Source organism: Leuresthes tenuis, unplaced genomic scaffold (genome assembly GCF_036924035.1).
Source record: "Leuresthes tenuis unplaced genomic scaffold, fLeuTen1.0.hap1 SCAF_4, whole genome shotgun sequence".
Lineage (NCBI taxonomy): Eukaryota > Metazoa > Chordata > Actinopteri > Atheriniformes > Atherinopsidae > Leuresthes > Leuresthes tenuis.
Genome location: NW_027325358.1, coordinates 28,965,543 through 29,037,631, shown reverse-complemented (window position 1 = coordinate 29,037,631; position 72,089 = coordinate 28,965,543). Strand labels below are relative to the sequence as shown.

At 42.4% G+C, this 72,089-nt stretch overlaps 9 non-coding genes across 9 annotated transcripts; all 9 read left to right on the top strand.

Moving 5' to 3' along the window:
- Positions 1-19,505: 19,505 nt before the first annotated feature.
- Positions 19,506-19,696, top strand: LOC140306102 (U2 spliceosomal RNA). The gene has a single exon (XR_011915461.1). It is a non-coding gene; the product is annotated as a U2 spliceosomal RNA (small nuclear RNA).
- Positions 19,697-20,084: 388 nt separating this feature from the next.
- LOC140306342 (U5 spliceosomal RNA) lies at positions 20,085-20,198 on the top strand. The gene has a single exon (XR_011915659.1). It is a non-coding gene; the product is annotated as a U5 spliceosomal RNA (small nuclear RNA).
- A 275-nt stretch (positions 20,199-20,473) lies between these two features.
- Positions 20,474-20,664, top strand: LOC140306425 (U2 spliceosomal RNA). The gene has a single exon (XR_011915733.1). It is a non-coding gene; the product is annotated as a U2 spliceosomal RNA (small nuclear RNA).
- An 18,966-nt stretch (positions 20,665-39,630) lies between these two features.
- LOC140306081 (U2 spliceosomal RNA) lies at positions 39,631-39,821 on the top strand. The gene has a single exon (XR_011915442.1). It is a non-coding gene; the product is annotated as a U2 spliceosomal RNA (small nuclear RNA).
- A 388-nt stretch (positions 39,822-40,209) lies between these two features.
- LOC140306341 (U5 spliceosomal RNA) lies at positions 40,210-40,323 on the top strand. The gene has a single exon (XR_011915658.1). It is a non-coding gene; the product is annotated as a U5 spliceosomal RNA (small nuclear RNA).
- Positions 40,324-40,598: 275 nt separating this feature from the next.
- On the top strand, positions 40,599-40,789 carry LOC140306080 (U2 spliceosomal RNA). Its single transcript, XR_011915441.1, has one exon. It is a non-coding gene; the product is annotated as a U2 spliceosomal RNA (small nuclear RNA).
- A 411-nt stretch (positions 40,790-41,200) lies between these two features.
- On the top strand, positions 41,201-41,314 carry LOC140306315 (U5 spliceosomal RNA). Its single transcript, XR_011915634.1, has one exon. It is a non-coding gene; the product is annotated as a U5 spliceosomal RNA (small nuclear RNA).
- Positions 41,315-41,589: 275 nt separating this feature from the next.
- Positions 41,590-41,777, top strand: LOC140306187 (U2 spliceosomal RNA). The gene has a single exon (XR_011915539.1). It is a non-coding gene; the product is annotated as a U2 spliceosomal RNA (small nuclear RNA).
- Positions 41,778-62,126: 20,349 nt separating this feature from the next.
- On the top strand, positions 62,127-62,314 carry LOC140306133 (U2 spliceosomal RNA). Its single transcript, XR_011915491.1, has one exon. It is a non-coding gene; the product is annotated as a U2 spliceosomal RNA (small nuclear RNA).
- The last annotated feature ends 9,775 nt before the right edge of the window (positions 62,315-72,089 follow it).

Genomic DNA, 72,089 nt, shown 5'->3' with positions numbered 1-72,089 from the left:
AAAACATGAACAATTAAACATGATTATCTTCATCCCTCTCTAAGTCAGCGTCACTAGAGGAAAAATTTTGAAAGCAAGAAAGTTATTTGAGTCATTTGGTCTTTTTCACACTGTTGTTTAGATGGACTACATAAAAGGATGTCATCCACATACTGCAAAAGAGCAGAGCCTGTGGTTGATTGAAGTTAATCCAGACTAGCTTTGAGGGCAGCATTGTAAATAGTGGGACTTTCACAGTACCCCTGGCATAACCGGGTAAAAGTCCAAGATCTCCCTTCAAACTAAAAAGCAAACCAAAATGGGCTATCAGGGTGCACTGGCGACAAGTCAACCACTGAGAAAAACTGTGCATCTGATGTAATTTGAGACAAAATAGTGTGTGGGTTGGGCACAGTAGGAGCATGTGGCTGAACTGCAGCATTCACCGCTTGGAGGTCCTGTACAAAACGCCATTCATCTGGCTGGCCAGCATCTTTAATCTTTTTAACAGGAATCAATGGAGTAAGCACAGGTGAATTTTCAAAAGGAACAATAACGCCTGTTTTCTGAAAAGATTGAAAAACAGGTTTAATCCCTTTAATTGCTTCAGGCTTAAAAGGGTATTGTTTTTTACATGGACAAAAGTCTGATTTAGGGGTGACAATTACTGGTTCACAGCCTTTTATCAACCCCACATCATATTTGCTCTTAGCCCAAAGATCATTGGGCACTTCAGCCAACATGGGTATCGAAGACAAATCTGTTTCAGATAAAAAACATGCTTCAAAATGTGATTCTGTGGTAGGAATTAAGTCCACAGTTCTTTGACAATGCATTGTACTCAAAAATGTTTTTTTGTATGCTGACAATCGTTCAGAAAACATCAAATTTGGATCAGCAGGTGAAACGGTCCACTCCATTTCTTTCTGACATGTAGCAACAAACTCTCCCACACCTTGTCACTGCCTGTGTGTACGTTTGGCCAAGGAAATGTGAGGGCGAGTACCACAAACATTAAAAAAATCGAAGTGCTCTGGAGTCAATAAAGTAGGCGCACATATTTTTTCACTTCTTCTCATAGTCATTGTCAGGCCCCAAAGAAATGTGTGATGTGCAGTGCAAATCAGTAGGTTGCATGAAATCAGAAAGGGGTGAAACTAACGCTTTTGCTTCTTCCACTAGTTGTTGTGAAAAAGGAGAGCTGGGAAGTTTCCACTCATAAGCATATGTAAGTGCCGATGAATCAAACTGCACTGCTGTGAAAACTTTGTCAGGCTGTAACATAACCTTAACACCCTCTGGTGTAGAAGTTAAAATAATGCCTAATTTACACATGAGATCACAGCCCATCAGGTTAATGGGACACAACTCTGATAACAAAAATGAGTGTTTGAAGGAGAGCTCAGTGACAACACGCAATGGGCATTGTCATTTTCTCCTTCACAACCTGGCCTGATGCAGACATACAGTAAACGTGGTTTCCACTTAACTTTGGAGGACAATCAAACTCCCCTGACGTCACTACTGATGAACATAAGTTCCTATATTCTGAGAGAAATATCTTTGCTCTAGGACGGAAATAGCATGCAAAACTTTACTACGTGAATCACAGTCGGCAAGCGTTGCTTCACTACACAGAGCAGGAAAAATGTGTGAGTGTGTTTGTGCTATCACCCATTAGTGGAGGCTCCGCTGCCGCGTGACGTCCAGAACCTGCCTCCCACCCTCAGTCAGTCTTTTGCCCAATTTCATCACTTTTCAGCTGTGGACAGTCCTTCTTCCAGTGTCCAGTCTGGCCACAGTAAAAACAAATATTCGGATCATAGCTCTGGCGTGGCCCATTTCGACCTCCTCTCCCACACGTCCACGTCTTCGACTTCGGCCTCGTCCTCTGTTTACACCAACTGCGTAATACATGGTCATGGTTGCCAAATGCAGCTCCTTTTCACACTTGTCCCTTTTGGTTGTCTTACGCGTCTCAACTTGGTTCTGAGCATGGCGAGCATATCAGCGAACGTCAGCCAAACGAGGACCCTCACACCATCCCACGTAAATGTTCTTTACTTCAGTGGCGACATCTATATAATATTGTCTGGGTCCCGTTAAAACATGTATTTTTCCCATCTAATTCCTTGTTTGCTTTAAAACAAGTATTCCCCATTTTCTATCCCTTCAGTAGCCAACCAGTTTGTATGGAGTACACTGGAGCAACTTGACTGATCAGTAAAACACTGCTTTTGTTGTCACCGCAAGGCTTCCCCCGTCGGTTGTTTCACTGAGACACTACTGAGTAACTACAACTCAACACAGTTTATACACATAACATTCATATACATACTAACAAACAAACAAACAATAATTTATCGCAATTTTCTCATCTCTGTTTGAACGTACACCCAGGTAAATATTCCTGTAGTCTTCTCATACCGACTATGGACCCATTCATTGTTTAACTTCACTGTTTTGCAAATCCTAATTGAATATTACACATTGACATTGAACTTTACTGGATAAGCAGGTCTTCATTGCATTCAGCAGCCTATATGTGAGCATCTATGTGTAAGCTGTTCTTCTTTGCATTTATCAGCAGCAAGCAATTCTTCACTGCACATGCATATGTAAATAGTAAAACAATTCCAATGTGTTAGCGAAACCTTCTATATCACAGTGGTTTCTAAGATCTATTTTAAGTTCTTTGCCATCAGTGAGATGACATAGTTTACAAAGTGTGTCAAATTATCACTGAAGATCTTTTCAGGAATTTCAAATCTAGAAATGAGTTATTTTACGCGTGATTTTGCTACTGAGAGTGCATCTGCTTGTGCACATGGAAATATTTCAGACCATTTGGTAAAAACCTCTGTTGTCACTGAGCAGAATCGTTTCCCTTAACATTAATTTAGTTCAATGAAATCTACACAATAATGAAATAATGAAATCCAAACAAATATGTTGAAAAAGATACACTGGCTTAGGGAATTATCTTCGTTTTGGTCTTAGATTGCCCTGTGGAATGTATTTTGCACATATTTGACCTGCTAGACAAAACTTTATTCATTTATTTATTCTAAAAAAAAAAATTCAATAATTAGTAAAACCATATGCTGTAAAAACCTTGTTCATTATTGCTTCCATCCCTCCTGTTGAGACATGACATGGTGCGTGGCTCAATACTGCAGCATATTTAAACAAATTCTTTGGCAGTATGGTTTTCCTTCCGGTCATTCATACGAGTCTATTGTAGATGGCAATTGAATAACATCTAATAATGCTAAAATATTTGTAGTTTATACATTTAGCTGTGGATGTCAACATACCTGTTTTTCCAATGCTGTGTTAACACATGTACAGTTGAGAAGGCATACTGACTGTCAGTGTAAACGTTAACAACCTTTTTGTTATTTAATTTACAAGCTTCAGTTAAAGCTACCAATTCGACTGCTTGAACAGAGTAATTTTTTGGTAGTGGTTGTTTTAAGAAAACTTCAGTTTCTGTTACTACTGCAAATCCTGTAGCATTTGTGCCATCAGGGTTTTTTGCTTGACCTGTTGAATAAATATAGTTATTTCTGCATTTTCATAACGTATATCAGTTAAGTCTGGCCTGGGTAAAACACTGATGGTTATTTCTGACATGCAATCATGAGGCTTTCCATCTGTGGGGTAGGTAGCAGTGTGACAACAAGGTGTGGCTGTGAAAGAAGAACTGTTATGTAGGAGAGATGTCTGGTAAAGATATTTTGTTAAGTAACCATATCACAGCCACTGCATGAGGTACCTTAAGTGTTAATGGGTGAAATAACACCATTATTGTTGATGCCTGCACTGCCAATGGCTTCTGGCCATTGATTCAAAAGTACGATCTCGTCCCTTTTTCCCCCTTTCAGTGGACACTGGCCCCTAATTACCGCAATTCAGCAGGGGGTCTTTCATTAGGAGTACTGGACTCCCCCGTGCACGGTTTCAGCTCCGACCCTGGAAAGCGGAAAAAACGTTGAGATCTGGTTTGAGGACCCAATTGTTGAGAAAAGTCTCTCAATGAGACTCAGAGTTGCTGGAGTCAGTTAATGCAAAGGTTTAATCTTGCAGCAAGTTCAAGAATGTGTGTGTGTATGGGTGTATGTGTGCAAACGTGTGTGAGTTTGTGTGTGTGAGAGTTTAAAGAACCTGTTATCCACAGGCAGGTCTTAACTAGTATGGCACAGGTCCAGGCTGTCTCATCTTTTTTGGAAGGTCCAGCGCTCGGCCGTAACCCTTCTGTCTGTTTGGACTCTCACATACATTCGGTTAATCATAGAAAAACGAGAACAAAACTTTTTAGCCCCTTAAATTCATAAAACAGACATGGTGCAGTTATTTCCATTCTAGAAAATAAGAGTAATCACCACCATTCCTATAAATTCTGGATATTCTAACAATCTGAATCTTTTTTAAATGTTCGATGAAGCCCTTTGCTGTTCTGTTTAGAGACTCAGCTTATCATAAACCAAGTTTTGCTCTTGAACCAAGCTTCTAAACTCTTCACCTTTTTCATTTCTCAGTTAGTATTCACTTTAAAACTGATTAAAAGAAAAATTAAATGAATGCCTATCAACAAATGTGGGATCTAAACTCTAGTGCTTTCTCTAAAATAATTTCCTTTCTCAATTCAGAAATGTGTGTGTGTAAGTCACAACACCCGTGACACCAAAACGGCTTTCTTTTCTCTCTTTTCTCTACACTCTGCACTGTGAGCACACACACCAAATCAGAAAGGCTTTTTTCTCTCTTTTCTACATTATGGACTGTGGGGACACAAAACCGCTCTCTCTCTTTTTTTTTTTTGATTGTGTGCCAGGGCGTTGTCTCACGTATTAGATTATGCTTAAGATACGAATGGGTTTATCAGTCACATCAGAATCCATACATACTGATCCTCCCGTAATAAAATGGTCGGATCTTATCAAACACACTTTGTTTCTTGTGACAAGTCAGCGAAACAGCGTATACACGTCAAGACACTGAATCAAGTTTGCCACAAGAACTCATAAGTTTGGCAGTATTGCTCTGCCGTCAGCAATCATACACCCATTTTATTTTCATGAGACATGTGCAGGCACCTGTTCATCTACTGTTCTATCACTATGAATTAGTTTATCTATTATCAATAAGGATACTTCTACAACTACTATCAAAGTATGTCCGGACTTCTTATGTTGTCAGTTGCTATATATGAATAAGTGGGTTGCTACTGAAAAGCATTAAGCATGTCACACAGCCCAAACATATAACATTTCAGGACACACCACACAGTTAACAACCACAGTGAAGCGTGTCAAAGCCCAAACATGTAACATTCAACAGGACACTTACGCAACACATTCAAATCAAACAGTCAGACAACATACAAGAACATATACCCCAGCCGGCATTGCTCCCTGCCTATTTTCCTACAACTCACTATGTCGACTAAATTCGGACGTTCACAACTTCTTACAACCGAACACCTCCGCTTCCGCTTTTGATGGTATATATTCGGGCATTCGAACCTTTTCTTACCCGCTTTTTACCAACTATGGTCGGACATTCACACCGTCTTTCAGTGGAACACCTCCGCTCCCTCTTTTGATGGTGTATGTTCGGGCATTCGCACCTTTTCTTACCCGCTTTTTACAAACTATGGTCGTACATTCAAACCTTCTTGTAGCCGAAAACCTCCACTCCCTCTTTTGATCATACTTTGTCGGGCATTCGCACCTTTTCTTACCCGCTTTTTACAAACTATGCTCGGACATTCAAACCTTCTTGTAGCCAAACACATCCACTCCTGATTTTGTTGATGTATGGTTGGGCATTCGAACCTACTTGTTGCCCGCTTTTCATTAATTATGGGTGGACATTCACACCTTGTCGCAGCCAAACACCTCCGCTCCCTGTTTTTATCATGTATGGTTGGACATTCGCACCTTTTCTCACCCGCTTTTTGCAAACTATGGTCGGCCATTCACAGCTTCCTCTCCACCATACTTGTATGGTGGGATATTCACACCCACTTGCATCCGAAGACCTCCGCCCCCACTTTTGTTGATATTTAGTCGGTCATTCACACCTTACCCGTTTTCTTGCCGCCAAACACCTCTGATCTCGCTTTTGATGATGTAAGATTGGGCATTCAGACCTTGCTTTTCCTGCTTTTCACCAACTATATATATAACATTCACACCTTCTTGCAGCCGAACACTTCCGCTCCACCTTTTAGGTATCTATCACACCTTTTTTTTCACCGCATTTTATAGATTATGGTTGGAAATTCTCAACCACTCATCCGAAGACCTCTCCTCCCGCTTTTGTTAATATATTTGAACTTTAGTCAGACATTCACACCTACTTGCAGCCGAACACCACCTCTCTAGCTTTTGATGATGTATGGTCCGGTATTCTTACCGTTTCTAACACATTTTTCAGCAATTATGGTAGGACATTCACACCTTCTTGCAGCTGAACACCTCCTCTCCCACTTATGATCATGTGCGGATTGATTTTCGAAAATTTTCTTTCATGTTTTCTAGCAATTAAAAATGGACATTTAGACCTTCTTGCAGCTGAACACCTCCGCTCCCGCTTTTGATCATACATTGTCAGGCATTCGCACCTTGTCTTACCCGCTTTTTACAAAATTTAGTCGAACATTCACACCTTTTTGCAGCCGAACACAGTTTTTTGCAGCCGAATTTGGGCATTCGAACCTTTTCATACCCACTTTTTACCAACTATGGTCGGACATTCACACCGTCTTACAGCGGAACACCTCCGCTCCCTCTTTTGATGGTGTATGTTCGGGCATTCGAACCTTTTCTTACCCGCTTTTTACAAACTATGCTCGGACATTCAAACATTCTTGTAGCCGAACACATCCACTCCTGCTTTTGATGATGTATGGTTGGGCATTCGAACCTACTTGTTGCCCGCTTTTCATTAATTATGGGTGGACATTCACACCTTGTCGCAGCCAAACACCTCCGCTCCCTGTTTTGATCATGTATGGTTGGACATTCGCACCTTTTCTCACCCGCTTTTTGCAAACTATGGTCGGCCATTCACAGCTTCCTCTCCACCATACTTGTATGGTGGGATATTCACACCCACTTGCATCCGAAGATATTTAGTCGGTCATTCACACCTTACCCGTTTTCTTGCCGCCAAACACCTCTGATCTCGCTTTTGATTATGTAAGATTGGGCATTCAGACCTTGCTTTTCCTGCTTTTCACCAACTATATATATAACATTCACACCTTCTTGCAGCCGAACACTTCCGCTCCACTTTTTAGGTATCTATCACACCTTTTTTTTCACCGCATTTTATAGATTATGGTTGGAAATTCTCAACCACTCATCCGAAGACCTCTCCTCCCGCTTTTGTTAATATATTTGAACTTTAGTCAGACATTCACACCTACTTGCAGCCGAACACCACCTCTCTAGCTTTTGATGATGTATGGTCCGGCATTCTTACCGTTTCTAACACATTTTTCAGCAATTATGGTAGGACATTCACACCTTCTTGCAGCTGAACACCTCCTCTCCCACTTATGATCATGTGCGGATTGATTTTCGAAAATTTTCTTTCATGTTTTCTAGCAATTAAAAATGGACATTTAGACCTTCTTGCAGCTGAACACCTCCGCTCCTGCTTTTGATCATACATTGTCAGGCATTCGCACCTTGTCTTACCCGCTTTTTACAAAATTTAGTCGAACATTCACACCTTTTTGCAGCCGAACACAGTTTTTTGCAGCCGAATTTGGGCATTCGAACCTTTTCATACCCACTTTTTACCAACTATGGTCGGAAATTCACACCGTCTTACAGCGGAACACCTCCGCTCCCTCTTTTGATGGTGTATGTTCGAGCATTCGAACCTTTTCTTACCCGCTTTTTACAAACTATGCTCGGACATTCAAACCTTCTTGTAGCAGAACACATCCATTTCTTCTTTTGATGATGTATGGTTGGGCATTCGCACCTTTTCTTACCCATTTTTCCGGAATTATGTGTGGACATTCACACCTACTTGCAGTCGAACAGCTCTGCTCCCTCTTTTGATGATATTTAGTCAGTCATTCGCACCTTACCCGCTTTTGGCAAACTATGGCCAAACCTCTGATCTCGCTTTTGATGATGTAAGGTTGGGCATTCAGACCTTGCTTCACCTGCTTTTCACCAAATAAAGCCGAACCTTTTAGTTTTTAGTTTTAGTTTTCTACGGGGCATTCACACCTTTTTTTTCACTGCATTTTATAAAAACACCACAGGAACACTGTATTGAGGCTTTGTTCTGACCGCTCATTCGGTGTCGCGTTTCTTTCAAGCAATTCTCCTGGTTAGCCCGCACTCGGCTCGCTCCCAGAGCCGTGTTAAAGTCTACTTCGCTGAAAAATGTGTTAGAAACGGTAAGAATGCCGGACCATACATCATCAAAAGCTAGAGAGGTGGTGTTCGGCTGCAAGTAGGTGTGAATGTCTGACTAAAGTTCAAATATATTAACAAAAGCGGGAGGAGAGGTCTTCGGATGAGTGGTTGAGAATTTCCAACCATAATGTATAAAATGCGGTGAAAAAAAGGTGTGATAGAAACCTAAAAGGTGGAGCGGAAGTGTTCGGCTGCAAGAAGGTGTGAATGTCCGTCTATAGTTGGTGAAAAGCAGGAAAAGCAAGGTCTTAATGCCCAATCTTACATCATCAAAAATGAGATCAGAGGGGTTTGGCTGCAAGAAAACGGGTAAGGTGTGAATGACCGACTAAATATCAACAAAAGTGGGGGCGGAGGTCTTCGGATGCAAGTGGGTGTGAATATCCCACCATACAAGTATGGTGGAGAGGAAGCTGTGAATGGCCGACCATAGTTTGCAAAAAGCGGGTGAGAAAAGGTGCGAATGTCCAACCATACATGATCAAAACAGGGAGCGGAGGTGTTTGGCTGCGACAAGGTGTGAATGTCCACCCATAATTAATGAAAAGCGGGCAACAAGTAGGTTCGAATGCCCAACCATACATCAACAAAAGCAGGAGTGGATGTGTTTGGCTACAAGAGGGTTTGAATGTCCGAGCATAGTTTGTAAAAAGCGGGTAAGAAAAGGTGCGAATGCCCGAACACACACCATCAAAAGAGGGAGCGGAGGTGTTCCACTGTAAGATGGTGCGAATGTCCGACCATAGTTGGTAAAAAGCGGGTAAGAAAAGGTTCGAATGCCCGAATATATACCATCAAAAGCGGAAGCGGAGGTGTTCGGCTGCAAGAAGGTGTGAACGTCCGACCAAAGTTTGTAAAAAGCAGTTAAGAAAAGGTTCGAATATCCAACCAAACATAATCAAAAGAGGGAGCAGAGCTGTTCGACTGCAAGTAGGTGTGAATGTCCACACATAATTCCGGAAAAATGGGTAAGAAAAGGTGCGAATGCCCAACCATACATCATCAAAAGAAGAAATGGATGTGTTCTGCTACAAGAAGGTTTGAATGTCCGACCATAGTTTGTAAAAAGTGGGTAAGAAAAAGTTCGAATGCCCGAACATACACCATCAAAGTGGGAGCGAAGGTGTTCCGCTGTAAGACGGTGTGAATGTCCGACCATAATTGGTAAAAAGCGGGTAAGAAAAGGTTAAAATACCCGACTGTACACAATCAATAGTGGGAGCGGAGTTGTTCGGCTACAAGAAGGTGTGAAAGTCCGACCATGGTTTGTAAAACGCGGGTAAGAAAAGGTGCGAATGCCCGACAATGTATGATCAAAAGAGGGAGCGGAGGTGTTCGGCTGCAAGGTCTGAATTTCCAACCATAATTTGTAAACACCGTTGAAGAAAAGCCTCGAAAGCCCGACTATACACCATCAACAGCGGGAGCAGAGGTGTTCAGCTGCAAGAAGGTCTGAATGTCCACCAATAATTACTGAAAAATGGGTAAGAAAAGGTGTGAATGCCCAACTATACATCATCAAAAGCAGAAGTGGATGTGTTCAGCCACAAGAAGGTTTGAATGTCCGACCATAGTTTGTAAAAGGCGGGTAAGAAAAGGTTTGAATGCCCGAACATACACAATCAAAAGAGGGAGCGGAGGTGTTTCGCTGCAAGAAGGTGTGAATGTCCGAGCATAGTTTGTAAAAAGTGGGTAAGAAAAGGTTCGAATGCCAGAACATACACAATCAAAAGAGGGAGTGGAGGTGTTCCGCTGTAAGAAGGTGTGAATGTCCGACCATAGTTGGTAAAAAGCGGGTAAGAAAAGGTTAAAATACCCGACTCTACACAATCAATAGCGGGAGCGGAGTTGTTCGGCTAAAAGAAGGTGTGAAAGTCCGACCATGGTTTGTAAAAAGCGGGTAAGAAAAGGTTTGAATGCCAAAATATACACCATCAAAAGCGGAAGCCGAGGTGTTTGGCTGCAAGTAGGTGTGAATGTCAGATCATAATTTGCAAAAATCTGATGAGAAAGGTGTGAATGACCGACAATAATTGCTGGAAAATGTGTTAGAAAAGGTAAGAATGCCGGACCATTCATCATCAAAAGCGGGAGAAGAGGTGTTCCGCTGTAAGATGGTGCGAATGTCCGACCATAGTTGGTAAAAAGCGGGTAAGAAAAGGTTCGAATGCCCGAATATATACCATCAAAAGAGGGAGCGGAGGTGTTCCGCTGTAAGATGATGCGAATGTCCGACCATAGTTGGTAAAAAGCGGGTAAGAAAAGGTTCGAATGCCCGAATATATACCATCAAAAGCGGAAGCGGAGGTGTTCGGCTGCAAGAAGGTGTGAACGTCCGACCAAAGTTTGTAAAAAGCAGGTAAGAAAAGGTGCGAATGCCCGAACATACACCATCAAAAGAGGGAGCAGAGCTGATCGACTGCAAGTAGGTGTGAATGTCCACCCATAATTCCGGAAAAATGGGTAAGAAAAGGTGCGAATGCCCAACCATACATCATCAAAAGAAGAAGTGGATGTGTTCTGCTACAAGAAGGTTTGAATGTCCGACCATAGTTTGTAAAAAGTGGGTAAGAAAAAGTTTGAATGCCCGAACATACACCATCAAAAGAGGGAGCGGAGGTGTTCCGCTGTAAGAAGGTGTGAATGTCCGACCATAGTTGGTAAAAAGCGGGTAAGAAAAGGTTAAAATACCCGACTCTACACAATCAATAGCGGGAGCGGAGTTGTTCGGCTAAAAGAAGGTGTGAAAGTTCGACCATGGTTTGTAAAAAGCGGGTAAGAAAAGGTTCAAATGCCAAAATATACACCATCAAAAGCGGAAGCCGAGGTGTTCGGCTGCAAGTAGGTGTGAATGTCAGATCATAATTTGCAAAAAGCTGATGAGAAAGGTGTGAATGACCGACAATAATTGCTGAAAAATGTGTTAGAAAAGGTAAGAATGCCGGACCATTCATCATCAAAAGAGGGAGAAGAGGTGTTCCGCTGTAAGATGGTGCGAATGTCCGACCATAGTTGGTAAAAAGCGGGTAAGAAAAGGTTCGAATGCCCGAATATATACCATCAAAAGCGGAAGCTGAGGTGTTCGGCTGCAAGAAGGTGTCAACGTCCGACCAAAGTTTGTAAAAAGCAGGTAAGAAAAGGTGCGAATGCCCGAACATACACCATCAAAAGAGGGAGCGGAGGTGTTCCGTTGTAAGATGATGCGAATGTCCGACCATAGTTGGTAAAAAGCGGGTAAGAAAAGGTTCGAATGCCCGAATATATACCATCAAAAGCGGAAGCGGAGGTGTTCGGCTGCAAGAAGGTGTGAACGTCCGACCAAAGTTTGTAAAAAGCAGGAAAGAAAAGGTGCGAATGCCCGAACATACACCATCAAAAGTGGGAGCAGAGCTGTTCGACTGCAAGTAGGTGTGAATGTCCACCCATAATTCCTGAAAAATGGGTAAGAAAAGGTGCGAATGCCCAACCATACATCATCAAAAGAAGAAGTGGATGTGTTCTGCTACAAGAAGGTTTGAATGTCCAACCATAGTTTGTAAAAAGTGGGTAAGAAAAAGTTTGAATGCCCGAACATACACCATCAAAAGAGGGAGGGGAGGTGTTCCGCTGTAAGACGGTGTGAATGTCCGACCATAATTGGTAAAAAGCGGGTAAGAAAAGGTTAAAATAGCCGACTATACACAATCAATAGCGGGAGCGGAGTTGTTCGGCTACAAGAAGGTGTGAAAGTCCGACCATGGTTTGTAAAACGCGGGTAAGACAAGGTGCGAATGTCTGACAATGTATGATCAAAAGAGGGAGCGGAGGTGTTCGGCTGCAAGGTCTGAATTTCCAACCATAATTTGTAAACACCGTTGAAGAAAAGCCTCGAAAGCCCGACTATACACCATCAAAAGCGGGAGCAGAGGTGTTCAGCTGCAAGAAGGTCTGAATGTCCATCAATAATTACTGAAAAATGGGTAAGAAAAGGTGTGAATGCCCAACTATACATCATCAAAAGCAGAAGTGGATGTGTTCGGCCACAAGAAGGTTTGAATGTCCGACCATAGTTTGTAAAAGGCGGGTAAGAAAAGGTTCGAATGCCCGAACATACACAATCAAAAGGGGGAGCGGAGGTGTTTCGCTGCAAGAAGGTGTGAATGTCCGAGCATAGTTTGTAAAAAGCCGGTAAGAAAAGGTTCAAATGCCCGAACATACACCATCAAAAGAGGGATCGGAGGTGTTCCGCCATAAGAAGGTGTGAATGTCCGACCGTAGTTGGTAAAAAGCGGGTAAGAAAAGGTTAAAATGTCCGACTGTACACAATCAATAGCGGGAAGGGATGTGTTCGGCTACAAGAAGGTGTGAATGTCCGAGCATAGTTTGTAAAAAGCGGGTAAGAAAAGGTTTGAATGCCCAAACATACACCATCAAAAGAGGGAGCGGAGGTGTTCGGCTGCAAGAAGGTGTGAACGTCCGACCAAAGTTTGTAAAAAGCAGGTAAGAAAAGGTGCGAATGCCCTAACATACACCATCAAAAGAGGGAGCAGAGCTTTTCGACTGCAAGTAGGTGTGAATGTCCACCCATAATTCCTGAAAAATGGGTAAGAAAAGGTGCGAATGCCCAACCATACATCATCAAAAGAAGAAGTGGATGTGTTCTGCTACAAGAAGGTTTGAATGTCCGACCATAGTTTGTAAAAAGTGGGTAAGAAAAAATTTGAATGCCCGAACATACACCATCAAAAGAGGGAGCGGAGGTGTTCCGCTGTAAGATGGTGTGAATGTCCGACCATAATTGGTAAAAAGTGGGTAAGAAAAGGTTAAAATACCCGACTGTACACAATCAATAGCGGGAGCGAATGTGTTCGGCTACAAGAAGGTGTGAAAGTCCGACCATGTTTTGTAAATAGCGGGTAAGACAAGGTGCGAATGCCCGACAATGTATGATCAAAAGAGGGAGCGGAGGTTTTCGGCTGCAAGAAGGTCTGAATGTCCAACCATAATTTGTAAAAACCGGGGAAGAAAAGGCTCGAAAGCCCGACTATACACCATCAAAAGCGGGAGCAGAGGTGTTCAGCTGCAAGAAGGTCTGAATGTCCATCAATAATTGCTAAAAAACATGAAAGAAAATTTTCGAATATCAAACCGCACATGATCATATGCGAGAGAGAAGGTGTTCAGCTGCAAGATGGTGTGAATGTCCACCCATAATTCCTGAAAAATGGGTAAAAAAAAGGTGCGAATGCCCAACCATACAACATCAAAAGCAGGTGTGAATGTCAGATCATAATTTGTAAAAACCTGATGAGAAATGGTGAGAATGCCCGACTATACACCATCAAATGCGGGAGCGGAGGTGTTCGGCTGTGAGTAGGTGTGAATGTCCGACCATACTTGCTGAAAAATATGACAAAGCAGTTTTCACTTGGTTTGAGTGAAGGAATTAATTTTATACATAAAATCCCAAATCATGCAGAACGTATGAAAAGAAGCTTATTCTCGGATTCCTGATCCTTCAGTGTTGCTTTTTCTTCTACTGCAAAATACAATGTTGTTCTTTGTTGAAGTCGATCTAGACATTGATAAATATGAAGGACAAAGCAGTTTTAACTTGGTTTGAGTGAAGGAATTCATTTTATACATAAAATCCCAAATCATGCAGAACGTATGAAAATAAGCTTATTCTCGGATTACTGATCCTTCAGTGTTGCTCTTTCTTCTACTGCAAAATCCAGTGTTGTTCTTTGTTGAAGTCAATCTAGAAATTGATAAATATGAAGGACAAAGCAGTTTTCACTTGGTTTGAGTGAAGGATTTGCAGCTGAAAACCTCCCGCTCCCGCTTTTGATTGTGTATAGTCGGGCTTTCGAGCCTTTTCTTACCCGCTTTTTACAAACTATGGTCGGACATTCAAACCTTCTTGTAGCCGAAAACCTCCGCTCCCTCTTTTGATTATACATTGTTGGGCATTCGCACCTTATTTACAAACTATAGTCAGACATTCACACCTTGCAGCTGAGCCACCTCAGCTCCCTGTTTTGATAGTGTATGTTCGGGCATTCGAACCTATTCTTACCCCCTTTTTACAAACTATGCTCGGAGATTCACACCTACTCACAGCCGAACAACTCCGCTCCCGCATTTGATGATGTCTTGTCCGGCATTCTAGTCTCTTCTAACACATTTTTCAGCAATTATGGTTGGACATTCACACCTACTCACAGCCGAACACTTCCGCTCCCACATTTGATGGTGTATAGCCGGACATTCTCACCCTTTCTCATCAGCTTTTTGCAAATTATGATCTGACATTCACACCTACTTGCAGTCGAACAGCTCTGCTCCCGCTTTTGATTATGTTTGGTTGGATATTCGAACCTTTTCTTAACTGCTTTTTACAAACTTTGGTCGGACGTTCACACCTTCTTGCAGCCGAACACATCCACTTCCACTTTTGATGGTATATATTCGGGCATTCGAACCTTTTCTTACCCGCTTTTTACAAACCGTGGTCGGACTTTCACACCTTCTTGTAGCCAAACAACTCCGCTCCCGCTATTGATTGTGTACAGTCGGGTATTTTAACCTTTTCTTACCCGCTTTTTACCAACTATGGTCGGACATTTACACCTTCTTACAGCGGAACACCTCCGCTCCCTCTTTTGATGGTCTATGTTCGGGCATTCGAACCTTTTCTTACCCGCTTTTTACAAACTATGGTCGGACATTCAAACTTTCTTTTAGCCGAACACATCCACTCCTGCTTTTGATGATGTATGTATTGGTTCCTCATGCTGTTGCCATTATTCTTCTCGAGCAGAAAACTTCACATCTTTCAACTGCTCGTTGGCTCAGATACACCTCTGTGATATGCCAAATGTCACTGTTAAACGTTGTACTGTTCTGAATCCTGCTACTTTGCTTCCGACTCCTGAGGATGGGGAGCCTCATGACTGTGAAGCTGTTTTGGAACAAGTTTGTACACCCCGACCTGATCTTTTAGAGACTCCTCTTCCAAACTCTGACATGATTCTTTTTGTAGATGGATCAGCTTTGCGTGATCCAGCCACAGGTACTAACTGTGTTTGGTTTGCAGTATGTTCTTCACATGACACTTTGTTGTCTGGTTCTCTTCCTAAACATTTCTCTGCTCAAACTACTGAGCTTATTGCACTTACTGAAGCTTGTAAGTTGGCAGCTGGTAAGTCTGTCACTATTTACACAGATTCCAGATATGCTTTTGGTGTTGTTCATGACTTTGGTGCACTGTGGAAACACAGGCATTTCCTTAAATCAGATGGTAAAACTATTCTGAACTCCAAGCAGGTTTCTGATCTTCTTGATGCGATCCTTTTGCCTACAGCAATCTCGGTCTGTAAGTGTGCGGCTCACACTAACTCAGACGATCCTGTTGCTTGTGGCAATGCCAGAGCTGATGCTGCAGCTAAGCAAGCAGCTAAATCTTTTCCTGTTTTCTCTTCCCTCTCTTTGCAGGCAGAAGACTCCCTCACAGATCTCCATGCTTTGCAAACTTTTGCCTCTGCAGATGAAATTTGGTCCTCTGGACGCATTTGGTCCTCTGTGGGTGCAACTCATATGGATGGTGTTTGGATGGGACCTAATGGTAAACCCTGTCTACCTAAACATTTTTTTCCTCATTTTTCAAAATTGACACATGGGTTGGACCATGTGTCAAAAGGGGGGATGCTGAATGCACTCACTGCTCAGTGGTTCACAAAAGGGTTCAGTTCATATGCGCAAAAATACTGTCAGTCATGTATGGTTTGTGCCACACATAATGTAGGAAAGGCATTACACACATCGCAAGTTGCACACCCTCCACCAGAGAAACCTTTTGAACATTTGATGATGGATTTTGTTGAACTCACACCAGCTGAAGGAAAGAAATATGCACTAGTAATAGTGGACGTGTTTAGTAAATGGGTTGAAGTTTTCCCTGCAAAACATGCAAACAGTAATGCAGTGACTAAAGCACTGCTAAACAGAAATCATTCCTAGATGGGGCATTCCAGAGAAGATCAGCAGTGATAATGGCACACATTTTGTAAACACTGCATTGACTGAGGTTGGTAAATTCCTGGGAATAACCTTGCGCACACATTGTGCTTATCATCCACAGAGTGGAGGTGCTGTGGAAAGAGAAAATGGTACATTAAAGTCCAAGTTAGCCAAATGTTGTGAAGAAACAGGTCTGCCATGGACAAAAGCATTACCTATTGTGCTTACCTACATGAGAATGAGAATCAGAGCTCAAGTGAATCTCAGCCCATTTGAAATTTTATTTGGCAGACCTCCTAACCTGGGATTGGGACCTGTAACCAGACCCCTCCCTTCCACAACTGTTTGTGATGATGCTATGTTGTCTTACTGTCGAAACCTTTCCACTGTTCTATCTCAAGTTTCACAGAAAGTAAAAGCAGCCCTTCCAGCCACAGAAAACACACCACTCCAACCAGATGACAGGTGGAGTGTTACTACTGCAAATCCTGTAGCATTTGTGCCATCAGGGTTTTTTGCTTGACCTGTTGAATAAATATAGTTATTTCTGCATTTTCATAACGTATATCAGTTAAGTCTGGCTTGGGTAAAACACTGATGGTTATTTCTGACATGCAATCATGAGGCTTTCCATCTGTGGGGTAGGTAGCAGTGTGGATGGATTAAGTGTAGCACATCTCTTGACAACAAGGTGTGGCTGTGAAAGAAGAACTGTTATGTAGGAGAGATGTCTGGTAAAGATATTTTGTTAAGTAACCATATCACAGCCACTGCATGAGGTACCTTAAGTGTTAATGGGTGAAATAACACCATTATTGTTGATGCCTGCACTGCCAATGGCTTCTGGCCATTGATTCAAAAGTACGATCTCGTCCCTTTTTCCCCCTTTCAGTGGACACTGGCCCCTAATTACCGCAATTCAGCAGGGGGTCTTTCATTAGGAGTACTGGACTCCCCCGTGCACGGTTTCAGCTCCGACCCTGGAAAGCGGAAAAAACGTTGAGATCTGGTTTGAGGACCCAATTGTTGAGAAAAGTCTCTCAATGAGACTCAGAGTTGCTGGAGTCAGTTAATGCAAATGTTTAATCTTGCAGCAAGTTCAAGAATGTGTGTGTGTATGGGTGTATGTGTGCGAACGTGTGTGAGTTTGTGTGTGTGAGAGTTTAAAGAACCTGTTATCAACAGGCAGGTCTTAACTAGTATGGCACAGGTCCAGCCTGTCTCATCTTTTTTGGAAGGTCCAGCGCTCGGCCGTAACCCTTCTGTCTGTTTGGACTCTCACATACATTCGGTTAATCATAGAAAAACGAGAACAAAACTTTTTAGCCCCTTAAATTCATAAAACAGACATGGTGCAGTTATTTCCATTCTAGAAAATAAGAGTAATCACCACCATTCCTATAAATTCTGGATATTCTAACAATCTGAATCTTTTTTAAATGTTCGATGAAGCCCTTTGCTGTTCTGTTTAGAGACTCAGCTGATCATAAACCAAGTTTTGCTCTTGAACCAAGCTTCTAAACTCTTCACCTTTTTCATTTCTCAGTTAGTATTCACTTTAAAACTGATTAAAAGAAAAATTAAATGAATGCGTATCAACAAATGTGGGATCTAAACTCTAGTGCTTTCTCTAAAATAATTTCCTTTCTCAATTCAGAAATGTGTGTGTGTAAGTCACAACACCCGTGACACCAAAACGGCTTTCTTTTCTCTCTTTTCTCTACACTCTGCACTGTGAGCACACACACCAAATCAGAAAGGCTTTTTTCTCTCTTTTCTACATTATGGACTGTGGGGACACAAAACCGCTCTCTCTCTTTTTTTTTTTGATTGTGTGCCAGGGCGTTGTCTCACGTATTAGATTATGCTTAAGATACGAATAGGTTTATCAGTCACATCAGAATCCATACATACTGATCCTCCCGTAATAAAATGGTCGGATCTTATCAAACACACTTTGTTTCTTGTGACAAGTCAGCGAAACAGCGTATACACGTCAAGACACTGAATCAAGTTTGCCACAAGAACTCATAAGTTTGGCAGTATTGCTCTGCCGTCAGCAATCATACACCCATTTTATTTTCATGAGACATGTGCAGGCACCTGTTCATCTACTGTTCTATCACTATGAATTAGTTTATCTATTATCAATAAGGATACTTCTACAACTACTATCAAAGTATGTCCGGACTTCTTATGTTGTCAGTTGCTATATATGAATAAGTGGGTTGCTACTGAAAAGCATTAAGCATGTCACACAGCCCAAACATATAACATTTCAGGACACACCACACAGTTAACAACCACAGTGAAGCGTGTCAAAGCCCAAACATGTAACATTCAACAGGACACTTACACAACACATTCAAATCAAACAGTCAGACAACATACAAGAACATATACCCCAGCCGGCATTGCTCCCTGCCTATTTTCCTACAACTCACTATGTGTGCGCACACCTTTATTCACAAACTCTTCAACTTATACTCTTTTACCGAAGCTGCTACAGCTCGATTGGCCAAATACCCTTAGATCCTATTTCGGTGAATTTGACATCTGCCTTGTATGTAACAGATTAGCGGTTTAGCAGTTTTAATTTAGTTTGAGTGAAGGAATTCATTTTATAGCAAAATCCGAAATCGTGAAGAACTCATGAAAGTAAGCTTATTCTCGGATTCCTGAAACTTTAGATTTGCTCTTTCTTTTACTGCAAAGTACAACGTTGAGCAGCACTAATGAGTTGTTTCTATTTTTGGCAGGCTTTACCTTTGCGGATGAAGCCCTTTCTGTCTGTGCAAAAGAAATCTTGTTACTGTGCAGAGTGACTTCTCTGAGTAGAGTCGCCTTACTTGTTGCGACTGTGCCGATGTTCGAAGCTGGAGTGCAAAGTTGTTGCTTGAATGGTGCTCGCTGGAGCGTGTGGTAGTGTAAAGTTATACCATTTAAAAGGGCTGAAGAGTGCTCAGTGCAGCGGGTGGGCGGAGGTGCAAAGTGACACTATGGCCATAAAAAGAACACCGCTACAAGTGCGCATTGTGCCAGGAAGGGCCCTCGGACGGGAACCAGTGGACAGTTATCGCTTCTCGGCCTTTTGGCTAAGATCAAGTGTAGTATCTGTTATTATCAGTTTAATGTCTGATATGTCCTCTATGCGAGGACTACATATTAAATGGATTTTTATCAGTAGGAGTTGAAAAAGGAGCTTACTCCGTTCACTCCAAGCATCGACCCGGTACTGCAGTGCCGCTGGGAACAGTGCGCTCTCCTCTGCTCTTGTGAAAAAGCAAACAGCGGTGCAGGATGGAAGTTTCTTTTAATCTGCTGAGAAAAGAGAGTGAATGCGAAGCAGACTTTAACACGGCTCTGGGAGCGAGCCGAGTGCGGGCTAACCGGGAGAATTGCTTGAAAGAAACGCGACACCGAATGAGCAGTCAGAACAAAGCCTCAATACGGTGTTCCCGTGTTGTTTGTGGCTGCCTTGTCTTTTGCACAGAGTAAAAGACAAGGCAGCCATCGAATAGGGCCCGATTGTTCCTACTTGGTCAGCCGAGGAGCAAGGGGGGGGAGCAAGCGTCTCAACCAAGCAAAGCTCACCATGGGGAAGGTGGCTATGCCAACTAGCCTGATGCCCTGCTCCCGCAGTGATGGATAATCGTACACTGGTTTCTCTTCATAATGTACAAGTCTTTCGCCTTTTACTAAAGACTCCCGTGGAGAGCAGCACTAATGAATTGTTCCTATTTTTGGCAGGCTTTACCTTTGCGGGTGAAGCCCTTTCTGTCTGTGCAAAAGAAATCTTGTTACTGCGCAGAGTGACTTCTCTGAGTAGAGTCGCCTTACTTGTTGCGACTGTGCCGATGTTGCTTGAATGGTGCTCGCTGGAGCGTGCGGTAGTGTAAAGTTATACCATTTAAAAGGGTTGAAGAGTGCTCAGTGCAGCGGGTGGGCGGAGGTGCAAAGTGACACTATGGCCATAAAAAGAACACCGCTACAAGTGCGCATTGTGCCAGGAAGGGCCCTCGGACGTGAACCAGTGGACAGTTATCGCTTCTTGGCCTTTTGGCTAAGATCAAGTGTAGTATCTGTTCTTATCAGTTTAATGTCTGATATGTCCTCTATGCGAGGACTACATATTAAATGGATTTTTATCAATAGGAGTTGAAAAAGGAGCTTGCTCCGTTCACTCCAAGCATCGACCCGGTACTGCAGTGCCGCTGGGAACGGTGCGCTCTCCTCTGCTCTTGTGAAAAAGCAAGCAGCGGTGCAGGATGGAAGTTTCAGGGAGCCTAAGATGAAACTTTCTTTTAATCTGCTGAGAAAAGAGAGTGAATGCGAAGCAGACTTTAACACGGCTCTGGGAGCGAGCCGAGTGCGGGCTAACCGGGAGAATTGCTTGAAAGAAACGCGACACCGAATGAGCAGTCAGAACAAAGCCTCAATACGGTGTTCCCGTGTTGTTTTTATAAAATGCGGTGTAAAAAAAGGTGTGAATGCCCCATAGAAAACTAAAAGGTGGAGCGGAAGTGTTCGGCTGCAAGAAGGTGTGAATGTCCGACTATATTTGGTGAAAAGCAGGTGAAGCAAGGTCTGAATGCCCAACCTTACATCATCAAAAGCAAGATCAGAGGTTTTTGGCTGCAAGAAGGCCATAGTTTGCCAAAAGCGGGTAAGGTGCGAATGATCGGCTAAATATCAACAAAAGTGGGGGCGGAGGTCTTCGGATGCAAGTGGGTGTGAATATCCCACCATACAAGTATGGTGGAGAGGAAGCTGTGAATGGCCGACCATAGTTTGCAAAAAGCGGGTGAGAAAAGGTGCGAATGTCCAACCATACATGATCAAAACAGGGAGCGGAGGTGTTTGGCTGCGACAAGGTGTGAATGTCCACCCATAATTAATGAAAAGCGGGCAACAAGTAGGTTTGAATGCCCAACCATACATCATCAAAAGCAGGAGTGGATGTGTTCGGCTACAAGAAGGTTTGAATGTCCGAGCATAGTTTGTAAAAAGCGGGTAAGAAAAGGTTCGAATGCTCGAACATACACCATCAAAAGAGGGAGCGGAGGTGTTCCGCTGTAAGACGGTGTGAATTTCCGACCATAGTTGGTAAAAAGTGGGTATGAAAAGGTTCGAATGCCCAAATTCGGCTGCAAAAAACTGTGTTCGGCTGCAAAAAGGTGTGAATGTTCGACTAAATTTTGTAAAAAGCGGGTAAGACAAGGTGCGAATGCCTGACAATGTATGATCAAAAGCAGGAGCGGAGGTGTTCAGCTGCAAGAAGGTCTAAATGTCCATTTTTAATTGCTAGAAAACATGAAAGAAAATTTTCGAAAATCAATCCGCACATGATCATAAGTGGGAGAGGAGGTGTTCAGCTGCAAGAAGGTGTGAATGTCCTACCATAATTGCTGAAAAATGTGTTAGAAACGGTAAGAATGCCAGACCATACATCATCAAAAGCTAGAGAGGTGGTGTTCGGCTGCAAGTAGGTGTGAATGTCTGACTAAAGTTCAAATATATTAACAAAAGCGGGAGGAGAGGTCTTCGGATGAGTGGTTGAGAATTTCCAACCATAATCTATAAAATGCGGTGAAAAAAAAGGTGTGATAGATACCTAAAAGGTGGAGCGGAAGTGTTCGGCTGCAAGAAGGTGTGAATGTTATATATATAGTTGGTGAAAAGCAGGAAAAGCAAGGTCTGAATGCCCAATCTTACATAATCAAAAGCGAGATCAGAGGTGTTTGGCGGCAAGAAAACGGGTAAGGTGTGAATGACCGACTAAATATCTTCGGATGCAAGTGGGTGTGAATATCCCACCATACAAGTATGGTGGAGAGGAAGCTGTGAATGGCCGACCATAGTTTGCAAAAAGCGGGTGAGAAAAGGTGCGAATGTCCAACCATACATGATCAAAACAGGGAGCGGAGGTGTTTGGCTGCGACAAGGTGTGAATGTCCACCCATAATTAATGAAAAGCGGGCAACAAGTAGGTTCGAATGCCCAACCATACATCATCAAAAGCAGGAGTGGATGTGTTCGGCTACAAGAAGGTTTGAATGTCCGAGCATAGTTTGTAAAAAGCGGGTAAGAAAAGGTTCGAATGCCCGAACATACACCATCAAAAGAGGGAGCGGAGGTGTTCCGCTGTAAGACGGTGTGAATGTCCGACCATAGTTGGTAAAAAGTGGGTATGAAAAGGTTCGAATGCCCAAATTCGGCTGCAAAAAACTGTGTTCGGCTGCAAAAAGGTGTGAATGTTCGACTAAATTTTGTAAAAAGCGGGTAAGACAAGGTGCGAATGCCTGACAATGTATGATCAAAAGCGGGAGCGGAGGTGTTCAGCTGCAAGAAGGTCTAAATGTCCATTTTTAATTGCTAGAAAACATGAAAGAAAATTTTCGAAAATCAATCCGCACATGATCATAAGTGGGAGAGGAGGTGTTCAGCTGCAAGAAGGTGTGAATGTCCTACCATAATTGCTGAAAAATGTGTTAGAAACGGTAAGAATACTGGACCATACATCATCAAAAGCTAGAGAGGTGGTGTTCGGCTGCAAGTAGGTGTGAATGTCTGACTAAAGTTCAAATATATTAACAAAAGCGGGAGGAGAGGTCTTCGGATGAGTGGTTGAGAATTTCCAACCATAATCTATAAAATGCGGTGAAAAAAAAGGTGTGATAGATACCTAAAAGGTGGAGCGGAAGTGTTCGGCTGCAAGAAGGTGTGAATGTTATATATATAGTTGGTGAAAAGCAGGAAAAGCAAGGTCTGAATGCCCAATCTTACATCATCAAAAGCGAGATCAGAGGTGTTTGGCGGCAAGAAAACGGGTAAGGTGTGAATGACCGACTAAATATCAACAAAAGTGGGGGCGGAGGTCTTCGGATGCAAGTGGGTGTGAATATCCCACCATACAAGTATGGTGGAGAGGAAGCTGTGAATGGCCGACCATAGTTTGCAAAAAGCGGGTGAGAAAAGGTGCGAATGTCCAACCATACATGATAAAAACAGGGAGCGGAGGTGTTTGGCTGCGACAAGGTGTGAATGTCCACCCATAATTAATGAAAAGCGGGCAACAAGTAGGTTCGAATGCCCAACCATACATCAACAAAATCAGGAGTGGATGTGTTTGGCTACAAGAAGGTTTGAATGTCCGAGCATAGTTTGTAAAAAGCGGGTAAGAAAAGGTGCGAATGCCCGACAAAGTATGATCAAAAGAGGGAGTGGAGGTTTTCGGCTACAAGAAGGTTTGAATGTACGACCATAGTTTGTAAAAAGCGGGTAAGAAAAGGTGCGAATGCCCGAACATACACCATCAAAAGAGGGAGCGGAGGTGTTCCACTGAAAGACGGTGTGAATGTCCGACCATAGTTGGTAAAAAGCGGGTAAGAAAAGGTTCGAATGCCCGAATATATACCATCAAAAGCGGAAGCGGAGGTGTTCGGTTGTAAGAAGTTGTGAACGTCCGAATTTAGTCGACATAGTGAGTTGTAGGAAAATAGGCAGGGAGCAATGCCGGCTGGGGTATATGTTCTTGTATGTTGTCTGACTGTTTGATTTGAATGTGTTGCGTAAGTGTCCTGTTGAATGTTACATGTTTGGGCTTTGACACGCTTCACTGTGGTTGTTAACTGTGTGGTGTGTCCTGAAATGTTATATGTTTGGGCTGTGTGACATGCTTAATGCTTTTCAGTAGCAACCCACTTATTCATATATAGCAACTGACAACATAAGAAGTCCGGACATACTTTGATAGTAGTTGTAGAAGTATCCTTATTGATAATAGATAAACTAATTCATAGTGATAGAACAGTAGATGAACAGGTGCCTGCACATGTCTCATGAAAATAAAATGGGTGTATGATTGCTGACGGCAGAGCAATACTGCCAAACTTATGAGTTCTTGTGGCAAACTTGATTCAGTGTCTTGACGTGTATACGCTGTTTCGCTGACTTGTCACAAGAAACAAAGTGTGTTTGATAAGATCCGACCATTTTATTACGGGAGGATCAGTATGTATGGATTCTGATGTGACTGATAAACCCATTCGTATCTTAAGCATAATCTAATACGTGAGACAACGCCCTGGCACACAATCAAAAAAAAAAAAGAGAGAGAGCGGTTTTGTGTCCCCACAGTCCATAATGTAGAAAAGAGAGAAAAAAGCCTTTCTGATTTGGTGTGTGTGCTCACAGTGCAGAGTGTAGAGAAAAGAGAGAAAAGAAAGCCGTTTTGGTGTCACGGGTGTTGTGACTTACACACACACATTTCTGAATTGAGAAAGGAAATTATTTTAGAGAAAGCACTAGAGTTTAGATCCCACATTTGTTGATAGGCATTCATTTAATTTTTCTTTTAATCAGTTTTAAAGTGAATACTAACTGAGAAATGAAAAAGGTGAAGAGTTTAGAAGCTTGGTTCAAGAGCAAAACTTGGTTTATGATCAGCTGAGTCTCTAAACAGAACAGCAAAGGGCTTCATCGAACATTTAAAAAAGATTCAGATTGTTAGAATATCCAGAATTTATAGGAATGGTGGTGATTACTCTTATTTTCTAGAATGGAAATAACTGCACCATGTCTGTTTTATGAATTTAAGGGGCTAAAAAGTTTTGTTCTCGTTTTTCTATGATTAACCGAATGTATGTGAGAGTCCAAACAGACAGAAGGGTTACGGCCGAGCGCTGGACCTTCCAAAAAAGATGAGACAGGCTGGACCTGTGCCATACTAGTTAAGACCTGCCTGTGGATAACAGGTTCTTTAAACTCTCACACACACAAACTCACACACGTTTGCACACATACACCCATACACACACACATTCTTGAACTTGCTGCAAGATTAAACATTTGCATTAACTGACTCCAGCAACTCTGAGTCTCATTGAGAGACTTTTCTCAACAATTGGGTCCTCAAACCAGATCTCAACGTTTTTTCCGCTTTCCAGGGTCGGAGCTGAAACCGTGCACGGGGGAGTCCAGTACTCCTAATGAAAGACCCCCTGCTGAATTGCGGTAATTAGGGGCCAGTGTCCACTGAAAGGGGGAAAAAGGGACGAGATCGTACTTTTGAATCAATGGCCAGAAGCCATTGGCAGTGCAGGCATCAACAATAATGGTGTTATTTCACCCATTAACACTTAAGGTACCTCATGCAGTGGCTGTGATATGGTTACTTAACAAAATATCTTTACCAGACATCTCTCCTACATAACAGTTCTTCTTTCACAGCCACACCTTGTTGTCACACTGCTACCTACCCCACAGATGGAAAGCCTCATGATTGCATGTCAGAAATAACCATCAGTGTTTTACCCAGGCCAGACTTAACTGATATACGTTATGAAAATGCAGAAATAACTATATTTATTCAACAGGTCAAGCAAAAAACCCTGATGGCACAAATGCTACAGGATTTGCAGTAGTAACAGAAACTGAAGTTTTCTTAAAACAACCACTACCAAAAAATTACTCTGTTCAAGCAGTCGAATTGGTAGCTTTAACTGAAGCTTGTAAATTAAATAACAAAAAGGTTGTTAACGTTTACACTGACAGTCAGTATGCCTTCTCAACTGTACATGTGTTAACACAGCATTGGAAAAACAGGTATGTTGACATCCACAGCTAAATGTATAAACTACAAATATTTTAGCATTATTAGATGTTATTCAATTGCCATCTACAATAGACTCGTATGAATGACCGGAAGGAAAACCATACTGCCAAAGAATTTGTTTAAATATGCTGCAGTATTGAGCCACGCACCATGTCATGTCTCAACAGGAGGGATGGAAGCAATAATGAACAAGGTTTTTACAGCATATGGTTTTACTAATTATTGAATTTTTTTTTTTAGAATAAATAAATGAATAAAGTTTTGTCTAGCAGGTCAAATATGTGCAAAATACATTCCACAGGGCAATCTAAGACCAAAACGAAGATAATTCCCTAAGCCAGTGTATCTTTTTCAACATATTTGTTTGGATTTCATTATTTCATTATTGTGTAGATTTCATTGAACTAAATTAATGTTAAGGGAAACGATTCTGCTCAGTGACAACAGAGGTTTTTACCAAATGGTCTGAAATATTTCCATGTGCACAAGCAGATGCACTCTCAGTAGCAAAATCACGCGTAAAATAACTCATTTCTAGATTTGAAATTCCTGAAAAGATCTTCAGTGATAATTTGACACACTTTGTAAACTATGTCATCTCACTGATGGCAAAGAACTTAAAATAGATCTTAGAAACCACTGTGATATAGAAGGTTTCGCTAACACATTGGAATTGTTTTACTATTTACATATGCATGTGCAGTGAAGAATTGCTTGCTGCTGATAAATGCAAAGAAGAACAGCTTACACATAGATGCTCACATATAGGCTGCTGAATGCAATGAAGACCTGCTTATCCAGTAAAGTTCAATGTCAATGTGTAATATTCAATTAGGATTTGCAAAACAGTGAAGTTAAACAATGAATGGGTCCATAGTCGGTATGAGAAGACTACAGGAATATTTACCTGGGTGTACGTTCAAACAGAGATGAGAAAATTGCGATAAATTATTGTTTGTTTGTTTGTTAGTATGTATATGAATGTTATGTGTATAAACTGTGTTGAGTTGTAGTTACTCAGTAGTGTCTCAGTGAAACAACCGACGGGGGAAGCCTTGCGGTGACAACAAAAGCAGTGTTTTACTGATCAGTCAAGTTGCTCCAGTGTACTCCATACAAACTGGTTGGCTACTGAAGGGATAGAAAATGGGGAATACTTGTTTTAAAGCAAACAAGGAATTAGATGGGAAAAATACATGTTTTAACGGGACCCAGACAATATTATATAGATGTCGCCACTGAAGTAAAGAACATTTACGTGGGATGGTGTGAGGGTCCTCGTTTGGCTGACGTTCGCTGATATGCTCGCCATGCTCAGAACCAAGTTGAGACGCGTAAGACAACCAAAAGGGACAAGTGTGAAAAGGAGCTGCATTTGGCAACCATGACCATGTATTACGCAGTTGGTGTAAACAGAGGACGAGGCCGAAGTCGAAGACGTGGACGTGTGGGAGAGGAGGTCGAAATGGGCCACGCCAGAGCTATGATCCGAATATTTGTTTTTACTGTGGCCAGACTGGACACTGGAAGAAGGACTGTCCACAGCTGAAAAGTGATGAAATTGGGCAAAAGGCTGACTGAGGGTGGGAGGCAGGTTCTGGACGTCACGCGGCAGCGGAGCCTCCACTAATGGGTGATAGCACAAACACACTCACACATTTTTCCTGCTCTGTGTAGTGAAGCAACGCTTGCCGACTGTGATTCACGTAGTAAAGTTTTGCATGCTATTTCCGTCCTAGAGCAAAGATATTTCTCTCAGAATATAGGAACTTATGTTCATCAGTAGTGACGTCAGGGGAGTTTGATTGTCCTCCAAAGTTAAGTGGAAACCACGTTTACTGTATGTCTGCATCAGGCCAGGTTGTGAAGGAGAAAATGACAATGCCCATTGCGTGTTGTCACTGAGCTCTCCTTCAAACACTCATTTTTGTTATCAGAGTTGTGTCCCATTAACCTGATGGGCTGTGATCTCATGTGTAAATTAGGCATTATTTTAACTTCTACACCAGAGGGTGTTAAGGTTATGTTACAGCCTGACAAAGTTTTCACAGCAGTGCAGTTTGATTCATCGGCACTTACATATGCTTATGAGTGGAAACTTCCCAGCTCTCCTTTTTCACAACAACTAGTGGAAGAAGCAAAAGCGTTAGTTTCACCCCTTTCTGATTTCATGCAACCTACTGATTTGCACTGCACATCACACATTTCTTTGGGGCCTGACAATGACTATGAGAAGAAGTGAAAAAATATGTGCGCCTACTTTATTGACTCCAGAGCACTTCGATTTTTTTAATGTTTGTGGTACTCGCCCTCACATTTCCTTGGCCAAACGTACACACAGGCAGTGACAAGGTGTGGGAGAGTTTGTTGCTACATGTCAGAAAGAAATGGAGTGGACCGTTTCACCTGCTGATCCAAATTTGATGTTTTCTGAACGATTGTCAGCATACAAAAAAACATTTTTGAGTACAATGCATTGTCAAAGAACTGTGGACTTAATTCCTACCACAGAATCACATTTTGAAGCATGTTTTTTATCTGAAACAGATTTGTCTTCGATACCCATGTTGGCTGAAGTGCCCAATGATCTTTGGGCTAAGAGCAAATATGATGTGGGGTTGATAAAAGGCTGTGAACCAGTAATTGTCACCCCTAAATCAGACTTTTGTCCATGTAAAAAACAATACCCTTTTAAGCCTGAAGCAATTAAAGGGATTAAACCTGTTTTTCAATCTTTTCAGAAAACAGGCGTTATTGTTCCTTTTGAAAATTCACCTGTGCTTACTCCATTGATTCCTGTTAAAAAGATTAAAGATGCTGGCCAGCCAGATGAATGGCGTTTTGTACAGGACCTCCAAGCGGTGAATGCTGCAGTTCAGCCACATGCTCCTACTGTGCCCAACCCACACACTATTTTGTCTCAAATTACATCAGATGCACAGTTTTTCTCAGTGGTTGACTTGTCGCCAGTGCACCCTGATAGCCCATTTTGGTTTGCTTTTTAGTTTGAAGGGAGATCTTGGACTTTTACCCGGTTATGCCAGGGGTACTGTGAAAGTCCCACTATTTACAATGCTGCCCTCAAAGCTAGTCTGGATTAACTTCAATCAACCACAGGCTCTGCTCTTTTGCAGTATGTGGATGACATCCTTTTATGTAGTCCATCTAAACAACAGTGTGAAAAAGACCAAATGACTCAAATAACTTTCTTGCTTTCAAAATTTTTCCTCTAGTGACGCTGACTTAGAGAGGGATGAAGATAATCATGTTTAATTGTTCATGTTTTGATTGTTTATCATTGGACCCTTTATTACTATGATGCCTCCATTTTAAACTCATGTTGTGTGCAAATGCAGGCTGATGTTTTACAGATAAAGTTATTATTTTCCTTGTTTCTTTTGGGTTGATTAATATAATGGTATTATTAGTTAAAACTGCTTTGTACTTCATATTTATCCATGTCTAAATAGCTTTAAACAAAAACAAACGTAGTACTTTTCAGGATAGGAAACAACAACACTAAATTTTTTCAGGAATCCAAGAATAAGCTTCTTTTCACGAGTTCTACACAATTCCGGATTTTGATATAAAATTAATTCCTTCACTCAAACCAAGTTAAAACTGCTTTGTCCTTCATATTTATCCATGTCTAAATAGCTTTAAACAAAAAAGAACGTTGTACTTTGCAGGATAGGAAAGAACAACACTAAACCTTTAGGAATCCGAGAATAAGCTTATTTTCACGAGTTCTACACAATTTCAGATTTTGTTATAAAATGAATTCCTTCACTCAAACCAAGTTAAAACTGCTTTGTCCTTCATATTTTTGCATGTCTAAATAGGTTTCAGGCATAAAATTCTTCATATTACCCTGTATGTGAAAGAAGCATACTTGTGATGGAGCAATACACTCCTTTTGGGTAACCTAAACTGATGGTTGGGGAGGAAAGTTAGAAGAACAATCAACTATCAACCAAAGACAGATGACGTGATGAGCGGGCAATATAACTGTGTGTTTTTACTTCAGTGGTCAGAGCAACTCTGTATTCTGTACTGTGTTGTTCTCTCTTTCAAGATATTATTATTAAAGCCTCTTATCTCCTCAGAAGAAAATAACTGACTCTGTGCGTTACTAAATTTCCACCACAATTTTGGCGTCACGAACAGGATCCCTCGACTGGTGTCTCTGGACCGGATCGCAGTGCATGGCCAGCCTGGACTGAAGTAGCTGTTCCAGCCTCATACCTCCAAGGCCTTTTCTGAGAGAGAGGACTGGCAGGTCCTTTTCCTGAATACCAGCGCTGGGATCATTTTTGAAATATGATAGTCTGAGACGATAGGACTGCTTTTTAGTTTTTATTTGAATAAAAGAGGGTTTCCCGGTTGTGTCATTAGTGAGACAGAGATTTCATGGGTAAGTGAAACTTTTGAAGCAGTCCGAAGAAGTGTGAAGTACTCCGAAGAAGTGTGAGTACAGATTAAGGTCCTCATTGGAGACGTCCTTTGAGTGAAGGAATATATTTCCCCATTCCAAGTCTGAGAATGGGAAACAGTAGGTCTCAGACTTTTGACCCTACCGTTAGAAATAAGAAAATTAGAAGAAAAGTTTTGCAAATATGAGAAGAAGAAGAAGAGATGAAGCAAAAAAAAGAAAATTAAGTTTAAATAAGAAGTAAGAAAGGTATAGAATTTTGGAAAAAATAAAGTGTATTAAGAGAAAGAAAGGAAAATGTTAAACAAATGCCATGACGGAATGATGATAATAATTTAGTATTAGCTGTGCCGGATCCAGACCTGGACTCCTGCCCTCCACGACGCCTGCAACAACAACAGCCAGCCCTGCCACAAGCCTCTGGCTCTCGGGAAGAAGGGACTTCTTCCATCCTCCCTCGGGAAGAAATTCCATCATTCTCACAACATCAGTTACATAGGTCTGATGATGAGGAAAAGGAAGACGTTTGGTTCTCCAGCGTACCTGCCCAAGAACTTTTAACGCAAGTGACAAAAATCCTTTACCCACAATCTGGACTTCAGAGATCTAAACGTGAGAAAAAACAAAACCAGATTCAAACCATGCCTATGGTTAAAGTTGCAGTTCCCACTGGACCATTACTGGTTTATCGACCCTGGACTGAGACTGACATCATGGAAGCATAACAATGCTTACCAGATCCAGAGATTTCTGGACCCCATTTTGCTGACGAGTTGCGAGATTTCTGCGCACAATTCTGCCTGACTGGGGTTGAATTGCGTCGCATATTGGCAAAAAAGTTCAAACCGACCGACCTCGGCAAAATAGAGGCCAGTATGCTACAACTGGATTTGCGACCTACCAACAGTGAACGAGGACATAATGATAACGCTCAATATGAAGCAGCCATCCAAAGACTGTGTCAAGCCATCACCACTCAATTTCCAACCAAAATCAATATGTCCCACATTTACACCTGCAAACAGAAACCTGGTGAAGGGACTGATGATTTTGTACACCGCATCCTTGAGAAAGTCAGGAAGCACAGCGGTCATCAGAGACCAAGGGATTTGGGTAATGAATCAGGACCATGGGAGAGTATTGCATGCAATGGAATGTCCGACCATAGTTGGTAAAAAGCGGGTAAGAAAAGGTTAAAATACCCGACTGTACACAATCAATAGTGGGAGCGTATGTGTTCGGCTACAAGAAGGTGTGAAAGTCCGACCATGGTTTGTAAAAAGCGGGTAAGAAAAGGTGCGAATGCCCGACAATGTATGATCAAAAGAGGGAGCGGAGGTTTTCGGCTGCAAGAAGGTCTGAATGTCCAACCATAATTTTTTTTAAAACGGGGAAGAAAATAATCGAAAGCCCGACTATACACCATCAAAAGCGGGAGCGGAGGTGGTCAGCTGCAAGAAGGTCTGAATGTCCATCAATAATTGCTAGAAAACATGAAAGAAAATTTTCGAATATCAAACCGCACATGATCATAAGCGGGAGAGGAGGTGTTCAGCTGCAGGAAGGTTTGAATGTCCACCCATAATTCCTGAAAAATGGGTGAAAAAAAAGGTAAGAATGCCCAACCATACATCATCAAAAGCAGGTGTGAATGTTAGATCATAATTTGCAAAAAGCTGATGAGAAAGGGTGAGAATGCCCGACTATACACCTTCAAATGCAGGAGCGGAGGTGTTCGGCTGTAAGGAGGTGTGAATCTCCGACCATAATTGCTGAAAAATGTGTTAGAAAAGGTAAGAATGCCGGAGCATACATCATCAAGAGCGGGAGAGGTGGTGTTCGGCTGCAAGTAGGTGTGAATGTCCAGCCATAATTACTCACAAACGGGTAAGAAAAGGTAGTATTGCCAGACCATACATGATCAAAACAGGGAGCGGAGGTGGTTCAGCTGCAAGAAGGTGTGAATGTCCGACTAAAGTTCAAATATATTAACAAAAGCGGGAGGAGAGGTCTTCGGATGAGAGTGGTTGAGAATTTCCAACCATAATCTATAAAATGCGGTGAAAAAAAAGGTGTGATAGAACACTAAAAGGTGGAGCGGAAGTGTTCGGCTGCAAGAAGGTGTGAATGTCCGACTATATTTGGTGAAAAGCAGGTGAAGCAAGGTCTGAATGCCCAACCTTACATCATGAAAAGCGAGATCAGAGGTGTTTGGCTGAGAGAAGGCCACAGTTTGCGATGCAATAATTAAAGGCCTCATGCCAGATGTCGCCACTGAAGTAAAGAACATTTACGTGGGATGGTGTGAGGGTCCTCGTTTGGCTGACGTTCGCCGATATGCTCGCCATGCTCAGAACCAAGTTGAGACGCGTAAGACAACCAAAAGGGACAAGTGTGAAAAGGAGCTGCATTTGGCAGCCATGACCATGTATTACGCAGTTGGTGTAAACAGAGGACGAGGCCGAAGTCGAAGACATGGACGTGTGGGAGAGGAGGTCGAAATGGGCCACGCCAGAGCTATGATCCGAATATTTGTTTTTACTGTGGCCAGACTGGACACTGGAAGAAGGACTGTCCACAGCTGAAAAGTGATGAAATTGGGCAAAAGACTGACTGAGGGTGGGAGGCAGGTTCTGGACGTCACGCGGCAGCGGAGCCTCCACTAATGGGTGATAGCACAAACACACTCACACATTTTTCCTGCTCTGTGTAGTGAAGAAACGCTTGCCGACTGTGATTCACGTAGTAAAGTTTTGCATGCTATTTCCGTCCTAGAGCAAAGATATTTCTCTCAGAATATAGGAACTTATGTTCATCAGTAGTGACGTCAGGGGAGTTTGATTGTCCTCCAAAGTTAAGTGGAAACCACGTTTACTGTATGTCTGCATCAGGCCAGGTTGTGAAGGAGAAAATGACAATGCCCATTGCGTGTTGTCACTCCCGATGAGCTCTCCTTCAAACACTCATTTTTGTTATCAGAGTTGTGTCCCATTAACCTGATGGGCTGTGATCTCATGTGTAAATTAGGCATTATTTTAACTTCTACACCAGAGGGTGTTAAGGTTATGTTACAGCCTGACAAAGTTTTCACAGCAGTGCAGTTTGATTCATCGGCACTTACATATGCTTATGAGTGGAAACTTCCCAGCTCTCCTTTTTCACAACAACTAGTGGAAGAAGCAAAAGCGTTAGTTTCACCCCTTTCTGATTTCATGCAACCTACTGATTTGCACTGCACATCACACATTTCTTTGGGGCCTGACAATGACTATGAGAAGAAGTGAAAAAATATGTGCGCCTACTTTATTGGCTGTGTCGCTCACTCCAGAGCACTTCGATTTTTTTAATGTTTGTGGTACTCGCCCTCACATGTCCTTGGCCAAACGTACACACAGGCAGTGACAAGGTGTGGGAGAGTTTGTTGCTACATGTCAGAAATAAATGGAGTGGACCGTTTCACCTGCTGATCCAAATTTGATGTTTTCTGAACGATTGTCAGCATACAAAAAAACATTTTTGAGTACAATGCATTGTCAAAGAACTGTGGACTTAATTCCTATCACAGAATCACATTTTGAAGCATGTTTTTTATCTGAAACAGATTTGTCTTCGATACCCATGTTGGCTGAAGTGCCCAATGATCTTTGGGCTAAGAGCAAATATGATGTGGGGTTGATAAAAGGCTGTGAACCAGTAATTGTCACCCCTAAATCAGACTTTTGTCCATGTAAAAAACAATACCCTTTTAAGCCTGAAGCAATTAAAGGGATTAAACCTGTTTTTCAATCTTTTCAGAAAACAGGCATTATTGTTCCTTTTGAAAATTCACCTGTGCTTACTCCATTGATTCCTGTTAAAAAGATTAAAGATGCTGGCCAGCCAGATGAATGGCGTTTTGTACAGGACCTCCAAGCGGTGAATGCTGCAGTTCAGCCACATGCTCCTACTGTGCCCAACCCACACACTATTTTGTCTCAAATTACATCAGATGCACAGTTTTTCTCAGTGGTTGACTTGTCGCCAGTGCACCCTGATAGCCCATTTTGGTTTGCTTTTTAGTTTGAAGGGAGATCTTGGACTTTTACCCGGTTATGCCAGGGGTACTGTGAAAGTCCCACTATTTACAATGCTGCCCTCAAAGCTAGTCTGGATTAACTTCAATCAACCACAGGCTCTGCTCTTTTGCAGTATGTGGATGACATCCTTTTATGTAGTCCATCTAAACAACAGTGTGAAAAAGACAGTGAATCTGTTGAAACATCTTCATTCTTATGGCCATAAAGCCAGCCTTTCTAATTTACAGTTTGTACAGGACGAAGTCACCTTTTTGGGTCATGTGATTTCTAAGGATGGGCGCTCACTTTCTCCTAAACGTGTTGCTGCAGTTCAGATCATTCCTAAACCGGTTACTAAAAAACAGCTTATGTCATTCTTAGGTATAACATCTTACTGCAGGAACTTTATTCCTAACTACTCTTTTCTCGAAGCTCTCTTAGGTGCTCTTATCCATGGTAAAGGCCTCCAGTCAGCTGATCGTGTTCCATGGACTCCTGAGGCTGAATCAGCCTTTAGTCAGCTTAAGCTGGCTCTTCAAACAGCACCAACACTTGGCATTCCAGATCCTCATAAACCTTTCATACAGGCAGTTGATGAGAAGCATGGTTGTCTGACATCTGTTCTTATGCAGGAACATGGGGCAGGCAAAGGCCAGTGGCTCATTTCTCAGCAAAACTGGACTCTGTGGCTGCAGGCCTGCCTGGTTGTCTTCGTGTTGTTGCAGCTGCAGAGAAAGCTGTCCTGGCCTCCCAAGATATTGTGGGCTACGCTAATTTGACTGTTTTGGTTCCTCATGCTGTTGCCATTATTCTTCTCGAGCAGAAAACTTCACATCTTTCAACTGCTCGTTGGCTCAGATACACCTCTGTGATATGCCAAATGTCACTGTTAAACGTTGTACTGTTCTGAATCCTGCTACTTTGCTTCCGACTCCTGAGGATGGGGAGCCTCATGACTGTGAAGCTGTTTTGGAACAAGTTTGTACACCCCGACCTGATCTTTTAGAGACTCCTCTTCCAAACTCTGACATGATTCTTTTTGTAGATGGATCAGCTTTGCGTGATCCAGCCACAGGTACTAACTGTGTTTGGTTTGCAGTATGTTCTTCACATGACACTTTGTTGTCTGGTTCTCTTCCTAAACATTTCTCTGCTCAAACTACTGAGCTTATTGCACTTACTGAAGCTTGTAAGTTGGCAGCTGGTAAGTCTGTCACTATTTACACAGATTCCAGATATGCTTTTGGTGTTGTTCATGACTTTGGTGCGCTGTGGAAACACAGGCATTTCCTTAAATCAGATGGTAAAACTATTCTGAACTCCAAGCAGGTTTCTGATCTTCTTGATGCGATCCTTTTGCCTACAGCAATCTCGGTCTGTAAGTGTGCGGCTCACACTAACTCAGACGATCCTGTTGCTTGTGGCAATGCCAGAGCTGATGCTGCAGCTAAGCAAGCAGCTAAATCTTTTCCTGTTTTCTCTTCCCTCTCTTTGCAGGCAGAAGACTCCCTCACAGATCTCCATGCTTTGCAAACTTTTGCCTCTGCAGATGAAATTTGGTCCTCTGGACGCATTTGGTCCTCTGTGGGTGCAACTCATATGGATGGTGTTTGGATGGGACCTAATGGTAAACCCTGTCTACCTAAACATTTTTTTCCTCATTTTTCAAAATTGACACATGGGTTGGACCATGTGTCAAAAGGGGGGATGCTGAATGCACTCACTGCTCAGTGGTTCACAAAAGGGTTCAGTTCATATGCGCAAAAATACTGTCAGTCATGTATGGTTTGTGCCACACATAATGTAGGAAAGGCATTACACACATCGCAAGTTGCACACCCTCCACCAGAGAAACCTTTTGAACATTTGATGATGGATTTTGTTGAACTCACACCAGCTGAAGGAAAGAAATATGCACTAGTAATAGTGGACGTGTTTAGTAAATGGGTTGAAGTTTTCCCTGCAAAACATGCAAACAGTAATGCAGTGACTAAAGCACTGCTAAACAGAAATCATTCCTAGATGGGGCATTCCAGAGAAGATCAGCAGTGATAATGGCACACATTTTGTAAACACTGCATTGACTGAGGTTGGTAAATTCCTGGGAATAACCTTGCGCACACATTGTGCTTATCATCCACAGAGTGGAGGTGCTGTGGAAAGAGAAAATGGTACATTAAAGTCCAAGTTAGCCAAATGTTGTGAAGAAACAGGTCTGCCATGGACAAAAGCATTACCTATTGTGCTTACCTACATGAGAATGAGAATCAGAGCTCAAGTGAATCTCAGCGCATTTGAAATTTTATTTGGCAGACCTCCTAACCTGGGATTGGGACCTGTAACCAGACCCCTCCCTTCCACAACTGTTTGTGATGATGCTATGTTGTCTTACTGTCGAAACCTTTCCACTGTTCTATCTCAAGTTTCACAGAAAGTAAAAGCAGCCCTTCCAGCCACAGAAAACACACCACTCCAACCAGATGACAGGTGGAGTGTTACTACTGCAAATCCTGTAGCATTTGTGCCATCAGGGTTTTTTGCTTGACCTGTTGAATAAATATAGTTATTTCTGCATTTTCATAACGTATATCAGTTAAGTCTGGCCTGGGTAAAACACTGATGGTTATTTCTGACATGCAATCATGAGGCTTTCCATCTGTGGGGTAGGTAGCGGTGTGGATGGATTAAGTGTAGCACATCTCTCGACAACAAGGTGTGGCTGTGAAAGAAGAACTGTTATGTAGGAGAGATGTCTGGTAAAGATATTTTGTTAAGTAACCATATCACAGCCACTGCATGAGGTACCTTAAGTGTTAATGGGTGAAATAACACCATTATTGTTGATGCCTGCACTGCCAATGGCTTCTGGCCATTGATTCAAAAGTACGATCTCGTCCCTTTTTCCCCCTTTCAGTGGACACTGGCCCCTAATTACCGCAATTCAGCAGGGGGTCTTTCATTAGGAGTACTGGACTCCCCCGTGCACGGTTTCAGCTCCGACCCTGGAAAGCGGAAAAAACGTTGAGATCTGGTTTGAGGACCCAATTGTTGAGAAAAGTCTCTCAATGAGACTCAGAGTTGCTGGAGTCAGTTAATGCAAATGTTTAATCTTGCAGCAAGTTCAAGAATGTGTGTGTGTATGGGTGTATGTGTGCGAACGTGTGTGAGTTTGTGTGTGTGAGAGTTTAAAGAACCTGTTATCAACAGGCAGGTCTTAACTAGTATGGCACAGGTCCAGCCTGTCTCATCTTTTTTGGAAGGTCCAGCGCTCGGCCGTAACCCTTCTGTCTGTTTGGACTCTCACATACATTCGGTTAATCATAGAAAAACGAGAACAAAACTTTTTAGCCCCTTAAATTCATAAAACAGACATGGTGCAGTTATTTCCATTCTAGAAAATAAGAGTAATCACCACCATTCCTATAAATTCTGGATATTCTAACAATCTGAATCTTTTTTAAATGTTCGATGAAGCCCTTTGCTGTTCTATTTAGAGACTCAGCTGATCATAAACCAAGTTTTGCTCTTGAACCAAGATTCTAAACTCTTCACCTTTTTCATTTCTCAGTTAGTATTCACTTTAAAACTGATTAAAAGAAAAATTAAATGAATGCGTATCAACAAATGTGGGATCTAAACTCTAGTGCTTTCTCTAAAATAATTTCCTTTCTCAATTCAGAAATGTGTGTGTGTAAGTCACAACACCCGTGACACCAAAACGGCTTTCTTTTCTCTCTTTTCTCTACACTCTGCACTGTGAGCACACACACCAAATCAGAAAGGCTTTTTTCTCTCTTTTCTACATTATGGACTGTGGGGACACAAAACCGCTCTCTCTCTTTTTTTTTTTGATTGTGTGCCAGGGCGTTGTCTCACGTATTAGATTATGCTTAAGATACGAATGGGTTTATCAGTCACATCAGAATCCATACATACTGATCCTCCCGTAATAAAATGGTCGGATCTTATCAAACACACTTTGTTTCTTGTGACAAGTCAGCGAAACAGCGTATACACGTCAAGACACTGAATCAAGTTTGCCACAAGAACTCATAAGTTTGGCAGTATTGCTCTGCCGTCAGCAATCATACACCCATTTTATTTTCATGAGACATGTGCAGGCACCTGTTCATCTACTGTTCTATCACTATGAATTAGTTTATCTATTATCAATAAGGATACTTCTACAACTACTATCAAAGTATGTCCGGACTTCTTATGTTGTCAGTTGCTATATATGAATAAGTGGGTTGCTACTGAAAAGCATTAAGCATGTCACACAGCCCAAACATATAACATTTCAGGACACACCACACAGTTAACAACCACAGTGAAGCGTGTCAAAGCCCAAACATGTAACATTCAACAGGACACTTACACAACACATTCAAATCAAACAGTCAGACAACATACAAGAACATATACCCCAGCCGGCATTGCTCCCTGCCTATTTTCCTACAACTCACTATGTGTGCGCACACCTTTATTCACAAACTCTTCAACTTATACTCTTTTACCGAATCTGCTACAGCTCGATTGGCCAAATACCCTTAGATCCTATTTCGGTGAATTTGACATCTGCCTTGTATGTAACAGATTAGCGGTTTAGCAGTTTTAATTTAGTTTGAGTGAAGGAATTCATTTTATAGCAAAATCCGAAATCGTGAAGAACTCATGAAAGTAAGCTTATTCTCGGATTCCTGAAACTTTAGATTTGCTCTTTCTTTTACTGCAAAGTACAACGTTGAGCAGCACTAATGAGTTGTTTCTATTTTTGGCAGGCTTTACCTTTGCGGATGAAGCCCTTTCTGTCTGTGCAAAAGAAATCTTGTTACTGTGCAGAGTGACTTCTCTGAGTAGAGTCGCCTTACTTGTTGCGACTGTGCCGATGTTCGAAGCTGGAGTGCAAAGTTGTTGCTTGAATGGTGCTCGCTGGAGCGTGTGGTAGTGTAAAGTTATACCATTTAAAAGGGCTGAAGAGTGCTCAGTGCAGCGGGTGGGCGGAGGTGCAAAGTGACACTATGGCCATAAAAAGAACACCGCTACAAGTGCGCATTGTGCCAGGAAGGGCCCTCGGACGGGAACCAGTGGACAGTTATCGCTTCTCGGCCTTTTGGCTAAGATCAAGTGTAGTATCTGTTATTATCAGTTTAATGTCTGATATGTCCTCTATGCGAGGACTACATATTAAATGGATTTTTATCAATAGGAGTTGAAAAAGGAGCTTACTCCGTTCACTCCAAGCATTGACCCGGTACTGCAGTGCCGCTGGGAACAGTGTGCTCTCCTCTGCTCTTGTGAAAAAGCAAACAGCGGTGCAGGATGGAAGTTTCTTTTAATCTGCTGAGAAAAGAGAGTGAATGCGAAGCAGACTTTAACACGGCTCTGGGAGCGAGCCGAGTGCGGGCTAACCGGGAGAATTGCTTGAAAGAAACGCGACACCGAATGAGCAGTCAGAACAAAGCCTCAATACGGTGTTCCCGTGTTGTTTGTGGCTGCCTTGTCTTTGGCACAGAGTAAAAGACAAGGCAGCCATCGAATAGGGCCCGATTGTTCCTACTTGGTCAGCCGAGGAGCAAGGGGGGGGAGCAAGCGTCTCAACCAAGCAAAGCTCACCATGGGGAAGGTGGCTATGCCAACTAGCCTGATGCCCTGCTCCCGCAGTGATGGATAATCGTACACTGGTTTCTCTTCATAATGTACAAGTCTTTCGCCTTTTACTAAAGACTCCCGTGGAGAGCAGCACTAATGAATTGTTCCTATTTTTGGCAGGCTTTACCTTTGCGGGTGAAGCCCTTTCTGTCTGTGCAAAAGAAATCTTGTTACTGTGCAGAGTGACTTCTCTGAGTAGAGTCGCCTTACTTGTTGCGACTGTGCCGATGTTGCTTGAATGGTGCTCGCTGGAGCGTGCGGTAGTGTAAAGTTATACCATTTAAAAGGGTTGAAGAGTGCTCAGTGCAGCGGGTGGGCGGAGGTGCAAAGTGACACTATGGCCATAAAAAGAACACCGCTACAAGTGCGCATTGTGCCAGGAAGGGCCCTCGGACGTGAACCAGTGGACAGTTATCGCTTCTCGGCCTTTTGGCTAAGATCAAGTGTAGTATCTGTTCTTATCAGTTTAATGTCTGATATGTCCTCTATGCGAGGACTACATATTAAATGGATTTTTATCAATAGGAGTTGAAAAAGGAGCTTGCTCCGTTCACTCCAAGCATCGACCCGGTACTGCAGTGCCGCTGGGAACGGTGCGCTCTCCTCTGCTCTTGTGAAAAAGCAAGCAGCGGTGCAGGATGGAAGTTTCAGGGAGCCTAAGATGAAACTTTCTTTTAATCTGCTGAGAAAAGAGAGTGAATGCGAAGCAGACTTTAACACGGCTCTGGGAGCGAGCCGAGTGCGGGCTAACCGGGAGAATTGCTTGAAAGAAACGCGACACCGAATGAGCAGTCAGAACAAAGCCTCAATACGGTGTTCCCGTGTTGTTTGTGGCTGCCTTGTCTTTGGCACAGAGTAAAAGACAAGGCAGCCATCGAATAGGGCCCGATTGTTCCAACTTGGTCAGCCGAGGAGCAAGGGGGGGGAGCAAGCGTCTCAACCAAGCAAAGCTCACCATGGGGAAGGTGGCTATGCCAACTAGCCTGATGCCCTGCTCCCGCAGTGATGGATAATCGTACTCTGGTTTCTCTTCATAACGTACAAGTCCTTCGCCTTTTACTAAAGACTTCTGTGGAGAGCAGCACTAATGAATTGTTTCTATTTTTGGCAGGCTTTACCTTTGGGGGTGAAGCCCTTTCTGTCTGTGCAAAAGAAATCTTGTTACTGTGCAGAGTGACTTCTCTGAGGAGAGTCGCCTTACTTGTTGCGACTGTGCCGATGTTGCTTGAATGGTGCTCGCTGGAGCGTGCGGTAGTGTAAAGTTATACCATTTAAAAGGGTTGAAGAGTGCTCAGTGCAGCGGGTGGGCGGAGGTGCAAAGTGACACTATGGCCATAAAACGAACACCGCTACAAGTGCGCATTGTGCCAGGAAGGGCCCTCGGACGTGAACCAGTGGACAGATATTGCTTCTCGGCCTTTTGGCTAAGATCAAGTGTAGTATCTGTTCTTATCAGTTTAATATGTGATATGTCTATGCAAGGACTACATATTAAATGGATTTTTATCAATAGGAGTTGAAAAAGGAGCTTACTCCGTTCACTCCAAGCATCGACCCGGTACTGCAGTGCCGCTGGGAACGGTGTGCTCTCCTCTGCTCTTGTGAAAAAGCAAACAGCGGTGCAGGATGGAAGTTTCTTTTAGTCTGCTGAGAAAAGAGAGTGAATGCGAAGCAGACTTTAACACGGCTCTGGGAGCGAGCCGAGTGCGGGCTAACCAGGAGAATTGCTTGAAAGAAACGCGACACCGAATGAGCGGTCAGAACAAAGCCTCAATACGGTGTTCCTGTGGTGTTTTTATAAAATGCGGTGTAAAAAAAGGTGTGAATGCCCCATAGAAAACTAAAAGGTGGAGCGGAAGTGTTCGGCTGCAAGAAGGTGTGAATGTCCAACTATATTTGGTGAAAAGCAGGTGAAGCAAGGTCTGAATGCCCAACCTTACATCATCAAAAGCGAGATCAGAGGTTTTTGGCTGCAAGAAGGCCATAGTTTGCCAAAAGCGGGTAAGGTGCGAATGATCGGCTAAATATCAACAAAAGTGGGGGCGGAGGTCTTCGGATGCAAGTGGGTGTGAATATCCCACCATACAAGTATGGTGGAGAGGAAGCTGTGAATGGCCGACCATAGTTTGCAAAAAGCGGGTGAGAAAAGGTGCGAATGTCCAACCATACATGATCAAAACAGGGAGCGGAGGTGTTTGGCTGCGACAAGGTGTGAATGTCCACCCATAATTAATGAAAAGCAGGCAACAAGTAGGTTCGAATGCCCAACCATACATCATCAAAAGCAGGAGTGGATGTGTTCGGCTACAAGAAGGTTTGAATGTCCGAGCATAGTTTGTAAAAAGCGGGTAAGAAAAGGTTCGAATGCCCGAACATACACCATCAAAAGAGGGAGCGGAGGTGTTCCGCTGTAAGACGGTGTGAATGTCCGACCATAGTTGGTAAAAAGTGGGTATGAAAAGGTTCGAATGCCCAAATTCGGCTGCAAAAAACTGTGTTCGGCTGCAAAAAGGTGTGAATGTTCGACTAAATTTTGTAAAAAGCGGGTAAAAAGATTCAGATTGTTAGAATATCCAGAATTTATAGGAATGGTGGTGATTACTCTTATTTTCTAGAATGGAAATAACTGCACCATGTCTGTTTTATGAATTTAAGGGGCTAAAAAGTTTTGTTCTCGTTTTTCTATGATTAACCGAATGTATGTGAGAGTCCAAACAGACAGAAGGGTTACGGCCGAGCGCTGGACCTTCCAAAAAAGATGAGACAGGCTGGACCTGTGCCATACTAGTTAAGACCTGCCTGTTGATAACAGGTTCTTTAAACTCTCACACACACAAACTCACACACGTTCGCACACATACACCCATACACACACACATTCTTAAACTTGCTGCAAGATTAAACATTTGCATTAACTGACTCCAGCAACTCTGAGTCTCATTGAGAGACTTTTCTCAACAATTGGGTCCTCAAACCAGATCTCAACGTTTTTTCCGCTTTCCAGGGTCGGAGCTGAAACCGTGCACGGGGGAGTCCAGTACTCCTAATGAAAGACCCCCTGCTGAATTGCGGTAATTAGGGGCCAGTGTCCACTGAAAGGGGGAAAAAGGGACGAGATCGTACTTTTGAATCAATGGCCAGAAGCCATTGGCAGTGCAGGCATCAACAATAATGGTGTTATTTCACCCATTAACACTTAAGGTACCTCATGCAGTGGCTGTGATATGGTTACTTAACAAAATATCTTTACCAGACATCTCTCCTACATAACAGTTCTTCTTTCACAGCCACACCTTGTTGTCAAGAGATGTGCTACACTTAATCCATCCACACTGCTACCTACCCCACAGATGGAAAGCCTCATGATTGCATGTCAGAAATAACCATCAGTGGTTTACCCAGGCCAGACTTAACTGATATACGTTATGAAAATGCAGAAATAACTATATTTATTCAACAGGTCAAGCAAAAAACCCTGATGGCACAAATGCTACAGGATTTGCAGTAGTAACACTCCACCTGTCATCTGGTTGGAGTGGTGTGTTTTCTGTGGCTGGAAGGGCTGCTTTTACTTTCTGTGAAACTTGAGATAGAACAGTGGAAAGGTTTCGACAGTAAGACAACATAGCATCATCACAAACAGTTGTGGAAGGGAGGGGTCTGGTTACAGGTCCCAATCCCAGGTTAGGAGGTCTGCCAAATAAAATTTCAAATGGGCTGAGATTCACTTGAGCTCTGATTCTCATTCTCATGTAGGTAAGCACAATAGGTAATGCTTTTGTCCATGGCAGACCTGTTTCTTCACAACATTTGGCTAACTTGGACTTTAATGTACCATTTTCTCTTTCCACAGCACCTCCACTCTGTGGATGATAAGCACAATGTGTGCGCAAGGTTATTCCCAGGAATTTACCAACCTCAGTCAATGCAGTGTTTACAAAATGTGTGCCATTATCACTGCTGATCTTCTCTGGAATGCCCCATCTAGGAATGATTTCTGTTTAGCAGTGCTTTAGTCACTGCATTACTGTTTGCATGTTTTGCAGGGAAAACTTCAACCCATTTACTAAACACGTCCACTATTACTAGTGCATATTTCTTTCCTTCAGCTGGTGTGAGTTCAACAAAATCCATCATCAAATGTTCAAAAGGTTTCTCTGGTGGAGGGTGTGCAACTTGCGATGTGTGTAATGCCTTTCCTACATTATGTGTGGCACAAACCATACATGACTGACAGTATTTTTGCGCATATGAACTGAACCCTTTTGTGAACCACTGAGCAGTGAGTGCATTCAGCATCCCCCCTTTTGACACATGGTCCAACCCATGTGTCAATTTTGAAAAATGAGGAAAAAAATGTTTAGGTAGACAGGGTTTACCATTAGGTCCCATCCAAACACCATCCATATGAGTTGCACCCACAGAGGACCAAATGCGTCCAGAGGACCAAATTTCATCTGCAGAGGCAAAAGTTTGCAAAGCATGGAGATCTGTGAGGGAGTCTTCTGCCTGCAAAGAGAGGGAAGAGAAAACAGGAAAAGATTTAGCTGCTTGCTTAGCTGCAGCATCAGCTCTGGCATTGCCACAAGCAACAGGATCGTCTGAGTTAGTGTGAGCCGCACACTTACAGACCGAGATTGCTGTAGGCAAAAGGATCGCATCAAGAAGATCAGAAACCTGCTTGGAGTTCAGAATAGTTTTACCATCTGATTTAAGGAAATGCCTGTGTTTCCACAGCGCACCAAAGTCATGAACAACACCAAAAGCATATCTGGAATCTGTGTAAATAGTGACAGACTTACCAGCTGCCAACTTACAAGCTTCAGTAAGTGCAATAAGCTCAGTAGTTTGAGCAGAGAAATGTTTAGGAAGAGAACCAGACAACAAAGTGTCATGTGAAGAACATACTGCAAACCAAACACAGTTAGTACCTGTGGCTGGATCACGCAAAGCTGATCCATCTACAAAAAGAATCATGTCAGAGTTTGGAAGAGGAGTCTCTAAAAGATCAGGTCGGGGTGTACAAACTTGTTCCAAAACAGCTTCACAGTCATGAGGCTCCCCATCCTCAGGAGTCGGAAGCAAAGTAGCAGGATTCAGAACAGTACAACGTTTAACAGTGACATTTGGCATATCACAGAGGTGTATCTGAGCCAACGAGCAGTTGAAAGATGTGAAGTTTTCTGCTCGAGAAGAATAATGGCAACAGCATGAGGAACCAAAACAGTCAAATTAGCGTAGCCCACAATATCTTGGGAGGCCAGGACAGCTTTCTCTGCAGCTGCAACAACACGAAGACAACCAGGCAGGCCTGCAGCCACAGAGTCCAGTTTTGCTGAGAAATGAGCCACTGGCCTTTGCCTGCCCCATGTTCCTGCATAAGAACAGATGTCATACAACCATGCTTCTCATCAACTGCCTGTATGAAAGGTTTATGAGGATCTGGAATGCCAAGTGTTGGTGCTGTTTGAAGAGCCAGCTTAAGCTGACTAAAGGCTGATTCAGCCTCAGGAGTCCATGGAACACGATCAGCTGACTGGAGGCCTTTACCATGGATAAGAGCACCTAAGAGAGCTTCGAGAAAAGAGTAGTTAGGAATAAAGTTCCTGCAGTAAGATGTTATACCTAAGAATGACATAAGCTGTTTTTTAGTAACCGGTTTAGGAATGATCTGAACTGCAGCAACACGTTTAGGAGAAAGTGAGCGCCCATCCTTAGAAATCACATGACCCAAAAAGGTGACTTCGTCCTGTACAAACTGTAAATTAGAAAGGCTGGCTTTATGGCCATAAGAATGAAGATGTTTCAACAGATTCACTGTCTTTTTCACACTGTTGTTTAGATGGACTACATAAAAGGATGTCATCCACATACTGCAAAAGAGCAGAGCCTGTGGTTGATTGAAGTTAATCCAGACTAGCTTTGAGGGCAGCATTGTAAATAGTGGGACTTTCACAGTACCCCTGGCATAACCGGGTAAAAGTCCAAGATCTCCCTTCAAACTAAAAAGCAAACCAAAATGGGCTATCAGGGTGCACTGGCGACAAGTCAACCACTGAGAAAAACTGTGCATCTGATGTAATTTGAGACAAAATAGTGTGTGGGTTGGGCACAGTAGGAGCATGTGGCTGAACTGCAGCATTCACCGCTTGGAGGTCCTGTACAAAACGCCATTCATCTGGCTGGCCAGCATCTTTAATCTTTTTAACAGGAATCAATGGAGTAAGCACAGGTGAATTTTCAAAAGGAACAATAACGCCTGTTTTCTGAAAAGATTGAAAAACAGGTTTAATCCCTTTAATTGCTTCAGGCTTAAAAGGGTATTGTTTTTTACATGGACAAAAGTCTGATTTAGGGGTGACAATTACTGGTTCACAGCCTTTTATCAACCCCACATCATATTTGCTCTTAGCCCAAAGATCATTGGGCACTTCAGCCAACATGGGTATCGAAGACAAATCTGTTTCAGATAAAAAACATGCTTCAAAATGTGATTCTGTGGTAGGAATTAAGTCCACAGTTCTTTGACAATGCATTGTACTCAAAAATGTTTTTTTGTATGCTGACAATCGTTCAGAAAACATCAAATTTGGATCAGCAGGTGAAACGGTCCACTCCATTTCTTTCTGACATGTAGCAACAAACTCTCCCACACCTTGTCACTGCCTGTGTGTACGTTTGGCCAAGGAAATGTGAGGGCGAGTACCACAAACATTAAAAAAATCGAAGTGCTCTGGAGTGAGCGACACAGCCAATAAAGTAGGCGCACATATTTTTTCACTTCTTCTCATAGTCATTGTCAGGCCCCAAAGAAATGTGTGATGTGCAGTGCAAATCAGTAGGTTGCATGAAATCAGAAAGGGGTGAAACTAACGCTTTTGCTTCTTCCACTAGTTGTTGTGAAAAAGGAGAGCTGGGAAGTTTCCACTCATAAGCATATGTAAGTGCCGATGAATCAAACTGCACTGCTGTGAAAACTTTGTCAGGCTGTAACATAACCTTAACACCCTCTGGTGTAGAAGTTAAAATAATGCCTAATTTACACATGAGATCACAGCCCATCAGGTTAATGGGACACAACTTAACTTTGGAGGACAATCAAACTCCCCTGACGTCACTACTGATGAACATAAGTTCCTATATTCTGAGAGAAATATCTTTGCTCTAGGACGGAAATAGCATGCAAAACTTTACTACGTGAATCACAGTCGGCAAGCGTTTCTTCACTACACAGAGCAGGAAAAATGTGTGAGTGTGTTTGTGCTATCACCCATTAGTGGAGGCTCCGCTGACGCGTGACGTCCAGAACCTGCCTCCCACCCTCAGTCAGTCTTTTGCCCAATTTCATCACTTTTCAGCTGTGGACAGTCCTTCTTCCAGTGTCCAGTCTGGCCACAGTAAAAACAAATATTCGGATCATAGCTCTGGCCCATTTCGACCTCCTCTCCCACACGTCCACGTCTTCGACTTCGGCCTCGTCCTCTGTTTACACCAACTGCGTAATACATGGTCATGGCTGCCAAATGCAGCTCCTTTTCACACTTGTCCCTTTTGGTTGTCTTACGCGTCTCAACTTGGTTCTGAGCATGGCGAGCATATCGGCGAACGTCAGCCAAACGAGGACCCTCACACCATCCCACGTAAATGTTCTTTACTTCAGTGGCGACATCTGGCATGAGGCCTTTAATTATTGCATCGCAAACTGTGGCCTTCTCTCAGCCAAACACCTCTGATCTCGCTTTTCATGATGTAAGGTTGGGCATTCAGACCTTGCTTCACCTGCTTTTCACCAAATATAGTCGGACATTCACACCTTCTTGCAGCCGAACACTTCCGCTCCACCTTTTAGTGTTCTATCACACCTTTTTTTTCACCGCATTTTATAGATTATGGTTGGAAATTCTCAACCACTCTCATCCGAAGACCTCTCCTCCCGCTTTTGTTAATATATTTGAACTTTAGCCGGACATTCACACCTTCTCTCAGCCGAACCACCTCCGCTCCCTGTTTTGATCATGTATGGTCTGGCAATACTACCTTTTCTTACCCGTTTGTGAGTAATTATGGCTGGACATTCACACCTACTTGCAGCCGAACACCACCTCTCCCGCTTTTGATGATGTATGCTCCGGCATTCTTACCTTTTCTAACACATTTTTCAGCAATTATGGTCGGAGATTCACACCTCCTTACAGCCGAACACCTCCGCTCCTGCATTTGAAGGTGTATAGTCGGGCATTCTCACCCTTTCTCATCAGCTTTTTGCAAATTATGATCTAACATTCACACCTGCTTTTGATGATGTATGGTTGGGCATTCTTACCTTTTTTTTCACCCATTTTTCAGGAATTATGGGTGGACATTCAAACCTTCCTGCAGCTGAACACCTCCTCTCCCGCTTATGATCATGTGCGGTTTGATATTCGAAAATTTTCTTTCATGTTTTCTAGCAATTATTGATGGACATTCAGACCTTCTTGCAGCTGAACACCTCCGCTCCCGCTTTTGATGGTGTATAGTCGGGCTTTCGATTATTTTCTTCCCCGTTTTTAAAAAAATTATGGTTGGACATTCAGACCTTCTTGCAGCCGAAAACCTCCGCTCCCTCTTTTGATCATACATTGTCGGGCATTCGCACCTTTTCTTACCCGCTTTTTACAAACCATGGTCGGACTTTCACACCTTCTTGTAGCCGAACACATACGCTCCCACTATTGATTGTGTACAGTCGGGTATTTTAACCTTTTCTTACCCGCTTTTTACCAACTATGGTCGGACATTCCATTGCATGCAATACTCTCCCATGGTCCTGATTCATTACCCAAATCCCTTGGTCTCTGATGACCGCTGTGCTTGCTGACTTTCTCAAGGATGCGGTGTACAAAATCATCAGTCCCTTCACCAGGTTTCTGTTTGCAGGTGTAAATGTGGGACATATTGATTTTGGTTGGAAATTGAGTGGTGATGGCTTGACACAGTCTTTGGATGGCTGCTTCATATTGAGCGTTATCATTATGTCCTCGTTCACTGTTGGTAGGTCGCAAATCCAGTTGTAGCATACTGGCCTCTATTTTGCCGAGGTCGGTCGGTTTGAACTTTTTTGCCAATATGCGACGCAATTCAACCCCAGTCAGGCAGAATTGTGCGCAGAAATCTCGCAACTCGTCAGCAAAATGGGGTCCAGAAATCTCTGGATCTGGTAAGCATTGTTATGCTTCCATGATGTCAGTCTCAGTCCAGGGTCGATAAACCAGTAATGGTCCAGTGGGAACTGCAACTTTAACCATAGGCATGGTTTGAATCTGGTTTTGTTTTTTCTCACGTTTAGATCTCTGAAGTCCAGATTGTGGGTAAAGGATTTTTGTCACTTGCGTTAAAAGTTCTTGGGCAGGTACGCTGGAGAACCAAACGTCTTCCTTTTCCTCATCATCAGACCTATGTAACTGATGTTGTGAGAATGATGGAATTTCTTCCCGAGGGAGGATGGAAGAAGTCCCTTCTTCCCGAGAGCCAGAGGCTTGTGGCAGGGCTGGCTGTTGTTGTTGCAGGCGTCGTGGAGGGCAGGAGTCCAGGTCTGGATCCGGCACAGCTAATACTAAATTATTATCATCATTCCGTCATGGCATTTGTTTAACATTTTCCTTTCTTTCTCTTAATACACTTTATTTTTTCCAAAATTCTATACCTTTCTTACTTCTTATTTAAACTTAATTTTCTTTTTTTTGCTTCATCTCTTTCTCATATTTGCAAAACTTTTCTTCTAATTTTCTTATTTCTAACATACTAAAAGAACCTTCAGGTGGAAAACCTCTGGACCATATGTCTTTTTCATTTCATCATGCTCAGGTCCCCCGGTAGGGTCAAAAGTCTGAGATCTACTGTTTCCCATTCTCAGACTTGGAATGGGGAAATATATTCCTTCACTCAAAGGACGTCTCCAATGAGGACCTTAATCTGTACTCACACTTCTTCGGAGTACTTCACACTTCTTCGGACTGCTTCAAAAGTTTCACTTACCCATGAAATCTCTGTCTCACTAATGACACAACCGGGAAACCCTCTTTTATTCAAATAAAAACTAAAAAGCAGTCCTATCGTCTCAGACTATCATATTTCAAAAATGATCCCAGCGCTGTTTCAGTTTAGGTTACCCCAAAGGAGTGTATTGCTCCATCACAAGTATGCTTCTTTCACATACAGGGTAATATGAAGAATTTTATGCCTGAAACCTATTTAGACATGCAAAAATATGAAGGACAAAGCAGTTTTAACTTGGTTTGAGTGAAGGAATTCATTTTATAACAAAATCTGAAATTGTGTAGAACTCGTGAAAATAAGCTTATTCTCGGATTCCTAAAGGTTTAGTGTTGTTCTTTCCTATCCTGCAAAGTACAACGTTCTTTTTTGTTTAAAGCTATTTAGACATGGATAAATATGAAGGACAAAGCAGTTTTAACTTGGTTTGAGTGAAGGAATTAATTTTATATCAAAATCCGGAATTGTGTAGAACTCGTGAAAAGAAGCTTATTCTTGGATTCCTGAAAAAATTTAGTGTTGTTGTTTCCTATCCTGAAAAGTACTACGTTTGTTTTTGTTTAAAGCTATTTAGACATGGATAAATATGAAGTACAAAGCAGTTTTAACTTGGTTTGAGTGAAGGAATTCATTTTATATCAAAATCCGATATTGTGTAGAACTCGTCAAACGACGCTTATTCTCGGATTCCTGAAAAGGTTTAGTGTTGTTCTTTCCTATCCTGAAAAGTACAACGTTCTTTTTTGTTTAAAGCTATTTAGACATGGATAAATATGAAGGACAAAGCAGTTTTAACTTGGTTTGAGTGAAGGAATTCATTTTATATCAAAATCCGAAATTGTGTAGAACTCGTGAAAATAAGCTTATTCTCGGATTCCTAAAGGTTTAGTGTTGTTGGCAGCAGAATTGTAGTCTGAATACCTTTATGCCAAACAGATTTGCTTTGCCAAGGGAAGTTTTATAAATGTTTATTGTTTATGTTTACAGAGACTGGCTGCAATAGGCATCCCCGCTACCTGGGACCCAACACAGGGCAGGAGGGCCTGATGTCCATCAGGCTCAGGGCCTGCAGTCACCATATTCCGGGAGCTACTGTACCCCCAGAAGGAACCAATCCCGCCCCACACCACTCAACCCAACCCCACCCCGGAGGACCTCTACAAAAACAAACAAACAACAACAAAAATCAAACAAACAAACAAACAAATCACCCGGTCACACCAGTCGCAGCAGCCCGGGCCTGAGACCCACCATCACCCAGGCCCCCCCAGGCCCCTCCCAACAGGGGAAAAGCACACCCCCACACAGATCCCCTCCCCCTCACCGCACGCCCCAACACCCTAAAAAAAACAACCACCTGCGGACACCTTGGAGTTCCCAGAGCAACAAGCCCGGCACCAGGACCTGCACCAACCCACGCATACTGTGGCATGTCCAGGGCAACCCAGACCCCCCAGGCACAGGCAGGGCCCCGCCCCGGGCACAGGGCAGCGGCAAGCCACCAGGTCAAGGCCCAGCTCCACCACCCACGCCAGAGCGGCCCGGTCACCCGGTACAGAGCCAGCAGCCACCACCCCAAGGCCCCTAAGGGACCCCGCCCCACACCGCAAGACAGCCCAACCCGCAAGCCCCCAAAACTGCCCTCCAAGCCCGACACACAGTCCCCCCTAGCAATGACCAACCCGGTCCCCACGACCCGAGAGACCACCAGACGCCCGAAGCCACACAGCCCCCCCCAGCACATACCCAACCGCCCAGAGCGATTTTTAAACTGGTTAATACACAGATTGTTCTTCGCTTTCCAGTTCATGAGAATAGTTTTCTTTGCTATACATAACACTGTGAGGATCATGTGTGCTAAGCTAAATTCCACGTTGATGTTGTCTAAGTCACCCAGTATGCACAGTGTGGGGCATGCAGGAATGCTACACTTTAGCCATGTTGATAGGTCCGCACAGACTTCAAGCCAGAACTTCTGGACAGGCGCACAAAACCACAAAGCGTGTGCATAATCATCAGATGTGTTATCTGTGCAATGTGAGCAGATGTTTGAGTGTGTTAGACCCATCCTGAACATCCTTTGTCCTGTATAGTGTGTTCTATGAAGAATTTTGTATTGTATGAGCTGTAAATTAGGATTTTGAGTCATTCTGAAGGTGTTCAAACATATTTGTGGCCAGAAGCTATGACTAGAACTGATGGATAAATCTGCCTCCCATTTTGAGGACGGTAGAGACATTGTGTCATCTATCTTAGACAATAATTTATATATTTTTGATAGTAGTTTTGGGGTGCAGATGCTTAGAAATTCTGCTACCCTAATCGGGAGTTGTAAGTCTGGTTGGTGGAGGATATATTTCTTTGTTATTATAGACTTAAGTTGTTGATATTCTAGGAATTTATTGCTGCCTATCTCATGTTGTGATATGAGCTCATCAAATGAAATAAAATGTCCATTTTGGATTATATGTTCCAGATGTTTGATTCCTTTGATCTTCCACAGAGTAAAGTTTAGCATTTTTTTGTTTTGCAGGATGTCAGGATTGTTCCAGATGGGTGTAAGCTTACACGGGACAAGTGAAGACTTTGTTATTTTAAGAAATTCCCACCAGGCTGTCAGAGAGGTGCTGATGTTAATGCTTTTGAAACATTTGTGATTTTTTACGTTTTGACTAATAAGTGGCAGGTCAGAGATTTCCAGATTATCACGCAATGCTTGTTCTATATTTATCCATGTTCATCTATTGGGTTAGGTTTAAACCATTTTGATATATACCGTAACCTATTGGCTAAGGAATAGTGCTGAAAATTAGGTAAATCTAATCCACCACTGTCCTTGGTCTTCTGTAGGGTTTTTAAACTAATACGTGGTGGTTTGTTTTTCCACAGAAATTTGGAGATGCATGAATCTAGTGACTTAAACCAAGTAGCAGGTTGGTTTTATGGGGATCATTGAGAACAAATAGTTAACTTTTGGTAGTATCATCATTTTAATGGTTGTAACTCTCCCCATAATTGATATAGGTAAGGACTTGCAACGAGAGAGATTGTCCTCTACTGTCTTTAATAATTGCACATAAATTAGCTTTGTTAGCTCTGAGAGCCTGGAGGAAATGTTTATGCCTAAATATCTAATATTTCCTGACTGTAAAGTGATCGCAGGTATATTCTGGACCCTACAGTTAATGGGCAGAACTGTGGTCTTAGACCAATTGATAGAGTAGTCAGAAAGTGCTGAGAATTTATTTATGAGTGTGATCGTGTGAGTGAGAGACGTCTGTGAGTTCTGAAGGAAAAGTAATACATCATCAGCATAAAGACTTATTTTATGCTCAATATTTTGGGGTTGGTTGTCTTTAATATTTCTATCTTGTCTGATAGCAGCTGCTTAAGGTTTGATGAAAATAGCAAAAAGTGAGGGAGAAAGTGAGCAACCCTGTCTTGTACTTCTCTGCAGACTGAAGCTTGGAGAAGTTTGATCATTTGTCCTGACACTTGCATTTGGGGAGTCAGTTATTTTCTTGTGAGGAGATAAGAGGCTTTAATAATAATATCTTGCAAGAGAGAACAACACAGTACAGAATACAGAGTTGCTCTGACCACTGAAGCAAAAACACACAGTTATATTGCCCGCTCATCACGTCATCTGTTTTTGGGTATAATTGATTGTTCTTCTAACTTTCCTCCCCAACCATCAGTTGAGGTTACCCAGACACACTCGTAAATACCAGCCTAACCCTGTCCCCCCTAAAGTGCAGCTATCTCATTATAACAAGCCCACCATTGTAAAGAGGAATTTAAGAAAACAGGGCAGGGTGGTACCTTGCAGCTCGGTCATTTGCAGGTTATACACAGTAACACTCAATACAATGCATATAAGAATTATTTTCCATTACATTCCTCCCTTTTGATTATAATAATACCATTATATTAATCAACCCAAAAGAAACAAGGAAAATAATAACTTTATCTGTAAAACATCAGCCTGCATTTGCACACAACGTGAGTTTAAAATGCAGGCATCATAGTAATAAAGGCTCCAATGATAAACAATCAAAACATGAACAATTAAACATGATTATCTTCATCCCTCTCTAAGTCAGCGTCACTAGAGGAAAAATTTTGAAAGCAAGAAAGTTATTTGAGTCATTTGGTCTTTTTCACACTGTTGTTTAGATGGACTACATAAAAGGATGTCATCCACATACTGCAAAAGAGCAGAGCCTGTGGTTGATTGAAGTTAATCCAGACTAGCTTTGAGGGCAGCATTGTAAATAGTGGGACTTTCACAGTACCCCTGGCATAACCGGGTAAAAGTCCAAGATCTCCCTTCAAACTAAAAAGCAAACCAAAATGGGCTATCAGGGTGCACTGGCGACAAGTCAACCACTGAGAAAAACTGTGCATCTGATGTAATTTGAGACAAAATAGTGTGTGGGTTGGGCACAGTAGGAGCATGTGGCTGAACTGCAGCATTCACCGCTTGGAGGTCCTGTACAAAACGCCATTCATCTGGCTGGCCAGCATCTTTAATCTTTTTAACAGGAAACAATGGAGTAAGCACAGGTGAATTTTCAAAAGGAACAATAACGCCTGTTTTCTGAAAAGATTGAAAAACAGGTTTAATCCCTTTAATTGCTTCAGGCTTAAAAGGGTATTGTTTTTTACATGGACAAAAGTCTGATTTAGGGGTGACAATTACTGGTTCACAGCCTTTTATCAACCCCACATCATATTTGCTCTTAGCCCAAAGATCATTGGGCACTTCAGCCAACATGGGTATCGAAGACAAATCTGTTTCAGATAAAAAACATGCTTCAAAATGTGATTCTGTGGTAGGAATTAAGTCCACAGTTCTTTGACAATGCATTGTACTCAAAAATGTTTTTTTGTATGCTGACAATCGTTCAGAAAACATCAAATTTGGATCAGCAGGTGAAACAGTCCACTCCATTTCTTTCTGACATGTAGCAACAAACTCTCCCACACCTTGTCACTGCCAGTGTGTACGTTTGGCCAAGGAAATGTGAGGTCGAGTACCACAAATATTAGAAAAATCGAAGTGCTCTGGAGTCAATAAAGTAGGCGCACATATTTTTTCATGTCAGAGTTTGGAAGAGGAGTCTCTAAAAGATCAGGTCGGGGTGTACAAACTTGTTCCAAAACAGCTTCACAGTCATGAGGCTCCCCATCCTCAGGAGTCGGAAGCAAAGTAGCAGGATTCAGAACAGTACAACGTTTAACAGTGACATTTGGCATATCACAGAGGTGTATCTGAGCCAACGAGCAGTTGAAAGATGTGAAGTTTTCTGCTCGAGAAGAATAATGGCAACAGCATGAGGAACCAAAACAGTCAAATTAGCGTAGCCCACAATATCTTGGGAGGCCAGGACAGCTTTCTCTGCAGCTGCAACAACACGAAGACAACCAGGCAGGCCTGCAGCCACAGAGTCCAGTTTTGCTGAGAAATGAGCCACTGGCCTTTGCCTGCCCCATGTTCCTGCATAAGAACAGATGTCATACAACCATGCTTCTCATCAACTGCCTGTATGAAAGGTTTATGAGGATCTGGAATGCCAAGTGTTGGTGCTGTTTGAAGAGCCAGCTTAAGCTGACTAAAGGCTGATTCAGCCTCAGGAGTCCATGGAACACGATCAGCTGACTGGAGGCCTTTACCATGGATAAGAGCACCTAAGAGAGCTTCGAGAAAAGAGTAGTTAGGAATAAAGTTCCTGCAGTAAGATGTTATACCTAAGAATGACATAAGCTGTTTTTTAGTAACCGGTTTAGGAATGATCTGAACTGCAGCAACACGTTTAGGAGAAAGTGAGCCCCCATCCTTAGAAATCACATGACCCAAAAAGGTGACTTCGTCCTGTACAAACTGTAAATTAGAAAGGCTGGCATTATGGCCATAAGAATGAAGATGTTTCAACAGATTCACTGTCTTTTTCACACTGTTGTTTAGATGGACTACATAAAAGGATGTCATCCACATACTGCAAAAGAGCAGAGCCTGTGGTTGATTGAAGTTAATCCAGACTAGCTTTGAGGGCAGCATTGTAAATAGTGGGACTTTCACAGTACCCCTGGCATAACCGGGTAAAAGTCCAAGATCTCCCTTCAAACTAAAAAGCAAACCAAAATGGGCTATCAGGGTGCACTGGCGACAAGTCAACCACTGAGAAAAACTGTGCATCTGATGTAATTTGAGACAAAATAGTGTGTGGGTTGGGCACAGTAGGAGCATGTGGCTGAACTGCAGCATTCACCGCTTGGAGGTCCTGTACAAAACGCCATTCATCTGGCTGGCCAGCATCTTTAATCTTTTTAACAGGAATCAATGGAGTAAGCACAGGTGAATTTTCAAAAGGAACAATAACGCCTGTTTTCTGAAAAGATTGAAAAACAGGTTTAATCCCTTTAATTGCTTCAGGCTTAAAAGGGTATTGTTTTTTACATGGACAAAAGTCTGATTTAGGGGTGACAATTACTGGTTCACAGCCTTTTATCAACCCCACATCATATTTGCTCTTAGCCCAAAGATCATTGGGCACTTCAGCCAACATGGGTATCGAAGACAAATCTGTTTCAGATAAAAAACATGCTTCAAAATGTGATTCTGTGATAGGAATTAAGTCCACAGTTCTTTGACAATGCATTGTACTCAAAAATGTTTTTTTTGTATGCTGACAATCGTTCAGAAAACATCAAATTTGGATCAGCAGGTGAAACGGTCCACTCCATTTCTTTCTGACATGTAGCAACAAACTCTCCCACACCTTGTCACTGCCTGTGTGTACGTTTGGCCAAGGAAATGTGAGGGCGAGTACCACAAACATTAAAAAAATCGAAGTGCTCTGGAGTGAGCGACACAGCCAATAAAGTAGGCGCACATATTTTTTCACTTCTTCTCATAGTCATTGTCAGGCCCCAAAGAAATGTGTGATGTGCAGTGCAAATCAGTAGGTTGCATGAAATCAGAAAGGGGTGAAACTAACGCTTTTGCTTCTTCCACTAATTGTTGTGAAAAAGGAGAGCTGGGAAGTTTCCACTCATAAGCATATGTAAGTGCCGATGAATCAAACTGCACTGCTGTGAAAACTTTGTCAGGCTGTAACATAACCTTAACACCCTCTGGTGTAGAAGTTAAAATAATGCCTAATTTACACATGAGATCACAGCCCATCAGGTTAATGGGACACAACTCTGATAACAAAAATGAGTGTTTGAAGGAGAGCTCATCGGGAGTGACAACACGCAATGGGCATTGTCATTTTCTCCTTCACAACCTGGCCTGATGCAGACATACAGTAAACGTGGTTTCCACTTAACTTTGGAGGGCAATCAAACTCCCCTGACGTCACTACTGATGAACATAAGTTCCTATATTCTGAGAGAAATATCTTTGCTCTAGGACGGAAATAGCATGCAAAACTTTACTACGTGAATCACAGTCGGCAAGCGTTGCTTCACTACACAGAGCAGGAAAAATGTGTGAGTGTGTTTGTGCTATCACCCATTAGTGGAGGCTCCGCTGCCGCGTGACGTCCAGAACCTGCCTCCCACCCTCAGTCAGCCTTTTGCCCAATTTCATCACTTTTTAGCTGTGGACAGTCCTTCTTCCAGTGTCCAGTCTGGCCACAGTAAAAACAAATATTCGGATCATAGCTCTGGCGTGGCCCATTTCGACCTCCTCTCCCACACGTCCACGTCTTCGACTTCGGCCTCGTCCTCTGTTTACACCAACTGCGTAATACATGGTCATGGTTGCCAAATGCAGCTCCTTTTCACACTTGTCCCTTTTGGTTGTCTTACGCGTCTCAACTTGGTTCTGAGCATGGCGAGCATATCAGCGAACGTCAGCCAAACGAGGACCCTCACACCATCCCACGTAAATGTTCTTTACTTCAGTGGCGACATCTATATAATATTGTCTGGGTCCCGTTAAAACATGTATTTTTCCCATCTAATTCCTTGTTTGCTTTAAAACAAGTATTCCCCATTTTCTATCCCTTCAGTAGCCAACCAGTTTGTATGGAGTACACTGGAGCAACTTGACTGATCAGTAAAACACTGCTTTTGTTGTCACCGCAAGGCTTCCCCCGTCGGTTGTTTCACTGAGACACTACTGAGTAACTACAACTCAACACAGTTTATACACATAACATTCATATACATACTAACAAACAAACAAACAATAATTTATCGCAATTTTCTCATCTCTGTTTGAACGTACACCCAGGTAAATATTCCTGTAGTCTTCTCATACCGACTATGGACCCATTCATTGTTTAACTTCACTGTTTTGCAAATCCTAATTGAATATTACACATTGACATTGAACTTTACTGGATAAGCAGGTCTTCATTGCATTCAGCAGCCTATATGTGAGCATCTATGTGTAAGCTGTTCTTCTTTGCATTTATCAGCAGCAAGCAATTCTTCACTGCACATGCATATGTAAATAGTAAAACAATTCCAATGTGTTAGCGAAACCTTCTATATCACAGTGGTTTCTAAGATCTATTTTAAGTTCTTTGCCATCAGTGAGATGACATAGTTTACAAAGTGTGTCAAATTATCACTGAAGATCTTTTCAGGAATTTCAAATCTAGAAATGAGTTATTTTACGCGTGATTTTGCTACTGAGAGTGCATCTGCTTGTGCACATGGAAATATTTCAGACCATTTGGTAAAAACCTCTGTTGTCACTGAGCAGAATCGTTTCCCTTAACATTAATTTAGTTCAATGAAATCTACACAGTAATGAAATAATGAAATCCAAACAAATATGTTGAAAAAGATACACTGGCTTAGGGAATTATCTTCGTTTTGGTCTTAGATTGCCCTGTGGAATGTATTTTGCACATATTTGACCTGCTAGACAAAACTTTATTCATTTATTTATTCTAAAAAAAAAAATTCAATAATTAGTAAAACCATATGCTGTAAAAACCTTGTTCATTATTGCTTCCATCCCTCCTGTTGAGACATGACATGGTGCGTGGCTCAATACTGCAGCATATTTAAACAAATTCTTTGGCAGTATGGTTTTCCTTCCGGTCATTCATACGAGTCTATTGTAGATGGCAATTGAATAACATCTAATAATGCTAAAATATTTGTAGTTTATACATTTAGCTGTGGATGTCAACATACCTGTTTTTCCAATGCTGTGTTAACACATGTACAGTTGAGAAGGCATACTGACTGTCAGTGTAAACGTTAACAACCTTTTTGTTATTTAATTTACAAGCTTCAGTTAAAGCTACCAATTCGACTGCTTGAACAGAGTAATTTTTTGGTAGTGGTTGTTTTAAGAAAACTTCAGTTTCTGTTACTACTGCAAATCCTGTAGCATTTGTGCCATCAGGGTTTTTTGCTTGACCTGTTGAATAAATATAGTTATTTCTGCATTTTCATAACGTATATCAGTTAAGTCTGGCCTGGGTAAAACACTGATGGTTATTTCTGACATGCAATCATGAGGCTTTCCATCTGTGGGGTAGGTAGCAGTGTGACAACAAGGTGTGGCTGTGAAAGAAGAACTGTTATGTAGGAGAGATGTCTGGTAAAGATATTTTGTTAAGTAACCATATCACAGCCACTGCATGAGGTACCTTAAGTGTTAATGGGTGAAATAACACCATTATTGTTGATGCCTGCACTGCCAATGGCTTCTGGCCATTGATTCAAAAGTACGATCTCGTCCCTTTTTCCCCCTTTCAGTGGACACTGGCCCCTAATTACCGCAATTCAGCAGGGGGTCTTTCATTAGGAGTACTGGACTCCCCCGTGCACGGTTTCAGCTCCGACCCTGGAAAGCGGAAAAAACGTTGAGATCTGGTTTGAGGACCCAATTGTTGAGAAAAGTCTCTCAATGAGACTCAGAGTTGCTGGAGTCAGTTAATGCAAATGTTTAATCTTGCAGCAAGTTCAAGAATGTGTGTGTGTATGGGTGTATGTGTGCAAACGTGTGTGAGTTTGTGTGTGTGAGAGTTTAAAGAACCTGTTATCCACAGGCAGGTCTTAACTAGTATGGCACAGGTCCAGCCTGTCTCATCTTTTTTGGAAGGTCCAGCGCTCGGCCGTAACCCTTCTGTCTGTTTGGCCTCTCACATACATTCGGTTAATCATAGAAAAACGAGAACAAAACTTTTTAGCCCCTTAAATTCATAAAACAGACATGGTGCAGTTATTTCCATTCTAGAAAATAAGAGTAATCACCACCATTCCTATAAATTCTGGATATTCTAACAATCTGAATCTTTTTTAAATATTCGATGAAGCCCTTTGCTGTTCTGTTTAGAGACTCAGCTGATCATAAACCAAGTTTTGCTCTTGAACCAAGCTTCTAAACTCTTCACCTTTTTCATTTCTCAGTTAGTATTCACTTTAAAACTGATTAAAAGAAAAATTAAATGAATGCCTATCAACAAATGTGGGATCTAAACTCTAGTGCTTTCTCTAAAATAATTTCCTTTCTCAATTCAGAAATGTGTGTGTGTAAGTCACAACACCCGTGACACCAAAACGGCTTTCTTTTCTCTCTTTTCTCTACACTCTGCACTGTGAGCACACACACCAAATCAGAAAGGCTTTTTTCTCTCTTTTCTACATTATGGACTGTGGGGACACAAAACCGCTCTCTCTCTTTTTTTTTTTGATTGTGTGCCAGGGCGTTGTCTCACGTATTAGATTATGCTTAAGATACGAATGGGTTTATCAGTCACATCAGAATCCATACATACTGATCCTCCCGTAATAAAATGGTCGGATCTTATCAAACACACTTTGTTTCTTGTGACAAGTCAGCGAAACAGCGTATACACGTCAAGACACTGAATCAAGTTTGCCACAAGAACTCATAAGTTTGGCAGTATTGCTCTGCCGTCAGCAATCATACACCCATTTTATTTTCATGAGACATGTGCAGGCACCTGTTCATCTACTGTTCTATCACTATGAATTAGTTTATCTATTATCAATAAGGATACTTCTACAACTACTATCAAAGTATGTCCGGACTTCTTATGTTGTCAGTTGCTATATATGAATAAGTGGGTTGCTACTGAAAAGCATTAAGCATGTCACACAGCCCAAACATATAACATTTCAGGACACACCACACAGTTAACAGCCACAGTGAAGCGTGTCAAAGCCCAAACATGTAACATTCAACAGAACACTTACGCAACACATTCAAATCAAACAGTCAGACAACATACAAGAACATATACCCCAGCCGGCATTGCTCCCTGCCTATTTTCATACAACTCACTATGTGTGCGCACACCTTTATTCACAAACTCTTCAACTTATACTCTTTTACCGAAGCTGCTACAGCTCGATTGGCCAAATACCCTTAGATCCTATTTCGGTGAATTTGACATCTGCCTTGTATGTAACAGATTAGCGGTTTAGCAGTTTTAATTTAGTTTGAGTGAAGGAATTCATTTTATAGCAAAATCCGAAATCGTGAAGAACTCATGAAAGTAAGCTTATTCTCGGATTCCTGAAACTTTAGATTTGCTCTTTCTTTTACTGCAAAGTACAACGTTGAGCAGCACTAATGAGTTGTTTCTATTTTTGGCAGGCTTTACCTTTGCGGATGAAGCCCTTTCTGTCTGTGCAAAAGAAATCTTGTTACTGTGCAGAGTGACTTCTCTGAGTAGAGTCGCCTTACTTGTGCCGATGTTCGAAGCTGGAGTGCAAAGTTGTTGCTTGAATGGTGCTCGCTGGAGCGTGTGGTAGTGTAAAGTTATACCATTTAAAAGGGCTGAAGAGTGCTCAGTGCAGCGGGTGGGCGGAGGTGCAAAGTGACACTATAGCCATAAAAAGAACACCGCTACAAGTGCGCATTGTGCCAGGAAGGGCCCTCGGACGTGAACCAGTGGACAGATATCGCTTCTCGGCCTTTTGGCTAAGATCAAGTGTAGTATCTGTACTTATCAGTTTAATATGTGATATGTCTATGCAAGGACTACATATTAAATGGATTTTTATCAATAGGAGTTGAAAAAGGAGCTTGCTCCGTTCACTCCAAGCATCGACCCGGTACTGCAGTGCCGCTGGGAACGGTGCGCTCTCCTCTGCTCTTGTGAAAAAGCAAACAGCGGTGCAGGATGGAAGTTTCTTTTAATCTGCTGAGAAAAGAGAGTGAATGCGAAGCAGACTTTAACACGGCTCTGGGAGCGAGCCGAGTGCGGGCTAACCAGGAGAATTGCTTGAAAGAAACGCGACACCGAATGAGCGGTCAGAACAAAGCCTCAATACGGTGTTCCTGTGGTGTTTTTATAAAATGCGGTGTAAAAAAAGGTGTGAATGCCCCATAGAAAACTAAAAGGTGGAGCGGAAGTGTTCGGCTGCAAGAAGGTGTGAATGTCCGACTATATTTGATGAAAAGCAGGTGAAGCAAGGTCTGAATGCCCAACCTTACATCATCAAAAGCGAGATCAGAGGTTTTTGGCTGCAAGAAGGCCATAGTTGGCCAAAAGCGGGTAAGGTGCGAATGATCGGCTAAATATCAACAAAAGTGGGGGCGGAGGTCTTCGGATGCAAGTGGGTGTGAATATCCCACCATACAAGTATGGTGGAGAGGAAGCTGTGAATGGCCGACCATAGTTTGCAAAATGCGGGTGAGAAAAGGTGCGAATGTCCAACCATACATGATCAAAACAGGGAGCGGAGGTGTTTGGCTGCGACAAGGTGTGAATGTCCACCCATAATTAATGAAAAGCGGGCAACAAGTAGGTTCGAATGCCCAACCATACATCATCAAAAGCAGGAGTGGATGTGTTCGGCTACAAGAAGGTTTGAATGTCCGAGCATAGTTTGTAAAAAGCGGGTAAGAAAAGGTTCGAATGCCCGAACATACACCATCAAAAGAGGGAGCGGAGGTGTTCCGCTGTAAGACGGTGTGAATGTCCGACCATAGTTGGTAAAAAGTGGGTATGAAAAGGTTCGAATGCCCAAATTCGGCTGCAAAAAACTGTGTTCGGCTGCAAAAAGGTGTGAATGTTCGACTAAATTTTATAAAAAGCGGGTAAGACAAGGTGCGAATGTCCGAACATACACCATCAAAAGAGGGAGCGGAGGTGTTCCGCTGTAAGATGCTGCGAATGTCCGGCCATAGTTGGTAAAAAGCGGGTAAGAAAAGGTTAAAAAACCCGACTGTACACAATCAATAGCGGAAGCGGAGTTGTTCGGCTACAAGAAGGTGTGAAAGTCCACCAATAATTACTGAAAAATGGGTAAGAAAAGACGTGAATGCCCAACTATACATCATCAAAAGCAGAAGTGGATGTGTTCGGCCACAAGAAGGTTTGAATGTCCGACCATAGTTTGTAAAAGGCGGGTAAGAAAAGGTTCGAATGCCCGTACATACACAATCAAAAGAGGGAGCGGAGGTGTTTCGCTGCAAGAAGGTGTGAATGTCCGAGCATAGTTTGTAGAAAGTGGGTAAGAAAAGGTTCGAATGCCAGAACATACACCATCAAAAGAGGGAGCGGAGGTGTTCCGCTGTAAGAAGGTGTGAATGTCCGACCATAGTTGGTAAAAAGCGGGTAAGAAAAGGTTCGAATGCCAAAATATACACCATCAAAAGCGGAAGCCGAGGTGTTCGGCTGCAAGTAGGTGTGAATGTCAGATCATAATTTGCAAAAAGCTGATGAGAAAGGTGTGAATGACCGACAATAATTGCTGAAAAATGTGTTAGAAAAGGTAAGAATGCCGGACCATTCATCATCAAAAGCGGGAGAAGAGGTGTTCGGCTGCAAGAAGCTGTGAATGTCCAGCCATAATTACTCAAAAACGGGTAAGAAAAGGTAGTATTGCCAGACCAAAAAAGGGAGCGGAGGTTTTCCGCTGTAAGAAGGTGTGAATATCCGACCATAATTGGTAAAAAGCGGGTAAGAAAAGGTGCGAATGCCCGACAATGTATGATCAAAAGAGGGAACGGAGGTTTTCGGCTGCAAGAAGGTCTAAATGTCCAACCATAATTTGTAAAAACCGGGGAAGAAAAAGGCTCAGAAGCCCAACTATACACAATCAAAAGCGGGAGCGGAGGTGTTCAACTGCAAGAAGGTCTGAATGTCCATCAATAATTGCTAGAAAACATGAAAAAAAATTTTCGAATATCCAACCGCACATGATCATAAGTGGGAGAGGAGGTGTTCAGCTGCAAGAAGGTGTGAATGTCCACCCATAATTCCTCAAAAATGGGTAAAAAAAAAGGTGCGAATGCCCAACCATACATCATCAAAAGCAGGACTGGATGTGTTAGGCTACAAGAAGGTTTGAATGTAAGAGCATAGTTTGTAAAAAGCGGGTAAGAAAAGGTTCGAATGCCCGAACATACACCATCAAAAGAGGGAGCGGAGGTGTTCCGCCATAAGAAGGTGTGAATGTCCGACCGTAGTTGGTTAAAATACCCGACTGTACACAATCAATAGCGGGAGCGAATGTGTTCGGCTACAAGGTGTGAATGGCCGACCATTTTTTGTAAATAGCGGGTAAGAAAAGGTGCGAATGCCCAACAATGTATGATCAAAAGAGGGAGCGGAGGTTTTCGGCTAAAAGAAGGTCTGAATGTCCAACCATAATTTGTAAAAACCGGGGAAGAAAAGGCTCGAAAGCCCGACTATACACCATCAGAAGCGGGAGCAGAGGGGTTCAGCTGCAAGAATGTCTGAATGTCCATCAATAATTGCTAGAAAACATGAAAGAAAATTTTCGAATATCAAACCGCACATGATCATATGCGGGAGAGGAGGTGTTCAGCTGCAAGAAGGTGTGAATGTCCACCCATAATTCCTGAAAAATGGGTAAAAAAAGGTGCGAATGCCCAACCATACATCATCAAAAGCATGTGTGAATGTCAGATCATAATTTGCAAAAACCTGATTGTGTGCAGCTGAACACCTCTGCTCCCGCTTTTGATGGTGTATAGTCGGGCTTTCGAGGCTTTTCTTCAACGGTGTTTACAAATTATGGTTGGAAATTCAGACCTTGCAGCCGAACACCTCCGCTCCCTCTTTTGATCATACATTGTCAGGCATTCGCACCTTGTCTTACCCGCTTTTTACAAACCATGGTCGGACTTTCACACCTTCTTGTAGCCGAACACATACGCTCCCACTATTGATTGTGTACAGTCGGGTATTTTAACCTTTTCTTACCCGCTTTTTACCAACTATGGTCGGACATTCCATTGCATGCAATACTCTCCCATGGTCCTGATTCATTACCCAAATCCCTTGGTCTCTGATGACCGCTGTGCTTGCTGACTTTCTCAAGGATGCGGTGTACAAAATCATCAGTCCCTTCACCAGGTTTCTGTTTGCAGGTGTAAATGTGGGACATATTGATTTTGGTTGGAAATTGAGTGGTGATGGCTTGTCTTTGGATGGCTGCTTCATATTGAGCGTTATCATTATGTCCTCGTTCACTGTTGGTAGGTCGCAAATCCAGTTGTAGCATACTGGCCTCTATTTTGCCGAGGTCGGTCGGTTTGAACTTTTTTGCCAATATGCGACGCAATTCAACCCCAGTCAGGCAGAATTGTGCGCAGAAATCTCGCAACTCGTCAGCAAAATGGGGTCCAGAAATCTCTGGATCTGGTAAGCATTGTTATGCTTCCATGATGTCAGTCTCAGTCCAGGGTCGATAAACCAGTAATGGTCCAGTGGGAACTGCAACTTTAACCATAGGCATGGTTTGAATCTGGTTTTGTTTTTTCTCACGTTTAGATCTCTGAAGTCCAGATTGTGGGTAAAGGATTTTTGTCACTTGCGTTAAAAGTTCTTGGGCAGGTACGCTGGAGAACCAAACGTCTTCCTTTTCCTCATCATCAGACCTCAATTTCTTCCCGAGGGAGGATGGAAGAAGTCCCTTCTTCCCGAGAGCCAGAGGCTTGTGGCAGGGCTGGCTGTTGTTGTTGCAGGCGTCGTGGAGGGCAGGAGTCCAGGTCTGGATCCGGCACAGCTAATACTAAATTATTATCATCATTCCGTCATGGCATTTGTTTAACATTTTCCTTTCTTTCTCTTAATACACTTTATTTTTTCCAAAATTCTATACCTTTCTTACTTCTTATTTAAACTTAATTTTCTTTTTTTTGCTTCATCTCTTTCTCATATTTGCAAAACTTTTCTTCTAATTTTCTTATTTCTAACATACTAAAAGAACCTTCAGGTGGAAAACCTCTGGACCATATGTCTTTTTCATTTCATCATGCTCAGGTCCCCCGGTAGGGTCAAAAGTCTGAGACCTACTGTTTCCCATTCTCAGACTTGGAATGGGGAAATATATTCCTTCACTCAAAGGACGTCTCCAATGAGGACCTTAATCTGTACTCACACTTCTTCGGAGTACTTCACACTTCTTCGGACTGCTTCAAAAGTTTCACTTACCCGTGAAATCTCTGTCTCACTAATGACACAACCGGGAAACCCTCTTTTATTCAAATAAAAACTAAAAAGCAGTCCTATCGTCTCAGACTATCATATTTCAAAAATGATCCCAGCGCTGGTATTCAGGAAAAGGACCTGCCAGTCCTCTCTCTCAGAAAAGGCCTTGGAGGTATGAGGCTGGAACAGCTACTTCAGTCCAGGCTGGCCATGCACTGCGATCCGGTCCAGAGACACCAGTCGAGGGATCCTGTTCGTGACGCCAAAATTGTGGTGGAAATTTAGTAACGCACAGAGTCAGTTATTTTCTTCTGAGGAGATAAGAGGCTTTAATAATAATATCTTGAAAGAGAGAACAACACAGTACAGAATACAGAGTTGCTATGACCACTGAAGTAAAAACACACAGTTATATTGCCCGCTCATCACGTCATCTGTCTTTGGTTGATAGTTGATTGTTCTTCTAACTTTCCTCCCCAACCATCAGTTTAGGTTACCCAAAAGGAGTGTATTGCTCCATCACAAGTATGCTTCTTTCACATACAGGGTAATATGAAGAATTTTATGCCTGAAACCTATTTAGACATGCAAAAATATGAAGGACAAAGCAGTTTTAACTTGGTTTGAGTGAAGGAATTCATTTTATAACAAAATCTGAAATTGTGTAGAACTCGTGAAAATAAGCTTATTCTCGGATTCCTAAAGGTTTAGTGTTGTTCTTTCCTATCCTGCAAAGTACAACGTTCTTTTTTGTTTAAAGCTATTTAGACATGGATAAATATGAAGGACAAAGCAGTTTTAACTTGGTTTGAGTGAAGGAATTAATTTTATATCAAAATCCGGAATTGTGTAGAACTCGTGAAAAGAAGCTTATTCTTGAATTCCTGAAAAAATTTAGTGTTGTTGTTTCCTATCCTGAAAAGTACTACGTTTGTTTTTGTTTAAAGCTATTTAGACATGGATAAATATGAAGTACAAAGCAGTTTTAACTTGTTTTGAGTGAAGGAATTCATTTTATATCAAAATCCGATATTGTGTAGAACTCGTCAAACGACGCTTATTCTCGGATTCCTGAAAAGGTTTAGTGTTGTTCTTTCCTATCCTGCAAAGTACAACGTTCTTTTTTGTTTAAAGCTATTTAGACATGGATAAATATGAAGGACAAAGCAGTTTTAACTTGGTTTGAGTGAAGGAATTAATTTTATATCAAAATCCGAAATTGTGTAGAACTCGTGAAAATAAGCTTATTCTTGTAGTCTGAATACCTTTATGCCAAACAGATTTGCTTTGCCAAGGGAAGTTTTTTAAATGTTTATTGTTTATGTTTACAGAGACTGGCTGCAATAGGCATCCCCGCTACCTGGGACCCAACACAGGGCAGGAGGGCCTGATGTCCATCAGGCTCGGGGCCTGCAGTCACCATATTCCGGGAGCTACTGTACCCCCAGAAGGAACCAATCCCGCCCCACACCACTCAACCCAACCCCACCCCGGAGGACCTCTACAAAAACAAACAAACAACAACAAAAATCAAACAAACAAACAAACAAATCACCCGGTCACACCAGTCGCAGCAGCCCGGGCCTGAGACCCACCATCACCCAGGCCCCCCCAGGCCCCTCCCAACAGGGGAAAAGCACACCCCCACACAGACCCCCTCCCCCTCACCGCACGCCCCAACACCCTAAAAAAAACAACCACCTGCGGACACCTTGGAGTTCCCAGAGCAACAAGCCCGGCACCAGGACCTGCACCAACCCACGCATACTGTGGCATGTCCAGGGCAACCCAGACCCCCCAGGCACAGGCAGGGCCCCGCCCCGGGCACAAGGCAGCGGCAAGCCACCAGGTCAAGGCCCAGCTCCACCACCCACGCCAGAGCGGCCCGGTCACCCGGTACAGAGCCAGCAGCCACCACCCCAAGGCCCCTAAGGGACCCCGCCCCACACCGCAAGACAGCCCAACCCGCAAGCCCCCAAAACTGCCCTCCAAGCCTGACACACAGTGCCCCCTAGCAATGACCAAACCGGTCCCCACGATCCGAGAGACCACCAGACGCCCGAAGCCACACAGCCCCCCCCAGCACACACTCAACCGCCCAGAGCGATTTCTAAACTGGTTAATACACAGATTGTTCTTCGCTTTCCAGTTCATGAGAATAGTTTTCTTTGCTATACATAACACTGTGAGGATCATGTGTGCTAAGCTAAATTCCACGTTGATGTTGTCTAAGTCACCCAGTATGCACAGTGTGGGGCATGCAGGAATGCTACACTTTAGCCATGTTGATAGGTCCGCACAGACTTCAAGCCAGAACTTCTGGACAGGCGCACAAAACCACAAAGCGTGTGCATAATCATCAGATGTGTTATCTGTGCAATGTGAGCAGATGTTTGAGTGTGTTAGACCCATCCTGAACATCCTTTAAGCTGTATAGTGTGTTCTATGAAGAATTTTGTATTGTATGAGCTGTAAATTAGGATTTTGAGTCATTCTGAAGGTGTTCAAACATATTTGTGGCCAGAAGCTATGACTAGAACTGATGGATAAATCTGCCTCCCATTTTGAGGACGGTAGAGACATTGTGTCATCTATCTTAGACAATAATTTATATATTTTTGATAGTAGTTTTGGGGTGCAGATGCTTAGAAATTCTGCTACCCTAATCGGGAGTTGTAAGTCTGGTTGGTGGAGGATATATTTCTTTGTTATTATAGACTTAAGTTGTTGATATTCTAGGAATTTATTGCTTCCTATCTCATGTTGTGATATGAGCTCATCAAATGAAATAAAATGTCCATTTTGGATTATATGTTCCAGATGTTTGATTCCTTTGATCTTCCACAGAGTAAAGTTTAGCATTTTTTTGTTTTGCAGGATGTCAGGATTGTTCCAGATGGGTGTAAGCTTACACGGGACAAGTGAAGACTTTGTTATTTTAAGAAATTCCCACCAGGCTGTCAGAGAGGTGCTGATGTTAATGCTTTTGAAACATTTGTGATTTTTTACGTTTTGACTAATAAGTGGCAGGTCAGAGATTTCCAGATTATCACACAATGCTTGTTCTATATTTATCCATGTTCATCTATTGGGCTAGGTTTAAACCATTTTGATATATACCGTAACCTATTGGCTAAGGAATAGTGCTGAAAATTAGGTAAATCTAATCCACCACTGTCCTTGGTCTTCTGTAGGGTTTTTAAACTAATACGTGGTGGTTTGTTTTTCCACAGAAATTTGGAGATGCATGAATCTAGTGACTTAAACCAAGTAGCAGGTTGGTTTTATGGGGATCATTGAGAACAAATAGTTAACTTTTGGTAGTATCATCATTTTAATGGTTGTAACTCTCCCCATAAGTGATATAGGTAAGGACTTCCAACGAGAGAGATTGTCCTCTACTGTCTTTAATAATTGCACATAAATTAGCTTTGTTAGCTCTGAGAGCCTGGAGGAAATGTTTATGCCTAAATATCTAATATTTCCTGACTGTAAAGTGATCGCAGGTATATTCTGGACCCTACAGTCAGAAAGTGCTGAGAATTTATTTATGAGTGTGATCGTGTGAGTGAGAGACGTCTGTGAGTTCTGAAGGAAAAGTAATACATCATCAGCATAAAGACTTATTTTATTCTCAATATTTTGGGGTTGGTTGTCTTTAATATTTCTATCTTGTCTGATAGCAGCTGCTTAAGGTTTGATGAAAATAGCAAAAAGTGAGGGAGAAAGTGAGCAACCCTGTCTTGTACTTCTCTGCAGACTGAAGCTTGGAGAAGTTTGATCATTTGTCCTGACACTTGCATTTGGGGAGTCAGTTATTTTCTTGTGAGGAGATAAGAGGCTTTAATAATAATATCTTGCAAGAGAGAACAACACAGTACAGAATACAGAGTTGCTCTGACCACTGAAGCAAAAACACACAGTTATATTGCCCGCTCATCACGTCATCTGTTTTTGGGTATAATTGATTGTTCTTCTAACTTTCCTCCCCAACCATCAGTTGAGGTTACCCAGACACACTCGTAAATACCAGCCTAACCCTGTCCCCCCTAAAGTGCAGCTATCTCATTATAACAAGCCCACCATTGTAAAGAGGAATTTAAGAAAACAGGGCAGGGTGGTACCTTGCAGCTCGGTCATTTGCAGGTTATACACAGTAACACTCAATACAATGCATATAAGAATTATTTTCCATTACATTCCTCCCTTTTGATTATAATAATACCATTATATTAATCAACCCAAAAGAAACAAGGAAAATAATAACTTTATCTGTAAAACATCAGCCTGCATTTGCACACAACGTGAGTTTAAAATGGAGGCATCATATTAATAAAGGGTCCAATGATAAACAATCAAAACATGAACAATTAAACATGATTATCTTCATCCCTCTCTAAGTCAGCGTCACTAGAGGAAAAATTTTGAAAGCAAGAAAGTTATTTGAGTCATTTGGTCTTTTTCACACTGTTGTTTAGATGGACTACATAAAAGGATGTCATCCACATACTGCAAAAGAGCAGAGCCTGTGGTTGATTGAAGTTAATCCAGACTAGCTTTGAGGGCAGCATTGTAAATAGTGGGACTTTCACAGTACCCCTGGCATAACCGGGTAAAAGTCCAAGATCTCCCTTCAAACTAAAAAGCAAACCAAAATGGGCTATCAGGGTGCACTGGCGACAAGTCAACCACTGAGAAAAACTGTGCATCTGATGTAATTTGAGACAAAATAGTGTGTGGGTTGGGCACAGTAGGAGCATGTGGCTGAACTGCAGCATTCACCGCTTGGAGGTCCTGTACAAAACGCCATTCATCTGGCTGGCCAGCATCTTTAATCTTTTTAACAGGAAACAATGGAGTAAGCACAGGTGAATTTTCAAAAGGAACAATAACGCCTGTTTTCTGAAAAGATTGAAAAACAGGTTTAATCCCTTTAATTGCTTCAGGCTTAAAAAGGTATTGTTTTTTACATGGACAAAAGTCTGATTTAGGGGTGACAATTACTGGTTCACAGCCTTTTATCAACCCCACATCATATTTGCTCTTAGCCCAAAGATCATTGGGCACTTCAGCCAACATGGGTATCGAAGACAAATCTGTTTCAGATAAAAAACATGCTTCAAAATGTGATTCTGTGGTAGGAATTAAGTCCACAGTTCTTTGACAATGCATTGTACTCAAAAATGTTTTTTTGTATGCTGACAATCGTTCAGAAAACATCAAATTTGGATCAGCAGGTGAAACAGTCCACTCCATTTCTTTCTGACATGTAGCAACAAACTCTCCCACACCTTGTCACTGCCAGTGTGTACGTTTGGCCAAGGAAATGTGAGGGCGAGTACCACAAACATTAAAAAAATCGAAGTGCTCTGGAGTGAGCGACACAGCCAATAAAGTAGGCGCACATATTTTTTCACTTCTTCTCATAGTCATTGTCAGGCCCCAAAGAAATGTGTG